The 52,088-nt window shown below is 51.4% G+C and overlaps 7 protein-coding genes across 17 annotated transcripts; 5 read left to right on the top strand and 2 right to left on the bottom strand.

Annotated features, from left to right (window-relative positions):
- Positions 1-735: 735 nt before the first annotated feature.
- On the top strand, positions 736-4,483 carry PYCR1 (pyrroline-5-carboxylate reductase 1). The gene is made up of 7 exons (XM_080923039.1): positions 736-834; positions 1,036-1,106; positions 1,705-1,884; positions 2,117-2,338; positions 2,463-2,555; positions 2,712-2,875; positions 3,664-4,483. Exons 1-7 carry the CDS (start codon positions 768-770, stop codon positions 3,788-3,790), a joined length of 924 nt encoding a protein of 307 aa, XP_080779165.1. The 5' UTR covers positions 736-767; the 3' UTR covers positions 3,791-4,483.
- A 6,075-nt stretch (positions 4,484-10,558) lies between these two features.
- Positions 10,559-18,906, top strand: MAFG (MAF bZIP transcription factor G). Of its 4 annotated transcripts, none has more exons than XM_080922871.1 (3): positions 10,559-10,758; positions 14,140-14,203; positions 14,284-18,906. In XM_080922871.1, the coding sequence occupies exons 2-3, from the start codon at positions 14,168-14,170 to the stop codon at positions 14,734-14,736; spliced, it is 489 nt and encodes a 162-aa protein (XP_080778997.1). In that variant the 5' UTR covers positions 10,559-10,758; positions 14,140-14,167; the 3' UTR covers positions 14,737-18,906. The 4 variants fall into 4 exon arrangements, with proteins under 4 accessions (XP_080778997.1, XP_080778996.1, XP_080778998.1 ...); XM_080922870.1 differs by lacking the exon at positions 10,559-10,758 and adding an exon at positions 13,845-14,036; XM_080922872.1 differs by lacking the exon at positions 10,559-10,758 and adding an exon at positions 13,845-14,041.
- Positions 18,907-19,064: 158 nt separating this feature from the next.
- On the top strand, positions 19,065-25,515 carry SIRT7 (sirtuin 7). Of its 5 annotated transcripts, none has more exons than XM_080924393.1 (10): positions 19,065-19,166; positions 19,233-19,370; positions 19,460-19,564; positions 21,927-21,997; positions 22,086-22,158; positions 22,810-22,908; positions 22,981-23,217; positions 23,357-23,437; positions 23,637-23,743; positions 24,845-25,515. In XM_080924393.1, exons 1-10 carry the CDS (start codon positions 19,071-19,073, stop codon positions 25,044-25,046), a joined length of 1,209 nt encoding a protein of 402 aa, XP_080780519.1. In that variant the 5' UTR covers positions 19,065-19,070; the 3' UTR covers positions 25,047-25,515. The 5 variants fall into 5 exon arrangements, 4 of the variants coding, with proteins under 4 accessions (XP_080780519.1, XP_080780520.1, XP_080780521.1 ...); XM_080924394.1 differs by lacking the exon at positions 24,845-25,515 and adding an exon at positions 24,132-24,417; XR_013975218.1 differs by lacking the exon at positions 24,845-25,515 and adding an exon at positions 24,132-24,417 and having other exon boundaries at positions 22,981-23,437.
- A 323-nt stretch (positions 25,516-25,838) lies between these two features.
- PCYT2 (phosphate cytidylyltransferase 2, ethanolamine) lies at positions 25,839-32,742 on the top strand. 2 transcript variants are annotated; one of them, XM_080923818.1, is made up of 14 exons: positions 25,839-25,982; positions 27,667-27,755; positions 28,187-28,348; positions 28,658-28,724; positions 29,323-29,407; positions 29,608-29,652; positions 29,967-30,020; positions 30,451-30,589; positions 30,954-31,036; positions 31,336-31,413; positions 31,571-31,636; positions 31,764-31,829; positions 31,945-32,033; positions 32,110-32,742. In XM_080923818.1, exons 1-14 carry the CDS (start codon positions 25,894-25,896, stop codon positions 32,210-32,212), a joined length of 1,215 nt encoding a protein of 404 aa, XP_080779944.1. In that variant the 5' UTR covers positions 25,839-25,893; the 3' UTR covers positions 32,213-32,742. The 2 variants fall into 2 exon arrangements, with proteins under 2 accessions (XP_080779944.1, XP_080779945.1); XM_080923819.1 differs by lacking the exon at positions 29,967-30,020.
- Positions 32,743-34,201: 1,459 nt separating this feature from the next.
- Positions 34,202-34,615, bottom strand: NPB (neuropeptide B; the record flags this gene model as incomplete). Its single annotated transcript, XM_080922486.1, has 2 exons — positions 34,202-34,330; positions 34,418-34,615. The coding sequence occupies 2 exons, from the start codon at positions 34,613-34,615 to the stop codon at positions 34,202-34,204; spliced, it is 327 nt and encodes a 108-aa protein (XP_080778612.1).
- A 3,465-nt stretch (positions 34,616-38,080) lies between these two features.
- Positions 38,081-43,343, bottom strand: ANAPC11 (anaphase promoting complex subunit 11). 3 transcript variants are annotated; one of them, XM_080924484.1, is made up of 3 exons: positions 43,215-43,343; positions 42,449-42,575; positions 38,081-38,563 (listed from the first exon to the last, which is right to left on the bottom strand). In XM_080924484.1, exons 2-3 carry the CDS (start codon positions 42,555-42,557, stop codon positions 38,418-38,420), a joined length of 255 nt encoding a protein of 84 aa, XP_080780610.1. In that variant the 5' UTR covers positions 42,558-42,575; positions 43,215-43,343; the 3' UTR covers positions 38,081-38,417. The 3 variants fall into 3 exon arrangements, with proteins under 3 accessions (XP_080780610.1, XP_080780609.1, XP_080780611.1); XM_080924483.1 differs by having other exon boundaries at positions 43,097-43,225; XM_080924485.1 differs by lacking the exon at positions 43,215-43,343 and adding an exon at positions 42,705-42,997.
- A 42-nt stretch (positions 43,344-43,385) lies between these two features.
- ALYREF (Aly/REF export factor) lies at positions 43,386-47,013 on the top strand. The gene is made up of 6 exons (XM_080924482.1): positions 43,386-43,717; positions 44,073-44,204; positions 45,499-45,646; positions 46,242-46,305; positions 46,409-46,583; positions 46,695-47,013. The coding sequence occupies exons 1-6, from the start codon at positions 43,481-43,483 to the stop codon at positions 46,707-46,709; spliced, it is 771 nt and encodes a 256-aa protein (XP_080780608.1). The 5' UTR covers positions 43,386-43,480; the 3' UTR covers positions 46,710-47,013.
- The last annotated feature ends 5,075 nt before the right edge of the window (positions 47,014-52,088 follow it).

The following is a 52,088-nucleotide window of genomic DNA, read 5'->3' as shown; positions in this document are numbered from 1 at the left end:
TGGCTGCAGAAGGTGCCTAGCTTTCAAATAAACACTTTGCAATAAGACAACAGATAGAGGATGAGACCCGTGGTTTTTGGGGATACACATCTGTATCTGCAACTTATTCTCACTTCAGGGAAGGAAGCAAGGAGGAGCGTCGGTCCTAGCCCTGAGTATGATGCAATGCACAAGGCTCCAGCTGCAGCTCTGGATTGGCTAGCTCTCAGAGGCCGCACAGCTCATTGGCTGGAGTGGAATGGGGGCGGGGATGCCGCGTGGCGGATGCAGAGGGCTGGGCTGTCGTAGGTGTTCGCGGGTGTAGCCACGCTGTGGGTAGCAGGGACTTGGGGTTTCGGGGATGGGACTCCTGGAATGAAAGCTTAGGGAATGGGGCTTGTGGGAAATAAGCTGGAGACGGACTGGAGACTTGGATGTTGAGGATTCTCTGGATTCCGGACCCTCCCCTACAATCAGTTACTTTCCTTACGGCTCCCTGAGCCCTTTTGCAGGGGGCTCCGAACCTCCAGCAGCAGAACAGACATCCTGGCTCTGGGTGGCGGGTGGTGGTGGCACGAAGGGTTAGGGGTACAACTTTCCAGCCAGCCGAGAAGCAACATAGAAATTAGGCAGGCTGGGATGGGGGTTGGGGAGCACCTGGCTGCCAGGAGCGGCCAGACCTGGTACTACCCACCCGACGTCTCACTTTCCATCATGTCGGTACAGTTCTCTGCTGCCCTACAGAGCCGGTGTCAGCTGTGAAGGTTGTGGGTCCTGGACCTCCAGACATGAGCGTAGGCTTCATCGGGGCAGGGCAGCTAGCCTTTGCCCTGGCCAAGGGCTTCACAGCTGCAGGTATAGATTCCTCTGGTGCCGGGGAGGGTGTTATCGTGGAGTGTCTGTGTTAGTGACCTCAGTCCTTTGGGAAATGGCAGCTGCCATATGTTTAGGGTTGCTTCCCTAAAGGAGGTGAAGGGTGTTTGTGTTTCTCCTTTGTAGCAAAGTGGGGCAGAGAGGCTAGAACTCGCTTTGAGGGAGGAATTTTGTCCCCTACAGGTGTTCTGGCTGCTCACAAGATAATGGCCAGCTCCCCAGACATGGACCAAGCCACAGTCTCTGCCCTGCGGGTAGGTGCCAGGTGAAAGCAGGAGAAAGCCTCAACCATTTTAGAGTTAAGGTCTAGGGTTAGGTGTGCAGCCCCTTACTCCAGTGGGAGAAGCAAACCTGTCATAAGGAACTTCCAGATGCTGCTCCCCTGCCCTGTCATGAGCACAGCCGGTAGGAGATGATGTTCATCTTGAACGGGGTTACCTAGATGGGAGTTATGGAGCCCTCCACAAGGCCAGGGAGCACGGAGATCCATTGGCCAGGGAGCAAGGAGATCCATTGGCCAGGGAGCACGGAGATCCATTGGCTAGGGTGATGATGAGTGCGGTTTCTGTTAGGTATGGCTCAGCCAGGATTTTCAGGCTGAGGATGGGGGGGGGGGGGAGAGGCTCCCAGCTTGAGACCACCACCCACATCTGGAAGGCAGGCAGCTGCAGAGACTGCAGCCATGGCAGACTGAGGTGAGATGAGCCGGTTCTACTTCAAAGGGGACACATTCCAGGGCATAGTGCCTCTCCCATTTCACCCAGCAGCCTCCGGGCCTCTCTACTCACAGGGCTCTCAGCTTTGTGGGCAGACGGTCCATGAGGCAAGCCAAGTCTCCTTGTACTCCCGCAGAGGATAGGGGTGAACCTGACACCCCACAACAAAGAGACCGTGTGCCATAGCGATGTACTCTTCCTGGCTGTGAAGCCACACATTATCCCCTTCATCCTGGATGAAATCGGTGCTCACATTGAGGAGAGGCACATTGTGGTATCCTGTGCGGCAGGTGTCACCATCAACTCCGTTGAAAAGGTGGGTGCGCTGGGCCGGATAAACAGCGTTGCAGAGGGCGTGCAGCAAGTGGTCAGGAACTCTGGACCTGTGCCCAGGGCGTAGCAGCCCAGCCCACAGCAAGAACTCAGGAAACGCTCAGTGGGGGAAGCAGGTCCGTATTCACTCCCATGCCTGGGATAAGGACAGACGGCCACCACCGGACAAACGGCCACTACCGGAGTGATAGAGCTGGTTCCTCTTCCTCTTCCAGAAGCTGACAGCGTTCCAACCTGCTCCCAAAGTCATCCGGTGTATGACCAACACCCCGGTCGTGGTACGGGAGGGGGTTACCGTGTATGCCACAGGCACTCACGCTCAGGTGGAGGATGGCAAGCTTGTGGAGCAGCTCATGGGCAGCGTGGGCTTCTGCACAGAGGTGGAGGAAGATCTGATCGATGCTGTCACAGGGCTCAGTGGCAGCGGCCCTGCCTATGTGAGCATTGGAGTGATGGGCGGTCGGGGCTGTGGGCAGTTCCCAGGGCCTCTGTGCACTTTTGTCTCCGCTGCACCCTGCTCTGGGTCCCAGAGAGGAGGCTGAGGGTGCAATCTCCCCACAGGCTTTCACAGCCCTGGATGCTCTGGCTGATGGTGGTGTGAAAATGGGGCTTCCAAGACGCCTGGCAGTCCGCCTTGGGGCCCAGGCCCTCCTGGTCAGTGCTTTGGGATATTGGTGGGAGCTGTTCCTTGCTAAACCCAAACTGGGGGTACCTGAGAGGGGAGTCAGCAGCTGTTTTGGTGGCTGAGGACTGTACTCTCTAGAGGCAGGTAGGTCCCCTACTGCCATTATCTCCTCTATCTTGTCATAGGGGGCAGCCAAGATGCTTCTAGACTCGGAACAGCATCCAGGCCAGCTCAAGGACAATGTCTGCTCTCCCGGTGGGGCCACCATCCACGCCTTGCATGTGCTGGAGAGTGGAGGCTTTCGCTCCCTGCTTATCAATGCTGTGGAGGCCTCCTGTATCCGCACCCGGTAAGTTCTGCTGTTCTTCACTCCTCGGCCACCTGTGCCTGTATGACAAGAGTCCGGGCTTCAAAGGCTTCACGGCAGTTAAACAGTTAGCAGATACCACTGAGCCCTGTCCTGGCCCTGGGCGGGACTTTGGAAGCTTCAAGGTTTCTGGGTCACAATATGCAACGTCTCTAGCTCTTTTTCATTGTCTCTTGAGAAGCGTATCTACATGTGTCCATAGACCCGCCCCCCCAGTCCTGTATGTATTACATACAGCCTTCATTTAGTTTCATCATAGCCAGGGAGCAAGGCTAGAAGGGTGGCTGGGTAGTTTAGGGGACTTGGCCCAGCACCTTCTCCATGATCTTTCCCAGGTTAAACAGATTAGCTAAGCTGACAGCGTGTTAGCAGCAACATAGCCCAGTGAGAGTGGACAAATCGTATCCAGGGCCCCTCCATTGTTGTAAAGCAGAGTCAAGGCTGGAAATCACTGCCCTAGGTTCATGTCTACAGGGTAAATGCCAGCCTTTCTTACCAGTGGCCACCTGCTAAGGATAAATACCTAGAGTCGTTCGGAGTGCAAGTCTGTGAGGCTTGGGCGTAGGACTTAGGCCCATAGAGAAAACAGAAGCAGAATCCTGCCACAAGTTATAGCCAGGGTGGCCCTGCAGCAGTACTGTTGGGGGGAGAGGGTGTGGCTGGCAGAATGGATTGTGGGTACCAGTATAGCAGTCCTTACCAAAGCTGCTGCTGGAACTGTGGGTCCTGGGAGGCGGAGGGGCTGAGTCAGTGTCTCATTGCTTTTCTAGGGAGCTGCAGACCATGGCTGATCAGGAAACTGTCTCCCCTGCTGCCATAAAGAAGACTGTACTGGACAAGGTGAAACTGGACTCTTCTGCTGGGGCCTCTCTGTCTTCTGGCCATGTTAAGCCCTGAAATCTGGTCTCAGCAGGCAAGGAATGACCCATCTGCCAGCCTTCCTCCTGTTCCCCACTTCCTCCCCTCTCCCTTTCCTCTCCTTTAAAGCAGGGTTTTGTAGCTTAGTCCAGATTAGCTCTGAATTATTCACACCCCACTCCAGTCTCTCAAGTGCTGGCATGGGTGAGGGTTAGCAGGCCAGGCCTTTTTTTCTTCTATAATAATGGCCTGATGTTGCCTAGATAAGCCTCGAACTCATGCTCAGGACATACTCTGATTTCAACTTCTGTAAGTACACAACACCTGAGTGACTCAGTTCTTCTCCTCTTGCTTGAAGCTTCTGTCCTGGTGCTCTCAAACAACACAGAATATCCTCACAGCAGGCCCTTGCCCACAGCCAGGTCAGCCAAGAAAGGGACATCACTTAACAACTGGGGACCTCCATTTATACTCAAGTGCCACCTCTTCAGTTTCCTCTGGAGCTCGGGCCTGTGGAGTCCTTATTCTCCCTAGTTTCAGGGTCAGCTAGCTGGCTTAGCCATGGCCCCTTCCTGTGATTCACTCGTAGGGTTCCTTTCTATGATGACCAGCTAGTCCCAGACATCCTGTGCCTCCCTCCTTCTAGGGACTTAACGCTTTACCAATGATCCCACTAGGCATTTGGGAAAAGAACTTCTCAGGTAGCTGACTAAATGTTCCTCGACTCACCAAATACTGTTACTTCTCTTTCTGTCCTTTCAGTTGAATAATTAATAATAATAATAATAAATCTCCCAAAGCTCCAATATAACTAATTGTCACCTGCCTCTCTCTGTATGCCTGCCTGTATAAGGGAATGTAATACCGAGGGAGGAACCAGTAACATGGGTCATATAAAGCTGGCTGCAGCCAGGCTGAAGGTCCCCCAGAGAAGAGAGGGCTACAGTGCCTATGCCGTAGCCGACCTGCCTGAAGACTGGCACCGTAAGCAAGCCTTGCTACACAGAGGTGCTGAGGGGCACCAACCTCCTTAGTACCTATCCCTGTAGCCTGCCAAGGGCAGATGTTATGATGGCTCATCTAGTCTGTGCAAGGCCAAGTTCCTGGTGAGGAGGAATTGTTTTTGAGGAGGGCCATGACACAGGAAAATCCTGTCTTGAAAAAAAACAAAGAAAGAAAAAAGCATGTGCCACCACTCTCCAGCCTGTTTAATTTTTGGTTGTTGGTTCTGTTGTTTTTGAGACAAGGTTTCTCTGTGCTCTGGCTGTTTTGGAACTTGCTCTGTAGACCTGGCTGGCCTTGAACTCACAGAGATCCACATGCCTCTGCCTCCTGATTGCTGGGATTAAAAGAGGTATGTGCCACCTGGCATTTTTTTAAAAATATTTTTGAACCAGGGGGTGGTGGTGCATGCCTGTAGTCCCAGCATTCAGGAGGCAGATGAAGGTGGATTGAGGGTTCAAGGCCAGCCTGGTCTACAGAGCAAGTTTCATGACAGCCAAGACTACACGAAAGAAACCTTGTCTTGAAAAACCAAAAATAAAATAAATAAGTTAAACAGTGTGTGTGTATGAATGTTTGTTCAAATGTGTGTGTGTGTGTGTGTCTGTGTGTGTACCATGTGCCCTCAGAAGCCAGAAAGGGCACTGGATTCTCTGGAACTGGAGTTAGAGATACCATGTGGGTGCTGGGAACTGAGCTTAGGTCCCCTGAAGCATGAAGGCTGCTGCCAGCTACCCTTGTCCTCTGGGACTTGTAGAGAGGAGGACACTCCATAAGATGGATGCCTCAGGGCTCCTCCTAACTGCTGAGCCGTCTCTCTAGTTCTATAATGTTCTTCTTGACATTAAAGTCTATTAATTCATTTTTTTTCTTCTGAGACAGAATTTCTCCATGTAGTCCTGGCTATCCCAAAACTCCCTCTGTCACCCAGGCTAGCCTCAAACTCAGAGATCAGCCTGCCTCTACATCCTGACTGCCAGAATTAAAGGATAAAAGGTGTGCACCACAATGCCCAGCCGAAAGTCTGCTTTTGCTTTGTTTGTTTGTCCACTAATTCAAATACTAGCCTTGTACAAAACTATCCAGAATGTCTAGGTTCCCCTCTCTGTAGTATAGTCAAGGCAACACATAGTCAGCCTTCATGTGCCAGCTTCTGGAGCTGTAGCAGCAGACCTTTCAGGGCACAATGATCATGTTTCTTCAGTTAGAAGTCCCTGAGCATGGAGACAGGAGATAAGGCCCCTACCTAAAACGGTGACATATACAAGCTGCCTTAATTTCTATTGCTAAAGCGCAATACCATGACCAAAAAGCAACTAGGGGAGGAGAGGGTTTATTTGGTTTACACTTAAACATTGCTGTTCATCACTGAAGGAAGTCAGGACAGGAACTCAGACAGGGCAAGATCCAGGAGGCAGGAGCTGACACAGGCCATAGAGAGGTGCTGCTTACTAAAGAACTCAGCACCTAACCCAGGATGGAAACCACTCACAATGGGGTGAGCCCTCTGTCAATAACTAATGTAAGAAAATGCCTTACAGCTGGATTTAAAAAATATTTATTTTATTTAATTTATACGAGTACACTATAGCTGTCTTTAGACACACCCAAAGAGAGCATTGGATCCCATTACAGATGGTTGTGAGCTACCATTTGGGAATTGAACTCAGGACCTCTGGATGAGCAGTCAGTGCTCTTAATCACTGAGCCATTTCTCCAGCCCAACAGCTTGATTTTTAAAAATAAGTTTGTTTTTCTTTCTTAGAATTTATTTACTTTTGTGTGCATTGATGTTTTACCTGCATGTATGTGTATGTGAGGGTATCAGATATTGGAGTTACAGACAGTTATGAGCCGCCATGTGGCTGCTGGGAACTGAATCTGGGTCCTCTGGAAGAGCAGTCAGTCAGTGGTCCTTAACACTGAGCCATCTCTCCAGTCCCTTACAGCTGCATCTTTTTAAAGGTTTTTTATTTATTTATTATATACACTGTAGCTGTCTTTAGACACACCAGAAGAGGGCATCAGATCCCATTACAGATGGTTGTGAGCCACCATGTGGTTGCTAGGATTTGAACTCAGGACCTCTGGAAGAACAGTCAGTGCTCTTAACCGCTGAGCACTTACAACGTACATCTCCTTACATCCCTTCCTTACAACTGCATCTTATGGAGGCATTTTGTCAATCAAGGTTTCTTCTGTTTGGATGCCTCTAGTTTGTGAGTCAAACTGACATTAAGTGACTGGCCAGCGTACATTGTCAGGGAGCCTGTGCTTTAGTTGAATGTTGCAGAAGTCTTCCTGTGCAGCAGAGAGCAGGTCAGAGGAGAGAGGTCTTTCCAGGAGCTTCCCAGCAGGACCTTACTCCTCACTTTCCAGCTTTCCCTGAACAGTTCAGACCCAAGGGTGGCTGAGAGAATTTACCAGGGTCTGAAGACAGAATCCATCTGTGCTAAGAAACAGTGCTAGCTAGAGTCATGGTGACCAGGAAGTTTGAGTCACTGCCCAAGAGCTGGTGATACTGATGCTGTGTGGCAGATGGGTTCCCTAGAAACTTCTTGAAGTGTCACTCAGCAAGAAGAGCCTTGTTTGTGAGACTCATGGAGTGCGTGTATGTTCTCTGAGACCCAGCTCCTTTCTTCTTCACTATTCCCGGGGACAAACATGGCAAGCCTGTCTGGAGAGTCAGTAGACAGTTCTTGAGTGAGATTTATACAGCGAGGCATGTCTGCCCTTCACCAATGATCCACACAGGCTCCGGTGGCTTGTTTCTGTGTTGACTCTACTTTCCTTTAGCACCCCCTCTGTGAATATAAGCACACTGTCTGCTCTATGGGTACTTATCTGTCATGAGGAAGCCTCTGGAGCCCGAGTCACCTCCTGGAATGACCCAGGAGGACACTTAGCACCAGTTTCAGTGTCACCCTAGATCCCAGGGCTCTCATCCTCAAAGAAGTAGCTCCCAGCCACAGCCCCATCATCTCCAGGACAGTCCATCTTCTGATTATTCCTTCTAGTCCCTTGTGGCCCTGGGTGTGTACACTCCCAAATGTTGCTCCAAGACTAGGTTCCTATAACTGCTGAACCAAGGAGTGGGGAGCGAGACTCCCACTGAGGTGGAAGGGTGTATTTTGAGGGCTTGTCAATCATTGATGCATGCCTGGAGTCCCAGTTAACTCCCCCCCCCCTTTATTTTCTTGAGGCAGGGTTTCTCTGTGTAGCCCTGGTTTTCCTGGAACTGGCTTTGTAGACCATGTAGGCCTTGAACTCAACTTGCCTTGGCCTCCTGAGGACTGGGATTAAAGGTGTGTGCTAACTTGCCCAGCAAGACCTGGTTACTCTTGACTGAAAGGCTTTGCAGGCAGTGTGGGCAATAAAAATGAATGAATGAATAAATAAACAAACAAAAAAATAAATAAAAACACGGAGAGTGTGGGAGCTCATGGCTGTAGTCCCAGCATTTGGGAGGCTGAAGCAGGAGGGCTGCTGCCGAGCTTCCGCCAGCCTACAGAGCCTACAGACCAAGACCCTATCTCACAACTAGAACAAGAACAAAGGGAGGATGAAGGTTAGTATCAGAAACCCAGAGGGCATTTCTTCGTTAGGGGTTTTTATTGCTATGAAGAGACACCATGACCTCAGCAACTCTTCTAAAGGCAAACATCACATTGGGTCTGGCTTACACTTTTTAGAGGCTTAGTCCATTATGGTCATGGAGCAGAGGCATGGCGGCCTGCGGGCAGACATGATGCAGGAGGAGCTGAGAGTTCTACATTCTGATCCGAAGAAGGCTGTAGGAAACTGTAAGCCACAAACTGGGCATAGCTTGAATCTATAAGACCTCAAAGCCTGCCCCCACAGTGACACACTTCTACAAAAAGGTGACACCTCCTATTAGTGCCATTTCCTATGGGCCAAGCATCTAAACACATGAGCTTATGTGAGCCATTTCTATTCAAACCACCACAGGGCATAAGGAACAATTCTCTGTATTTGGAGACTCTGGCTACAGCCAGCAAGAAAGACTCCCTACACACTTCCCAAAGAAATACAATGTCAAGAATTACTTTTTGGGGGCTGGAGAAATGGCTCAATGGCTAAGAATATTGACTGTTCTTCCAGAGGTCCTGAGTTCAATTCCTAGCAACCACATGGTGGCTCAGAACCATCCATCAGTAATGGGATCTGATGCATTCTTCAGGTGTGTCTGAAGACAGCTACAGTGTACTCATATAAATAAAGTAAAATTTAAAAAGAAACTTTAAAAATAAAATAAAAAGACTAATCATAGATTTAAAAATTAAAAAAAATACTTTTTGAGTCTAGATGGGGTGACACAGGTCTTTAATTCCAGCACTAGGCAGGCAGGGGCAGTCGGATCTGAGAGTTTGAGGCTAGCCTAGTCTAAACCTTGCCTCAAGAAACCAAATTTGTCCTAGTGAATCACAAAGGACACACATAGCCCCAACTCCAGTCTGTTTGCTCCTTTTCCCTTGTCACATCTTACAGGATGAATCACCTTTTTCCGGCTCTCTGAGAAGGGAAGGCCAAATAGAAAGTTTGGAACCTGTAAACAAAAATCTGGGGACGGAGAGATGGCTCAGTGATTAAGAGCACTGACTGCTCTTCCAGAGGTCCTGAGTTCAAATCCCAGCAATCACATGGTGGCTCACAACCATCTGTAATGAGATCTGATGCCCTCTTCTGGTGTGTCTGAGGACGGCTACAGTGTACTTACATAAATAAATCTTTAAAAAGAAAAGAACCTGATCCCTCCTATTTTTCTTTTTAATCTTTTCTTTTAATTAATTAATTTATTATATATAAGCACACAGTATTCAGACAGACCAGAAGAGGGCATCAGACCTCATTACAGATTACTGTGAACCACCATGAGGTTGCTGGGACTTAACCACTGAGCCATCTCTACAGCCCCCGGCTAACATTTTCAACAGCAGCGGGACGTCTCCTCACAGAAAAAGTAGCAGCAGAATGAACCTGAACCCAAAGTAGTTTTAAATGCAGCAGAAAAGGGTTGAAAAAGTAAGCAACTCTTACAGTGCATGCACACTACCCTCAGAAATGGTCCGCAGCTGCAGGTGAAGCCCCGGCACCCTCTGGAGGATATTTTCCCTTGTGAGCGTCTTCCTAGCCCTAGTGTCAGCTTGGAAATTTGGGGGATCTGGCTGTGCTTCTCAACAGCCGCGTCCTTTTCAGCTTGCTGACCCATTTAGAATGAGGACATCGCAGCAGAATGGGGTAAGGAATTTAAACGACTGTGTCACATCTTCAAAACAGCAAATAGGTTCCCGCGTGGTGACAATCGTCTGTGATTCCCGCTCTCGGGGGATAGGGGTGGAGCGCAGAGGCAGGAGCATCTCCGGGTACTGAAAGCCAGTCTGCTCGCTGTACAGCAAAACTCTGTAAACAAGAGAAAAAAAAATCAAACAAGCAAACAGACCCGAAAATGCCCACTCAGGTTCTGCCCCATAGATCTCGGCCTGAGTTGGCATGGAGATCTGGAGGAAGCTCGATGCAACAGAGTGGGGGCCACGAAAAAGAAAACAGCCCACAGAACCTGACTCGGCAGGAGCCTGGCCAGCCCGGCGAGCGTCGCGACTACTCCCGCGAGACATCGCCAGGGCGCGGCGGGCGTTGCCAGGGGCGACGGCGCGGGGCTGCGCAGGCGTGGTGGGGACGCGCTCGCCTTGCTGCCGCCTCGCCTTTCCCTTTAAGCCTAGGCCAGCCGCGTCGCCGCTTCATGAATGGAACCCACGTGACCAAACATCATGTGACGTCTGAGGAGCGGCGGCGGCGGCGGCGGATTCTGAGCCCGGTCCGGCCCGGCCTTCCTAGCGCGCTTGGCCCGGCCCGCGCAAGCGGCCAGTCCTCCTAAGCCCCCGGCCCGGACCCTTCGCGCCCGACCCAGCCCCGCGCAGCCCCGGAGCGCGCGCGCGCGCGGCCCCGCCCCAGCCCCGCCTTGGCCCGCCCGGGCCCGCAGTGTGGTGAGTGCGCGGGGCTGGGGCGGGCGACGGGGCCTGGCCTCGGGGTTGCGGTGCACCCGACGGCGGCGCGTGCCTCGGTTTCCCCGCCAGTCTAGAGGCTGCTGCTCTCCAGTAGCCACCCCGGTGCCGGTGGACCGGGCGGCGGCGAGGCTGGGGACGGACTGGTGTGCGCGCGGCGGCAGACCCCGGGTGCCCTGCGGGGGGCGCGATCTAAGGGCGAGGTGCGCGCGTCTGTCTGGGTCAGCGGGGTGGCCGCACCGAGCTGCTGACTCATCAGGTGTCCGTCGGCTTCCGCGCGGGCGGGGTCGCGCGCGGGCCCACAGGGGAGGCGGCGGGGAGACCCTGCTGCGCGGCTTGGGCTCGCCACGCGCGTGCGAGCCCAGCGGAGACGTGCTGAGTCATCAGCATGAGGTCACTCGATGCTCCTGCTGACGCTGGGCCAAGACTGGGGGCCGAGCCCGCTATCGGCCCGTCCAGACAGGAGGTAGGGCTAGATCCGGACGGTGAAGGTCGGGCCAGGATCCGGGGTCGTGTTTAAGTTTGACGGACCTGTGAGTTGGAGGCAAAGGCCCCGAAGGAGGCATTACAGGGGCGCGCCGCAGGTTTCTCCCAGGGTGGGAGGTCAATCCCCAGGCTTGCACATCCCGCCCGGACTCTTGGGCTCCTGGACCGGGTCCCACAACTGGGGCAGTTCCCCAAACTGGGAGACAGATCGGTGTACGCCGAGGGGAGGAGCTTAGGTGGGCTGAGCCTGCTCGTCTGGAAACAAGCTTTTCTTCCGAGTGATCCTGAATGGGCAGGCTGTGTCGGTCCTGGAGGTCCTAGATGAAATAGGCGGAAAGCAGGGGGAAAAGGTGTGTGGCTTGAAAGAAGCTGGGGCAGCTCTAACTAACTAAGGCTCGCAAAGGATGGGTCTAGGAAGCTGGTGGGGTTTTTAAGGTGCAACCATAGGAAGGAAGGTGTATTTCTGTTTATCCCAGCGTTATTCCTTTCAGAAGAGTTTGGGGTCCCACTGTTGCCTGAAGTTACCAAAAAGTGTGTGCCCTGAGACTCTTGGGAAGTGACAGCTTGTGTGGGGTGTGGCTGAATGGCTGTTTACTGACTTATCTGTTGGGAAGGTTCTTGGACTCTGTTCTGTATTGCTTTCCTTGCCCAGGGATTCGTGGCTAGACCATGCTGACCCTGGGGTTTGTGCTAAGGGGTGTCCCCTCAACACTTAGTACTCTGAGCCGTGAAGCTGCTTGTAGGTGCAGTGTTTTCATTTGGGGTGGAACTTGATGCCCCGTGATACTTCAAGGTCCCAGGAAACTGTTAAACCCTGGAGGCACTATGTTTCAGTGAACTTAACATTTTAAGTTCTTTTCAAATACTGTGAGTATCCAAAGGAGAGGAGACCTAAGTTGGGGTCTCCTGCATTGAGGTTTGCGGGCAAGGATGAGCAAGGAAGGGTCACTTTCTCACTTGAGACTAATGACCAGACTGTCCAGTGTGAAAGGACAGATGCACAGACTTTTCTGTCTGCCTGATTGGGTGCTCCAGAGTCCCTGGGTACCTTGAGACTGACCATAGCTGTGAGTACTTGGAGGAGAGCTGAGTTGGAAGGCAGCAGGTCCAGATTACCTTCTCTGAGCTTCTTCCTCAGGCTCTGAAAAGCCGTGGACTGTTATTCCCTCAGCACAGCTGTCCTCCAAAACTGTCTGCCTCATCACTGTGTCCCTCGGTTTGCAGAAGCCAGGCAGGTAGCTGGAATCACTGGCTCTCGTGAGACCTGTCCTTCCCCCTTAAGCATACATGAATATACACGCACGCACACACACACCTTTGATCGGGAGGCAGTTGGCTGCACTTGTGCTGAGTTCAGGCCTTTGCTAAAGGGTAAAATCTGTTGAGGAGGCACTTTTCCGCTCCCAGCGGTCACACTCTGCACTCTCCTGTGCAGATCTCAGGAAGTCACCATCATTTGGAGCTCAGCAGTATGTGTGAGGGAAAGCTCCTGCTAGGTCTGTCTTCCTTACCTGGACTTACGCTCCTAGTGTGGTATAGGGTTAACTTGTGAGAAAGACAGATACCCTTCAGACCTCTAGATCTGAGTTCTGCCTTTCTCTTTGATCTAGCAGTACTGTTGCCTCTGAAAATGCTTGTGCAGTTCGGTCCTGTAGAAGTGTCTGGTTTCTGTGCTTAATGTTTGCCTGTAGCTACGCCTCCTGTTCAAGGCTGAGTGGTAGGGTAATGAGAACATTACTGCTGCTGGCTCACACTTTAGTTCTTCTGATAAGACTAACTCCCCACCCAGCACACTTTTGAAGTGTTCACAGCCTTTAGCGTCCTGAAACAGACCTGCAACAACCTCACCTGCAGGTCCTTCCTCATTTCCCTGCATCTCACCTGGATAGGAGAGGCTGTATCTCTACCCATGGGACTGGTGGGTGTTGGGCTAAGTGGGGATTCCCAGCCTAGGTATACAAAAATGTCCTTGGCAAGCTGAAAATGAGATTGAGCCCAGAGGGGCAACTGATACCGTAGGGGGTAGCTGTTTTGCTTTTGTTCCCTGGCCCTGTGGTCATTGACCCTAGGCAGAAAGCCAAAGACCAGTCAGTGACCCAAAGGGGTTCTCGCCTGCTTCCAGCTAACAGTGCTCTTCCTCTGCTAATTGTGGGAACCCTTGTGAAACACCCTGTGTCGGGTGGGGCAAGAGTACAGGATGCTGCAACCAAGCCACAGGATGGTTACCCCATCTGTAAAGGAGATGGACGGGGAGGCCTGGAGGGGCCTGGGCTCAGCTCCTCCCAGCCGGATTGCCTGCTACCTGGAAGGTGAGAGGATTCCCAGTCAGCCAGTTAGAACAAACCTGGTCCTCTGCCAGAATGAGGCAGGAAGCAACCTCCCAAGCCCTAGAGGGAGAAAGGGCTTTCTTTTGTCTTAGGCCAGCTTAGGGGACCTTGGAATTCGCGGTCCCCGACTGACCCTTACTCGCTGCTGGTCCCAGTAGTGGGTCTCCTGGGGCACTGTTGGCTGGCCAAAGGGACTGGAGAACAGCTCAGGAAGGGAGGGAGGCGATACGCTGAGTCAGCATGACTCGCCAGGAACAGGGCGCTCTGGGGCAGCACTGGGGTTATTTTTAAAGCTCGGCTTCCTTCTAGGCTTGCCCCTCCTGCAGCCCAGACCTTCTAATCTCTCTCTGCTCCCTTTGTCTTCTGCCTTCACACCGCGGCTGCTTTTCCCCCCGACCTCCCACCTGGCTCTCTAGGGAAAGGGTCTTCTGAGGCAGCCAAGCTCAGGTCAGGTGAGGGGCAAGGTTCTGTGGGCTGAGCACTAGGCAGCAAGCTTCCTGTTGGGGTGTAAAAGAGTCTCAGGGTCCTGACCTCTCTCTGTGTCTTGCAGAGTGCCTGCTCACTGTGTCCCCCGGGTTATGACGACCCCCAATAAAGGAAGCAAGGCCTTAAAGGTGAGTGGAGAGGCTGGGCTCAGGGCGTGGTGGGCTGGGCATTCCTACTCTGCTGTGACCCGTGTGCTGTGCTACTCCAGGTGAAGCGGGAGCCAGGAGAGAATGGCACCAGCTTGACCGATGAGGAGCTGGTAACCATGTCGGTCCGGGAGTTGAACCAGCACCTGCGAGGCCTATCCAAGGAAGAGATTATCCAGCTGAAGCAGCGCCGACGCACACTCAAGAACCGGGGCTATGCAGCCAGCTGTCGAGTGAAGCGGGTGACCCAGAAGGAGGAGCTAGAAAAGCAGAAGGCGGAGCTACAGCAGGAAGTAGAGAAGTTAGCCTCTGAAAATGCCAGCATGAAGCTGGAGCTCGATGCGCTACGCTCCAAGTATGAGGCCCTGCAGAACTTTGCCAGGACCGTGGCCCGCAGCCCTGTGGCCCCGGCTCGGGGTCCCCTTGCTGCTGGCCTGGGGCCCCTGGTCCCTGGCAAGGTGGCTGCCACCAGCGTCATCACAATAGTAAAGTCCAAGACGGATGCTCGGTCATAGGGACACGTGTGGTTGCCAGGCAGGTCTTTGAGGGGCCACTAGGTGTGTGGCAAAGTTGGCAGCCCCGTCCCTCTTCTTTTCTTTTCCCTTCCTTTCTACTCTTCCCTTCTTTCCTTCCCTGCAAAGCACAACCTGCACCCAGGGGCCCCGGGCTGAGCCCCTTGATGTCATCTTTATCTTTGTTGTCATGCCTGTGTTTTGTACGTTGGGATCGGTCAGTTCAACAGTGATGTTGGGTTGCCCCTAACCCTTTGTACCAAGGCCATGCAGGCTAGGAGTCCGCAGTGGGCACTGTGGGAACAGATGAGAGGGCAAGTGGACAGGTGTCCTGGGCTTGGGTCTGCCCTTTTCTCCCTGATGGTCTGCAGGCCCCACAGTGGGACTTGAGAGCTTTCTTTCCAGATTTCCAGTGGGCTTCTCAGCTTGACCAGAAGGAAGAGATGGGCTCTGTACTGAAAAGTGCTTATGTCTTGAAGCCCCTGATGGATGGGCCACCAGCCTGGGCACGGGGCAGGGACCATGGTGCTGGAGCCTGGCACAGTGCACCGGATAAGACCAAATCGCCGGTTATGAGTGTGGGTGGAAGGTGTGTCAGTGTGTCCTGCGATGGGTCCGGTGTCACTGTTTACATGACCTATTTGTGTGGTTATATAGCCCTTTATTTAAAAGAGAAGTTCCTTTTACGGAGTTATTAAATTATATGTTTAAGAGCTAAAAAGAAAAAAAAAGCTGCAGAGTATTTATAAAATTGTCTTAAAAAAAACAAAAACAAAAAACAACATTTGACCGTATAAATGGAAAAGGGAAGAAAGTATAGTAGAAACTTTGCTAGTTTAAGAGAAAAAAAAAAAACCTTTCTTGTAAACCCGGGGACAGCTCTGTGGCTGTTGGAGTTTAGTTTTTATACACAGAGTTATCAGACATTACTTATAAAACTTAGTTTAAAAAAAGAAAAAGAAAAAAAGAAAAAAAAAAAGCCAAGCTGCGAGCCTACCAGAGGCTGTCCTCTTTGATATCTCTTTTGTACCGAAAGTGACTTACTCCTTTACTCCTGCTTCCGTCTGGCCGGTGCCGTGGTGTTGTCCGTGCCTGGTGAGGTTTTGTGCGGCCGTAAAGTGCTGGTGCTTCTGGTGACCTTTGACCTGTGGCTGTCTCTGTTTTGTGTGTGTGTGTGTATGTGTGTGCGTGTGTTTGTTTTTTGGATTTTTGTTGTGGTTTTGCTTCTGCTGGCTTGCTGGACCCAGGCAGATGTCCTCCACTGGAGTCCAGGAGACCGTCTGCTGGCTCACGTCCTTCTGCACTGTCTGTTCCTCTGCCACTTAGTCCCTCTGAGCCTTGGCTTGGCAGTGTGGGTCTAGGGTCAAGGCAGTGGCAGAGAGAGTGAAGTCGGGAGCTATTGGCCCCCATGCTGCTTCCACACCCACCACCTCTGGCCCTGGGTGGTGACATTGCAGGGACCAAGGTGTCACTGGGTGCCCACAGGGCTGTGGCCCACCTGTTCTTGGCCGTCTTCCTTCTGGCCTCAGCTTAGTTCCTATAGGCTTTATTGGGGCCTCAGCTAGGCCACCCCAAGGGCCTACCTTGTGGATTGGGAGTCCTGTCACTCATGTATTTCTGAAACCCCGTTCTGTGGGGTGTTGTTTCCCAGGCAGATTGGTCAGGGGCCCCACTTGAGGCGACCCATTCTTCCCTGTCTCACTGTGAGAGCCTGGAGGCCTCCACCATTGCCAGACAAGGGCTTTGGCCCTAGGGCTAGGCCTGTTCTTCCCCAGTGTCTGCAGCTCTTGGCTCTGGGCCCTTCAAGATCTGCGTCTTCCAGGGATCCGCTGTTCGACTCGGAGGTGCTTCTCTGCAGGTTCCAAGCCTGCCTCCTCACCCCAGCTTTCCAGTGGAGGCTGCCCACCTTCCAGGCTTGGCTCAGGAAGCTCCTCAAAGGCGGATGCCCACCTCCAAGAGGCTACATCCCTGTGTGGTCACATTGCCTGTGGCCTCTTGCTGACATTGCTGGTGTCTTCTCTGGGGGCCCTGGATCCCTGAAAAGCACAGAAATGTGATCTGGTAAAAGGAAAGACTGTGGCCTGACAGGCCTTTACCTCGTAGGCAGCAGGATTTTCACTCAGTTTGACACAGCATGCAGTGCTCTGGGAGCAGGACTTCTGCCACCTGGCATTTTGGTGGGCTGCTTTGGCTCAAGGTGCTCAGACACTCCCATTGATGCCTGAGTTGGCTGTGAGTGGAAATCTGGACTGTTGATTGTAAGTTACCAGGTGACCTCATCCCCTCCCTTTGGTTCTCTGACTGGTATCCAGATGAGTTGCTGATGCCAACTGTGGCAGCAGAGCTGGTATGGATTATGCCCATGCCTAGAGGAGAGGGACAGGCTTTCTGAGTTCTTTGGTAATGGCTGGGCTGTTGTGTACAGCTGAGAATGGCCCTCTGTGCATAGGTCCAGCCCTCAGGATGAGGAAGAGGAGGCTGAGGCTGGGTATGTGTTAAACAGGAGTAGTAGATCTTTGCTTCTGAACAGGATGGAGCCATGCTCAAGGCTTTCAGATTTGCAGCATCTGCTTATTGAGTCTGGGGGAACATTCCCTGTTGAGCCAGCCCTGCAGCTCCACTCCCTGTCCCTTCCCCTTGGTTTCTTGACAGTAAATCCTGTGTGACTGTTGGCTGTTTTTCTGATCACTGTTAATTCCGTTTTTCTACTGTGAGGTGTTGTGTTTGACTTTCTGACACAGCGAATGGAGAGCTTGGGCTGAGGCCAGGTCTCCCAAACTTCTCCGCTAAGTAAACCATGATGTGTGACTTCTCTCCTATCTCAACTTTGCCTGACTCCTTCCTTGGACATGGACACTCAGATTTCAAAGGAACCCCCCAGGAGACAGCTCCGTTTCCTCTAAACAGAGCATGGTCCCAGAGAGTCCTCCCCTCCATTTGGGTGTTGTACCATCAGTACAGGGAGTCCATGGTAACACTGAGTTAGTTGTACAGGGATCACACTACCGTCTCCAGGCTTCCCAGCAGGTTGTTCTCAGTACTCTCAGGTCTGTGTGTACTCTGTTAGCAGCAGCCTTGGTGTTCAGTGCCAGGGTTGGCAGTTTTGATAAGCTACAGCCCACTTGGAGATGGTGAGGCCACTTGGCCAAAGCTCCCATCCACAGCTGGGGTGTCTGAGCCACAGCCTGCGATGCCATTTCCGCTCTGGGATCTTCTGAGTTACTTTTTTAGGCTGTGGTTTGGTGAAAGGAACCAGCACATTAATGATCTTGCTCCCAGAAGCCACTGAATAATTCTTGGCATGTTTTCTCTGCCGTTGGCTGCCTGGTTTGGGAGCAGTTGTGGAAAAGAGGACAGAATCGGTACCACATGGAGGCATGGGTGTGCTGAGCTGCTCACAGCCTGCCTGTTTCTGGCTTGTGTCCTGGGTGTGTGTTATATCTCCTGGGCCAGCTGCACACATGTACCCAGTCCCTGGAACAACAGCATTAGTAGCACGGGTGTCTCTGGAAGTGTGAGATAGAGTGTTCAGGAAGTGTCCCTGATAGAATTCCCTGTTCTCTATGGCCCCAGTTGGGCTTTTGGCCCTTCCAGCAACTTTATGCCCCAACCCCACCTTCTTCTCCCATTTTCTCTGTTTGCTAGTCCCTGAAGCCTTTAACCAAATGGGAATGGGTACAGAAAGCCTTCTCCTGGCAAATTAGGGCAACAGGACAAGGGCTATTGTGTGTCCAGCTCTGTTGGTCTCCTGGTGCTGAGAGGTGTGTCCAAGCAGAGTTGATCAGCCCCTGCCTGCCCTGCAGGGCTGAAGCCAGGGGGAGGTTAGTAAAGAGTACCCTAAATGGGGTGAGGGTCCTTAAACATCCAAGTGAGGAGGGGCTGTGGTGTAGCTGCAAGGTGAGACCCTGTCTCCTGCACCTGGGTAGGGCCATCGGGGATCTGGCTGCAAGGTGAGGCCTGGACTTCGCATTCGTGGAGAGCGATCAGTCACTTGGCCTCAGCAAGCAGCAGCCTTGGTGCCCACCCATGCCCTGCGCAGTATTTATTGCTAAATTATTGTCCAGGAGGGGCGGCACTGGGCCTGGCCCCCCGGGTATTTATTGCTGTACATAATGTATGTTTGTGATATATAAGGTTTTCTTTATTTTGTATATGATCAATAAACGCCTTTTAAACAGATCTGGTGGTGGTTCTTTGAAACCCAAAGGAGCAAGGGACAGACAGACTAGGGTGGGAATGGCGAGCCGGAAGGGGTGGGAAGGGCAGGACGCGCGCATGCGTCTCTGTAGCTGCTGGATGAGGCGGAAGCGGAAGCCGGAAGCGCAGTCCAAGGAGCGATGGCAGCCGGTGGCGGTCTGAGCCGCTCTGAACGCAAAGCGGCTGAGCGGGTCCGGAGGCTGCGGGAGGAGCAGCAGCGTGAGCGCCTCCGCCAGGTAAGCCACTGCCGCGGCCGTGCTCGCGGGAGCGCGCTCGGTCGCTCACCTATCGCTCGTCCGTAGGTGTCACGCATCCTGAGAAAGGCGGCTGCGGAGCGCAGCGCGGAGGAGGGCCGGCTCCTGGCCGAGAGCGAGGATCTGGTGACCGAGCTGCAGGGTCGGAGCCGGCGGCGTGAGGGCCTCAAGCGCCGCCAGGAGGAGGCGAGTCGCGGGCAGCGGGTGCTGGGCTGTGGGCTGTGGGCTGTAGGCAGCGGGCTGCAGCTGGAATAACCAGCTCTGGCTCCTGTCAGGTGTGTGATGACCCGGAGGAGTTACGGAGGAAGGTCCGTGAGCTAGCTGGAGCTGTCCGAAGTGCCAGACATTTGGTTGTCTACACAGGCGCTGGGATCAGCACGGTAAGAGAGGGCCTGCGCATTGCTTCAGGCGTGGCGCGCCCCCTTCTGGGACACAAACTTGGGCTGTACAGTGCCGGAGTCCAAGTGCTAGCTCACCTTTGAAGGAACTTCCAAGGTGTCCTTTCTTGGAGACTCGAAACAATTACAGATTTAAGATTTAACTAAGGCGAAGTGACCATGGTGGCATATACCCTTAATCCCAGCATTTGGAAGGCAGGTGGATCTTTGTAAGTTCAAGACCAGCCTGTTCTGCACAGGGTGTTCCAGGACAGCTATGGCTAAAGAATAAGTCAATTAATAAATAGTAATTTAGGGGCTGGAGAGATAGATGGCTCAGGGGTTAAGAGTACCGATTGCTCTTCCAGAGGTCCTGAGTTCAAATCCCAGCAACCACATGGTGACTCACAACCATCTGTAATGAGATCTGATGCCCTTTTCTGGTGTGTCCGAAGACAACTACAGTGTACTTATATATAATGAATAAATATTTTTTAAAATAAAAATTTAGCAAAGCCAAAGAGTTTTAGAATGCTTAATTTATGACAGCCAGTCAAGCACAGATCAATAGCCAGGCATAGTAGCCAACTGCCTGCTAATGCCCTCTCCTTTAATATGGAGACAGATTGACTGATCCACACGATGTGGACAAGCTGGAGCCCTGGACTTTCTCCTGAGCCTGTACTCCTTGAAGAAAGATAGTTTCGAGTCCCAAATCTCTAATCTCAGGACTCAGGAGGTGGAGCTTGGTAGATCAAGATCAAAAGCTTGAGACCAGCCTGGCTCAAAGCTTAATTCAGAGACCCTGTCTTCTCCAAAAAAAAAAAAAGAAGAAGAAGAAGAAGAAGACAGAAACACAGGGTCACAGCACAATGGGTACAAACGAGAAATGCTGGACTCTTGACTCTGAGAGCTTTCCTGGGCTGAGGGACAGCTAGCTTTGAACATATGACGGGCATATCTGGACGGGCATGTGTGAGTGTGGAATATTTGGCCCAGGTGAACTCAGTTTCTTTTCTGAAGAAGCCCTGAGGTGGTATGGAGAGATGGCTCAGTGGGTAATGTGCTTGCTATGCAAGCTCGAAGGCCTGAGTTTGGATTCTCAGAATCCAATTGAAGAAGCTAAGCAGGGCCACACTCCTGTAACCCCAGAACTGGGAAGACAGGCTGAGACTTCCTGAAGCCTGCTGGCTAGGCAGCCTAGTCAGATTCGTGAGCTCCGGGTGCAATGAGAGGCTTATCAACAACAATCAAAAAGGTGGTGGCAGGGTATTGAGATGGCTCACTGAATAATTAGGCACTTGCTACTAAGCCTGGTGCCTGCGTTTGGTCCTCAGCTCACACCATAGGAGAACTGATGGCTATAAAGTGCCTTCTGACTTTTACTTGTGCAACATGACACTTGCTGACATTGAGATTCAGGCACCCGTGATACATGCACCTACACATATGTGTGCACAAATGCAAATGTGTAAACAAATATATATACAGACAAAAGAAGACCTTCATTAACAAAGGTAGCAGCCAGCAGACATAAGCACCCAGGTTTGGTGCAAAGCTAACTACAGGGCCAGACATAAAATCCTTAGGGCTGGGAAGCCCTTTGGTGGCCTTGCTGCTGGAGTGGCATTTTAGGGCTCTGCAGGAAAATGTGAGAGGAGAAAGCATGACAGACAGCCATGGCCCAGGTGTCTAGGACATAAGCATCTGGGGCCCAGCCCTTAATAACAGTGTGGTGATTCAAGTTACAATTTTACAGCAGTGATTCTACAAACCTGGTGGCAACTAAATACCACTTGCAACTGTTAATGTGGTCTAAGCACCATCTGAGGTTCTTTTCTGATGTATTGGAATTACCTGCCAGATGGGTGCTTCTCTGAGCTTAAGTAGCAATGTATACAGCGCTTTCCCCAACCAGAATCCAAAGACTCCTGGCTCCTAGATGTTTTATTTGTTTGTTTCTCATGGAAAATTACTTAACACTTATCTATCTGTAGAGGTTTTATGTTAAGTTAGAATAAAAACCTCAGAGCTGCAAGGATATAAGTATGTAGACAGAGAGCTTCCTCCTGGGAGTTACCATTTGTTAAACATGACCTGAACTCTAAAACCTGGACACTGATGGGCCCAACCAGTTTTCCCCTTCTGTATTCAAGATAGATGTGGGTGGACACAGCTGCTCCCTGCTAGAAAGGACCCTGAAGTAGGGTAGGGTTCTCTGGTATGTGGACAAAAAAGTCCTTTAAATGAAGGGAAAGAACCATAGTGGGGTACAACCCACTCGGGGATCAGACAGGTCAGTAGTGGCACACCTTCCATGGGGTATCCTGCAGTACCTGTGGTATCTCTTTGTCCAAATGTGCAGGCAGCTTCTATCCCAGATTACCGGGGTCCCAATGGAGTATGGACGCTGCTGCAGAAAGGAAGGCCTGTGAGGTGAGCATGTCACAGCATTCTCCCATGGTTAGGGAAGAGGTGCATCTGCCTAGCAACCCTTTCACCTCTGTTCTCTCAAATCCCCCAGTGCTGCTGACCTAAGCGAAGCAGAGCCTACCCTCACCCACATGAGCATCACTCGGCTGCATGAGCAGAAGCTGGTAAGAAAGCCGGTGGCAGGTGGTGGTGATGGTGGTGGTGCCAGTCCTGGCACACGCCTTCACTCCTAGTGCTTAGGAGGCAGAGGCAGGGGGAATCTCTGAGTTCAAGCCTGGTCAAGAGTGAGTTCCAGGAGAGCCAGGGCTACACAGAGAAATTTTGTCTTAGAAAAGAAACCAAACAAAAACAAAAAGCTGGAAAGAATCCCAGTGCTCAGGTGGGAAGCCATTCCACCTCCTAGTCATCCCTGAGGTAAACAGTCCTGTAGCTCAGACTCCTGTTTGCTCCCTGTTCTGTTTCCTCTCCAAGAAGAGTAGCTCCTGTCCTCAGTCATTAGTAGTCAGCTTCCCATTCAGGGTTTTTAGACAACAGCCTAGCTTCAGAGGAGGCTTGTCAGAAACCTTGATGTGCTGAGCAAGCAGGGAAGCAGATAGGCATGGGCTGGGGGGGGGCGGGGCATAAAAAGGTGTTTGTGACCTCAGCTTGCAGGAAGCAGTACAGGTGCTTGCCCTCCTGGCTGCTCCCAATATATCATAGTAGAGAAGAACATGGCGCCTTTCTACCTCAGGGTCCTCCTGGGTTGCAGCTGCCTTCTTGTTTTGGGAACCTCTTCCCCAGTCCCTTACTAACTGCCGCCATGTTCTTTTTTCCAGGTACAGCACGTGGTGTCTCAGAACTGCGATGGGCTCCACCTGCGCAGTGGGTTGCCACGGAATGCCATCTCTGAGCTCCATGGGAATATGTACATCGAAGTGAGCAGTACCCAGAGGACTCAGGGCCTGGGGGACAGGCAGATCTCACTCACTGTGCCCTCTCTTCCTCAGGTCTGCACCTCCTGCGTCCCTAACAGAGAGTATGTCCGAGTGTTTGACGTGACAGAGCGTACCGCCCTTCACCGACACCTGACAGGCCGGACCTGCCATAAGTGTGGGACTCAGCTCCGGGATACCATTGTGCACTTTGGGGAGAGGGGGACGTTAGGGCAGCCTCTGAACTGGGAGGCAGCGACTGAGGCTGCTGGCAAAGCAGACACAATCCTGTGTTTAGGGTCCAGCTTGAAGGTATGTGCTGCCGGTACCATGAACTCACTGTGGATGGAGCATGTTACTGGCCTGCCTCCCCAGAGCCATGAGCTAGTGGGCAGTAGATTTGCACCTTCATCATCATCCTCTACTGTGTTGTGTCTGTCCACTGGTACAGGTGCTAAAGAAGTATCCCCGCCTCTGGTGTATGACGAAGCCTCCCAGCCGTCGGCCCAAACTCTACATTGTGAACTTGCAGGTAACAGAGGGTGGGTGGTTCATAGAGCTTCTTCCTTAGACCTGGGCCTTAGTTGGGAAGAGCCAGGGAGATGTGCCATGTTTGTATGTCCCAAAAGTCTTGTACAGGTCCAGATGTGTTTCCGGGGAGGGGCGACCCAGTCTGCAGGGGACAAGCAAAGGGTAGGAAGCTGACCCTCATCTGTCTCTCTTATCTTCAGTGGACCCCCAAGGATGACTGGGCTGCCCTGAAGCTTCATGGGAAATGTGATGACGTAATGCAGCTCCTCATGGATGAACTGGGCCTGGAGATCCCTGTCTACAACCGGTGAGTGGGTGCAGCATGGCCCCATCTCCACGCCTCTGTGTGATGGGCTGTGTCTGTCTGCCGTGAGCCTCAGAGGAACTGGCTGAGGGGAGGCTCTGCCACAGCTGCACACTCTTCCACCCTGACTGGTATGGTGCCCAGAATCTCTGAGGAGAGGGGTGGGGGTCTGCCAGTGTGTTCCACAGGATGGTCCCCACAGATATTTCAGCCTGCGTGGACAGCTGTGAGGGGTGAGGACTGTGCCACTCTGGTCACACAGAACCTGCGCCCTTGGTTTTGGGATGTTTGGAGGAAACTTAAGCAAACTGCCTTGATACAGAATTGTGATAATTTAGAGTTGGTGTGTTTGAGTGAAAAGTTTACACTTTCTTTCTCTGTGAATTTTCAGGGTCTTATAGGGGAAATCAATAACTTCTTTTAATCAAAGGGTTCAAGAAATTAAGGATCCCTTCACCTCTGGGCCTGGCAATTCTTGTATGTTATGTTTGTGGTGTTCTGTGACGTGGCCTCTCCCGTGCCGCATTGTTTCTGTTGTTGTCGGTTGCTTTTTGTTTTTTAACATTAACTTAGCTCATTTTTTTTTTGATCAATGCTATTTGCATCTTACGTTTATACTGTGTGGTTCCACATTTCAATCCGACACATGATCTCTTCACGGTGTAGTCTATGGGCCACACCTCCCTAGTCAACTGGCCTCCCACCCCCATCCCTGTCATGCAGCCTGGGAAGGGGAAAGGGTCAGGTCCACCTGCCCCCAACTATACAAGTGAAAGGTGGGGCCCAGAGTTGCTAGTGAGTTATCCTTTGGAGATGGCGCCATCCTGTGGCTCGCACCCCTGCCTGTGTGTGCAGAGCCTACTGACAGTGGGTGAGAGACCAAGGAGGCTACTGCTGGCCTTAGAGTCGCTGCCCAGGAAGATTTCCCCTGCAGCTCTTCTGTAGTTTGGTGACATCAAAGCTGCTTCTAGCCAAAGCCCAGCCAGATTAGGACACAAGGGAAGGGGTGGGGTGACAGGCAGCCTTAGGCAGCTTTCCTGGGCCTGGGAGGGCTGTGATTGGAGAGGGTTTCAGACCTACCTGATGCTGCTTTTCTTCTGTTAGGTGGCAGGACCCAATCTTCTCCTTGGCGACTCCCCTCCGTGCTGGTGAAGAAGGCAGTCACAGTAGGAAGTCTCTGTGCAGAAGCAGAGAAGAGGCCCCACCTGGGGACCAGAGTGCCCCCCTTGCCTCAGCTCCCCCCATCCTGGGAGGCTGGTTTGGCAGGGGCTGTGCCAAGCGTGCTAAAAGGAAGAAAGCAGCATAGCCCGGTGTTGACAAAGAACAGTTGGCACTTTGCAGACGGCTTGACCCTTGTTCAGGGGCCCGTGTTACCGTGAAGGCTAGAGTGTCCCCCACCGGATCTAGTGAAAAGAACTCTGGGGGGCGAGGGGTGACACTTCCCGGTGACAGTTGTCTTTAGCCATTTGTCCTTGTGGAAAGCCTCACTTGCACTGCTGTGATTGCCCCACCATGGGCTTGATCTTCAAGGACACCCTCCCCCATTCTCCCCCATACAAAGGTGGCGGCAAGGCCTTTGTGAGAAGAGCTCCAGTCTTTCCCAGGCCTGGCCAGCAGAGGAGTCCACCACTGCCTTACCTCACTCTCCAGGCTAGTCTCAGGGCCTCCCTCTTTCTACTACATATTACTTTAAAGTGTTCACTTTATAGAAACCTTTTTCTGTATTGGGTATGTGGCACAGGGAGGATCTAAGCCTCCAGTCTGAGCAAGTTTTATTAAACGTCTCTCTATTGCTTCGGTGTCCCAATGACTGTCACGTGCACCACTGAGGTGCCTGCATCTGAGGACCATCATCGCGGTGCTTTTGAAGAACCCAGTCCCTGGGGCGAGCCACACAGGCACTTTGTACTAGCCGGCTCCATTCGCCTGTAGAGAAGTCAAATGGAAAGGCCGGGCCACCTGCAACGCAGACCATTGGCCGCTCAAGTTGGGCGGAGGGGTGTGGCCCGGTTGGGGGCGGGGCCCTGGGTAGCGCACGCAATTGGCTGCGCCAAGCGGGTGAGATCCGCGTGAGCACGCGCAAGCGTCGAGGGCGGGGCGGCCGGGCTGTGTGTCGCGGGAGCTGCCAAGACTTGCCGGGGGTCTCTGGTGCCATGATCCGGAACGGGCACGGGGCTGCCGGCGCCTCTGGGCTGAAGGGTCCAGGCGACCAGCGCACCGTGCGGGTGTGGTGCGATGGCTGGTGAGTGGGGCGGCGAGGGGCGGGCGGTCACCTCGGCGTCACGCACCAGCCGTTGGCGGATCCGGAGTCTTCTGAGGCCGCACGAGGCAACCTGGCCTCCGGTCACTTAGAAGGGTAGCGAGCAGGCGCGGGTGCATCAGGCGGAGCACTTTCCGAAAACCGGAAATGTGGCTGTCTGATAGCCTAAGGCATTTATCCAGTTTCCCAGGGCTGGAAGGCCGTGAGCTTCTCTGGCAAATCAGCCCGTGACGTTTCTTTAAGAAAGTCCTGGAGCTGTCAACAAGCCGAAGAGATGTTGTCCTTTCTATATAATTTACCATCTTCAGCCCTTGGTCTCGCCTAGGGCTGGTGGATGAGAAGGGATTTGGAATGATCACCAGGGCTCCTCCGGGGATTCAGAGTGGAATAGGCTAGACTTTGTGCGTTTGTTTTGGTTTGGTTCTGAGGATAGGATATGCTATGTCCAGGCAAGTGCTCCATCACTGGATTACAACTTCAGCCGTCTTCTGTTCTTTGGTGCCTGAGTCACCAGCAATGGCTTTGACTTCGTGTCAGTGGACTCTGACCTTGGCCCCACCACCATACTGGGCCCAGTGCCACAATCCCAGATGCAGACTCTGACCTCTGATCTTGCCCTGCCTGCCTAGTGGGCACAGGGCTGTCCTGGAATTTACTGATATCATTGTTCCACCTCCCACCCGGTGCTCATGTCACTTGATGATACCCCGCTAGAGCTCTAGAGGAAACAGAGCAGAACCCTTGGCCCAGCGCTGGCCCACGGGGAACAATACAGGTGGTCCCAGTACACACTGGGACCCCTCAGCCCAGCGTGTTGCTGACTTCTGCATAGCTTAACCTTGACGGCATACTTGTGGCCAGACCTAGATTTGAGGATAAAAGCTCAATGCCAGGTGACTTGTTCTCTCAGAGAGCTAAGCCAGGCCATGGGGGTGGGGAAACTGTCCACTTGTCTGGGGGTAGAACAGAGTCTGCTCCCAACTCATGACTGTTCTCTTGTTTGAAAGCTTGAGTGTGGCTTGTTGATCAAGGGGGTTACTATTCTTGTTTAGGGTGCAGGAGGTTCCACGTTCAAATCCTGCACACACCCACACCAGGGATGTAGCTCAGCTGACATTATTCTTACTACAAAGTCCTACATTTGTTTTCTAGCACCAAGCAGATGGCTTTTGGTGGGAGTCCCAGCAGATGGAGTCAGGAGGGTCACGAGTTGTAGGTCATTCTTGGCTTTATAGTTAGTTTGAGGCTAGCCTGGGCTACTCAAGACCTTATTGTCTAAAAAAGAAAAGAAAGAATAACGAAGATGCTTGTAATGCCTCTCCATACGTAGCAGGAGGCACCAACAGGGCGAAGATCGTGTAAGACAGGTGAATGGTTAAATGTGTCGGTGAATAGCTGTCCTGGGAGCTCACCAGCCAGGCCTTCCTTGTACCTGAATTTGCCTCTCGATAGACCTGGCACTGACTGAGTCCTGCCCTAGGTCTAGCACCAAGGGTGTGGAAAACTGGAAACCGACTTCCCTTCTGTAAGCCCAGCTCTCTGGGATCGGGGCTAGGAGCCCTTGTGAGGGCTTCTCGAGGAACAAAGCTGTACCCCACACAAGAACCCCCTCCCCGGTTTCCTGTGAAGATTGTTACAGGACCTGACTGCCTGTCTGTCCTCACAGCTATGACATGGTGCATTATGGTCACTCCAACCAGCTACGCCAGGCACGGGCCATGGGGGACTACCTCGTCGTGGGTGTACATACTGACGGTAAGGTGTGGGCCGCCATGCCTGCAGGGCACAGGGGGTGGGGTGGGGTGGGCAGAACGTTTCCTGCATCCTCCCCCAGAGCGGGGTGGGGACAGGGGGTGACCCAGAGTTAGTAAGTAACACAGCCTGGTCCCAGCTATAGGGAGCCATGGCAACGCTGGACAGTCTCAGCTGTATTGTCTGCCCTACCCTGGTTCTTGAAGCAGAAGAGACTGATCCCTCTTCTTAGCCATAGGCCATCCTCCATAACCAGCAGACGCCCCGAGCACACATGCTGGCCTGAGGACAATGCTGCTGACATGGGGTCCTGCCTTGTGGGCTGATGCTGCGTGTATGGCTGCCTACCACTGCCCACTGTGCAGCCAGGAGAGGGAAGCTCCTGGAGACACGGCCATCACTTAACCTCGTTTCATCCTTTGCTCTGTCCCCAGAGGAGATTGCCAAGCATAAAGGGCCCCCAGTGTTCACCCAGGAGGAGAGATACAAGATGGTACAGGCTATCAAGTGGGTGGACGAGGTGGTGCCCGCCGCTCCCTATGTCACCACACTGGAGACCCTGGACAAGTACAACTGTGACTTCTGTGTTCATGGCAGTGAGTGGGCAGGGCCTGGAGGTGGGGGCTGGGCAGCCAGACATGTTGACAGTGTTAGAGACAGTGGGTCTCTCATCCCACCCTATGTACATGCAAGACATCTCTGGGTCCATCCCCCGCATGCTGGGGATGAAGAGTTCTGGTCCCTCGAGTTTAGAGCCTAAAGTAAGTTCCAGGACAGCCAAGGTTATTTAGAGAACCCTTGCCCCAAAAAGAGTTCCAGGTCACCCTGGGCTACATAGCAAGCACACCAACCCCAAATAACAACAGAACAGAGACAAATCCTTTCTGTGTGCATGTTGCCTCTAGATGACATCACGCTGACAGTCGATGGCCGGGATACTTATGAAGAGGTGAAGCAGGCTGGGAGGTACAGGTAGGTCCAGGGGGCGGGGCTCGAGAGGAGACCCCCTCCTAGCTCTGGCTGCTGCGTTGATGTACCCCTCCCTGCAAGGCGCCTGGGCCCTCAGTCAGGTCGGGCAAGTGCAAGGCAGGATGCTTTATGTGACCCATGCCAGGCGGACATTCTTGATCAGCTGTTTGTAGGGCATCTGTAGACTCGGTAGTGTCTCTGGTGCCCCTGGAGAACTGGCTTTTCATTTTAATTAACTGTGATTTAAAGAGCCAGCTGTGGCCAGTGGTTCCTACAGGGACAGAGCAGCCAGGAATTCCCTTGCCGGAGAATGTGCAGCAGGGTTTGGGCCTGGGTGGAATAGAGGCCATCGGGAACAGTGTCAGGATGGGGACCAGAGCTGTTGTGTCCTGAGTGTGGCCTGCCTGCTCCCCGGAATCACATTGTACAGTTGAGTGAGCTCTCTGCATCCGTCACAGTGTGAGCCCATCAATCCCGCCCCAGTCGGGTTTTCTGTTGTGGGGGTCCCGGGTTAGGGTCCTGTCCCTCAGGTGGCTTCTGCCTATAGCAGAGCCTCAGGAGTGTATCCTGGATGAAAACCTCCACCTTACCTCTGTCCCAGAGAGTGCAAACGCACCCAGGGTGTGTCCACCACAGACCTCGTGGGTCGCATGCTGCTGGTGACCAAGGCCCACCATAGCAGCCAGGTAAGTCCAAAGGAGTGGGGTCTGGGATGTGGTCCCTGGGTTAAGGACACGGCTGGGAGGGAGGGGCACCTTCCAACCACCCTTTATCCTGTTTCTCTCCCTGACCATCCCCCTTATGGGCTCCGGGGACCCTGGTGTGCTGGTCCCAGGGTAGGTAGTCAGGAGGGCAAGGTCCCTTAGTCTCTTGCCCTTGTGTGCAGGAGATGTCCTCTGAGTACCGGGAGTATGCTGACAGTTTTGGCAAGGTGAGTACAGCCTGGCTTGCTGAGGCCACTCTGGAAATACAGCTGACATTTGATAGCCTCCAGGCAGCACTCCCACCCACCCACCTCCCTTAGGCTTCCCATGGGGAAAGGTTGACCCAGAGCTTCAGTGTCTGCCCTCCTCCCTCTCTTTCCCAGTGCTGACCAGGTACTGACCATCAGGCTCGGCCAGCTAGTGGATGCTGGGAGGGAGGACAGGCAAGAGGTCCCAGCAGCTACTTCTTGGAGGAGGAGCAAGGACTACCCACCTACAGGTGGCATCTAACCAAATGGCCTGGCCCTCTCTCCCTTTGTAGCCCCCTCACCCGACACCTGCCGGGGACACACTTTCCTCAGAAGTCTCCTCCCAGGTGACCAGATGGTGGCCTCAGGGTGCCGGGTCCCCCAGAGGGCTGTGTCTGCTGGCCACTGGGCTCTGCGCCTGCTCCTGGTGGTGTGTTGCTAGGCAGAGCTGGTGTTGACTGCAGTATCTTCTGTGGCCACCGGGTGGCGCCACAGTCCTGCTAGCTACAGTGGTCCTGCTTGGTCTTAACCATGGTGTGTCCCTGCCCCTGCCCCTAGTGCCTGCCTGGACATAGCCCCCAGCTGTGCTGCTGGGTTATTTGCAGGCTGGGGTTGGGGGGAGTCCAGCCTGTTTTGCTCTTTGAACATCTCCCATCACCCACACCTATGATAGGGGCACAGGGAGTCCTGGGCTCAGAATGACCAAGGGGAGGGTGCTGGGTGTGGGGTACACATGGAGGCCTCCATCACTGACTGGTTTCTTCTCTTGACTAACAGTGCCCTGGGGGGCAGAGCCCCTGGACAGGGGTGTCCCAGTTTCTACAGACATCCCAGAAAATCATCCAGTTTGCTTCTGGGAAGGAGCCCCAGCCCGGGGAGACGGTCATCTATGTGGCTGGTGCTTTTGACCTGTTCCGTATCCTACTAAAGCCTCTGCTATGCCAAGTCATGCCCCTCGAGTGGGACCCACAGACTCCAAGGTCCAGGGTTGAGCTGGGTTGTAGTGGTTACAGCCTTCATCAGGGAGAATGGCAAGGAGTCCCTCCCTTACTATTACTGCTACCTTGGTGGCTGTTCTCCCTTCTTTCATGGGCTCTGCATATTTGCAGCATGTGATCTCCTGCTGAACCTACAACCCCAAGTCTTATTCTCTTGAGACAGAGTTTTCCTGTGTAGTCCAGGCTGACCTAGAGCTTGTAATACTCGTGGCACCATTGAGTTCTGGGTTTACCAGAGAACACTCTCACACAGCTAGTTACTGCTTCTTAATCTGGATCTAGACATCGGACACGTGGACTTCCTACAGGAGGTGCACAAGCTAGCCAAGAGGCCCTACGTCATCGCCGGCCTTCACTTTGACCAGGTCTCTGCCCTCCTCCTTGCTTGCTTCTCAGCACCCCATCAGCTGATGGGCCATGGGGTCCTTCAAGGGGCCTTGCTGGGGTCAGTGTTGGGCACAGGTGGCCTCTAAAGGAGTGAGGAGGCTCCAGGTGCCTAGCAAAGGCAAGCTTGGTTGTCTTCTGGAGTCCAGGACAGCCCTGCCTAGGGTCTTCCTATGAGAGGGGGCACTTTTCCCAGCTTCTGCCCACGACAGCCAGCTGGGAGGGAAGGCACCATTCATTTGAGGTCCTCCAGCTGATGAGCCAAACTCACTGGCCCTAGGAAGTAAACCGGTACAAGGGCAAGAACTACCCCATCATGAACCTGCATGAGCGGACCCTCAGTGTGCTGGCCTGCCGGGTAAGTGGACTGGGAGCCCGGGCAGGGTGGCTGGACCCGGGGTGCAGCTTCTTTCCCAAGGCCCCTGCCGTGCTGCCCCCCCCTTCTACCACCCTCTAGCCCTGGCTCAACAGGAAAGAGGACTGAGAGAGTTGCTTCACTTGCTGTGTCTCTGCAGTATGTTTCAGAAGTGGTGATTGGCGCCCCGTACTCTGTGACAGCAGAGCTCCTGAACCACTTCAAGGTGAGGCTGCTCTCTTGAGCAGGACATGATGCCAACGCTCCTAGAGGCTCTTGGTGTCCAGGCTAGCCCTAAGTGGTTGTCAATGGTGGCAAAACTGAGGAAGTCTTCTGACCCTGCTCCCTTCCAGGTGGACCTGGTGTGTCATGGGAAGACAGAAATTGTACCCGACAGGGATGGGTCTGACCCCTACCAGGTGGGTTGCCCTGGCCTGGGCTGCCTCTGGGAAGTAGGTGCAATTGTCCTTGCTGGTTTTGGTTTCCATGGGTGGAGCTCTCACCTCCCACCTCTCTTCCCACCGAGGCCTCCAGGAGCCCAAGAGAAGAGGCATCTTCTGTCAGATTGACAGTGGCAGTAACCTCACTACAGACCTGATTGTGCAAAGGATCATTAAGAACAGGTGTGTCCCCTCCCCTCTCCAGAAGTGGGCAACTCCTAGTACTGGAAAGAACCAACTTAGACCTGTCTGGCCTCAGGTTGGAGTACGAAGCACGGAATCAGAAGAAGGAAGCCAAGGAATTAGCCTTTCTGGAGGCCATGAGGCAACAGGAGGCACGGCTCGGAGAGGAGGCTGATTAGCTTCTGACTCGGAGATGTCGTTCACGCCCTTGCCCTGTGCTCACCTCATCTCTCCCTGCCCTGCTCTGCTTCTGTTCCTGCCTGCCTGTGAGGCGCCTGTCTCTCAGCAGGCTCTCGCCCTTTCCACTGAGCTGCTCAGAGCGGGCAGCTACCGCAGTGGGGCAGGCCCGTGGACAGGATGGGCAGACGGCGCCTGTGGCTGGAGGAGTGATGCCGTGCATCCTCGGCATCCACGGGTTCCAACTGCCACTGCCCCAGTCTTGGCTGGGGTACCCCTCCTGCCTGACTGGAAGCTGCATATCTGCCCACTGGGTTTGGTGAAAGGGACAGAGGCTTTGGGGATCTCTGTTCCTGGGTCACCCTGCACATGGGCACCCTCTACCTTGGGGCACGTTCTAGCACCCCATTCCTGACTCCTAGAAGATGCACTTGCCCGGATGGCTGGGCCAGCATGGCTGTCCTCTGCACAGACTTCCTGGTCCTCATTTTGTACCTCAGTGGCTGATGTAAACCTCTTTGGCTCAACTGAATAAAGCCTAGTGGGAAGTGCTCTGTGTGCTCCTAATCCGGGGAAGGAGCGGGGAACCCATCCACATTCACCCACAGGAAGAGCTCTTTTAGAGAAGGGAGGCAGAGCCAGGCCCAGAAGTCTCGCAGCTTGTGCACATGCCCCCAGCTCTCCCATAGATGCAGGGTCTACATCTGGGTTCCCTGGCAGGTGAATTCGGAGTCTAGCAGTTGCTGAGGCCCCTATAGCTACTTGGTGGTTGATTGTGGAGAGACTAGCTCAGTGATGAAGCAACTGTCAGGCTCCTCCCAAACACAGATTCTGGTGGAAATCTCCTATCCCATGCCCGGTGTCCTCCCTGTGAGGCAGGAGACCTTTGTGAATGTTTCAGACCTAGAGTCAGGATCTGGAGAAGGGGTACACATACCTCTTAGCCTGGACAGTCCTCAGCATTTTTTCCTCACCTCGACCCTGCTGCCTGCTAACAGGTAGTACCCACACTCAGATTCCAGGGCTGTGAAATACCCTGAGCAGTCTCAGGTCAAGGAAGCCTGGACCAAGGGGCCGGTCTCCAGGGTGACACTGTATAGGCAGGCATGGCCTCTGAGTGAGGCGTGGCTGATGAGGGCACCACAGAGAGGAGGATGCCCTCAACAGCAGACAGTGCTCAAACCAGAGCTCAGGAACTGGAGGTGGCGCCTGCCTCACTCCTGCCTTGGGCTACAGGGAAACAGCTGGAGGCAGAACTCAAGTCAGCTGCCCTCTTGGCTCTGTGACCCAGAATATGTGAGGGGTGGACCAGGCAGGCCACTGAGCCCTGTTCTCTGAAAGGCAGCCAGGCCTAGCTCCTGCTGGCACTGCCGTGGAATCTGGACACTTCAGTTGTCCTCTGGTTTGCTGCACACACAGTAGCCATGTGCTTAGTCCTTCAAGGCCGTTGGGAGGGGCTTCACCTGGGGTAAGGCAGGGCTTTCTAAAAGAACCTATGCACTTGGGATGACATGGATGGCCTGAAAGCCTGAGGGGCAGGGTGGTAGGGTCTGAGGACCCTCTGGGAGTTGTTTTAAACGGCCTGCTACGAACTATCCATGCCCAGTGCCCACTGCTTAAGTAGTGGGTCACCTGTTCAGACTCTGGAGTGGGGTGGGGGCTCTATTCCCTTTCTGGCTCTGTAGAAGAGGGAAGGAAAGACCCAGCCAGGCCACACAAGGGAAATCAAGCAATCATCACCCCAGACCCAGCCAGGCACCCACTCTCAGGAGCACTTTTCGGTGTCTCTGCTCCATCTCCTCCAGCAACCCTTGGCAGAGACAGTTTTGCTTCTTCATCCATTTAGCCATTTACTACGGATCGTGGTGGGAATTAGGGGCCACAGAAGCTGAGCCACACATGGCCTGTGTAACTTCAAGCAAGACCAGGCATATGGGGGTAGGGAGGGAGTCACCGGCTGCAGCTTCGGGGCTGGGGTTGGGATTCAGGGCTCAGGCGCTTTGGCATTCAGCCTTGTGTAGCGACAAGAAGACGTCCGCCTTACACAGGAAAGTCGCTCGGCTGTTGAGTTGCAGCTGGCAGCTCTGCAGGTTCAGGGTCACATCTTTGACACACAGGACCTGGGTAGGCAGTGGAGGCTGAGGGCCCGCCCCTGTCCCACCAGCTCCCGCCACCCACCGCCTGCCTGCACTCACAAGGCTCCTTACGCCGGGGTGCATCTCCAAGCTGCGCAGTGCTGGAGAATCGGAGCGTCGCGTGGACGGGAACCTGTGGAAGCTCGACAGTAGCCCCGCCGCGCGGCCCACCGAGTAGTGGTGGGGTCCCGCTGCGGGTTTGTACCACGCGAGGGCTGGCGGCAGGAGCAGCACCAGGGTGGCGACCACCAGCGTCCTACACCGCGCCATGGAGCTGTGTGGCAGGGGCAGGCAGAATGTGGCTCAAGTCTGCAAACCAGACAGGGCTTTATATTTACAATGGGGGCGGGGACAAAAGCAGGGAGGGGGCCCAGGAGCGGGCGACAGGAAGGAGTGGAGCACAGGCTGCGCGTGGAAAATCAGTGCGCTCTCACACCCTGAAAAGCTTGGGCGCTCATGTCACAGATGGGGCTGAGGTTTCTCCCTTCCTCAAGAGGAGCTGACCTTTTATTGACCAGATGTATCAATGTCCAAGGATGGCACGTGGAACTGTCTTGGTTAGGGTGCTATTGCTGTGATGAAACACCAAAATCAAAAGCAACTTGAGGAGGAAAGAATTTATTCGGTTTACATATCCTGAGTCACAGTCCGCTCCAGAAAGCCAAGGCAGGGGCTGGCCAGATGGCCCAGCAGTTAAGAGTTCTGATTGCTCTTCCAGAGGTCCTGAGTTCAATTCCCAGCAACCACATGGTGGCTCACAACCATCTGTAATGGGATCTGATGCCCTCTACTGGTGTGTCTGAAGACAGCTATAGTGTACTCATATAAATAAAATAAAGAAAAAAAAGAGAGAAAGGAACTCAAATGGAACATGGAGGCAGAAGCTGATGCAGGGGTCATGGAGCAGTGTGTAGATTGTCCTGAAGCTGTTAGTATTTTAATGTTAATTCCACTTCCCCAAGAAGGGCAGAGATGGCTATCTGAACCTTCCCATTTTAATTAGTAAAATAAAGGAAAGCCAGTGGCTGGGTGGGGCAGGAGGTGGAGAGAGGGAAGATCTAAGAGATCAGAGGTTGAAGGAGGGGAGGTCATGGCAAGATGGAGGTTCCCAAGGACCAGCTAGACCCAGGTGATATTAATTGGTGTTAAATAACTATGAACGTTAAGGATTTTATAGGTCTAATATCTCATATAGAAGGACAGTTTGTATCTTTGTCTATTAGATGCAATCTTGTTGTGTAGAGTGTTTGTGGATTGAGAGTTGAATATATAAACTGGTGTGAAAAGCTACTGTTGGGCTGTAGAGTTATATTTATGTGGGATTTTGGGGTAGAAAAACATCCCAGGAGAGAGAACAGGCAGTAGAAAACCGCCAAGGAAAGGAGTTGCATGGACAAGTTGGGCTGTAGGGCGGTTCAGATAGGGTGCCAGAGTTGTTTGAGGCTCCAAACTAAAACTGGGCCCGAGGAGTTAGACCTCAGGGCTGATAGAGAGATAAACCTTTTTAAAAAAAAAATATTTACTACAACAGGAGTGCTGGTTACTCCTACTGGCTTGCTCAGCCTGATTTCTTACAGAACTCAGGACCACCAGCCCAGGGATGGCACCACTCCCTCCTCAGTCACTAACTGCTCTTCCAGAGGACCCAAGTTGGATCTACAGCAGGCAGCTCACAGCTGCTAACTTTAATTCCAGGGGGTCAGATACCTTCTTCTGGTCTCTCTAGGCTCTGGGGGAATGCATGTAGTGCAGACATCCTTGTAGGCAAGACACCCACACATATAAAATGTAAATAAATACCAAAGAGGAAAAGAAACGTGCTATAGGTCTGCCTACTGCCTGACCTTATGGCGGCATTTTTTTTCAACTGAGTATCCCTCCTTTCAGATGACTCTAGTTTATGTCAGGTTAACATAAAACTAGCTGCCATAGGGAACACCTTGCTACTTTAGTCTTGTCCCAGGCTCATCAATAGGGTCTCACTCTATAACCCAAACTGGCCTTGAACTTGGAGAAATTCACTCCTATCTCCTCTTCCCAAGGGCTAGGTTGGGGTTATTTTGTTTCCTGTTCGTGCTATTTGGCTTGTCCTTTTTGAGGAGATGTATCAAGCTCAGGCTCCAGCCTTCAGAAAAACCTGGGCAAGCAACTCCAGACCCCAGGAGCAAGCAGCTGCCCTGCCCACTCTATGCCAGGGGGTTGTGGCCTAGGAACCTTCTCTGCCTGTACTTAGCAAACAGTGGTTCAAATACTGGACAGAAGAGGGTAACATGTAAGAGACGTGGGGGGGGGGGAGCGAAGGACATGAATGTGACACAGTCTCTGGCCATACATGGATTAGAAAGAGGGCACGGAGAAAGAGAAAGCTTCCTTCCTACAAGGTGTTCAGTTCCTGCCTGGGAAAGGGACTCAGGGTGAGTGAGCACAAGCTAGCGCTGGTACCATCAGGTGTCCTGATTTTCGGAGGAAGCAGGTGGAGTTGACCCTGAAAACAGGAGCTGCTGATACCACAGGACAACACATAACAAAGAACCTAGAAGCTAAGGAACCCAGAATGAGCGAAGCGTGTGGCCATGAAAGACTCCGAGGTGAGCCTGGGAACACAAGGACCTCAGGAGCGCTTCCTGCTGTGCAGGAAGTTGCTTCAGAGAAAATGGCCCTGAATGGTGAAGTCCCCATAGAGGATTCCTAGAAGGGCTGGAGAGATGGCTCAGTGGTTAAGAGTGGTTAAGGTCCTGAATTCAAATTCCAGCAACCACATGGTGTCTCACAACCATCTGTAATAAGATCTGATGCCCTCTTCCGGCGTGTTTGACAGTGACGGTGTATTTATATATAATAAACAAATCTTTAAAGCATGGGGGACACTCCAAGAGAATGAGCAGAGTAGAGATGGAATGAACGAGGTAAACAAGTTAGGATAGACCACACCTGTCAGCCAAGTAGCTCCAAATCCACAAATCTCCGCTCTCTTCTGCTGAGTTACAAATCTCTACCCCTTCACTCCTGATAGCTGGTGCCAGGGCCAGGACTAGCAAGCTATCGAAGGCCAAGTGACATGAAGTTATCTCTCCCAGAAGCACAGCTCTGCTTCAAGTCAGAGTACCTCAAGGTACCATACGGAGCTGGTAGCAAGTCTCCTAGCATGTAGACATGGATTGCCTGGAACCGGCCCCTGGTGGTCTAACTCCCCCATTTGTACGGCACACAGAGAGCATGAAGGTATTACTGCAAATAGTCCATGAGTAAAGACCAGGTGGGGACTCCTGGATACCAGCTGAAACTGGTTTCCACCCAGGAGCTTAGCACACTAGGAATGGACTGTTTTCTGGATGGCTGATAATCTCTGCCTTCTGCCCCAGCCCCCAAAGGAAAAAAAGGAATTTCCAAATGGCTGTCCTTCCCTAAGACACCAGAGGGACCCACATCCTTCTACACTAGATCTGCCTTCAGTCTGAGGAAGCAAGACACTGGACAGCTGCAGCAGTCTCCGAAGATCATCTGGGCATGACTTGTGACTGCTTAGCTATCTTTTCCTCCAACCAAAATGGCTCTGGAAGAGTAGCTGCCAGCATCGCTCGGCTGGGGCTGGGGAGAGATCCCGGGACTCCCAGCAGACTAGGGCTATGTGCACCCCGCCAGTCCCCTGGACACACACACACCCCAAGGTCTTTGCCCAGCTTGGCCCGGCCCCTGTCTGAGCTGTGACTCAAGATTATGATGAGGGTCTTGGCCAATATTTCATCAAGCTGTTTATTTATGAGTGTTTTCATAGCAAAACATGCCGCAGCTGAATCAATATATCAAGAAAATAGGCGAGCAGAGGCCTCCAGCACCGCTCAGAACTTTAATGAGTTTTACTTATTGGATAAAAGTGTCAATGTGATGGGAAAAACAAAGCAATCAGCAAAGCTCCAGTCCTCGGTTCAACCTTGTCTCAGGCAAACAGAAAGCATCCTTGCCCCCAGCACAGAACGAGGTCCCTGGGCACCACTGTGCTGTGTGGAGGGGACTCAAGATGCCCTATCTGGAGAAGGGGAGGGGAGGGGCCGAGCCTGGCACAGTGCAGACCTCACTCCTTGAACTTCCACTCCTGGCGACACATGGGGCAGTGCTGCTGCACCTGCTGCGCGTTCAGCCACTTGAGGATGCAGTGCATATGGAAGCAGTGTGAGCACTGCCCCCACACGAGGGGACAGTCGTCACCAGGCACCTTACCTGCAGGAAGGGGAGACAGGCCTTAGGTAGAAGAACCAGACAAGACATGCAGAGGATGTGACAAGCCAGGCAGGCACCTCTGGGACGTTACTGAACGGTTCTAGTCCACGGGCAGAGAGCCCCTCATGCCTTACATGAGGAGTGTTACCCAAATCATTCCCAGACATGGCCCACGGCATAAAAGATCTGCAGTGACTCCTATGGCAAGCGAAGTGTCCTCAGAGGGGAGGCCCAACCCAGCACACTGGTTTCCAGTCCCTCTCACACCTTTCTGTAGAAAACTGACTTGTAATCCCAGAAGGTAACATTAATGATCAAAGTGCCAAAGATTCACAACCGGAGTAGAGAGCCCTGTCTTCATCAGAGGCGTCCTGGAACTCAGAAAGTTCCCTGGACATCAGAGATCTGCTGCATGATACGCCTTGGGGACACAGGTGTTTCCAGGGTAATTACTAATGGGACTTATCAGCATCTGTTACCTTCTCTTCTTCACCTGAACCCTCAACTCCTACTTCCATCTGAATGAAGCTGGGGGACGCAGGCTTCAGGCACTCTGCAGGCCTGGAAATGCTTCCTCCGTGAAGAAGGCCCACGCAGAGATGAGTTATCAAAATCACAACCGGCAGGGGCTGTAGAGCCCAGGACCCAGGTTCAGTTCCCAGCGTCCACAAGACAGCTCACAGCCATCTGTACCCCAACTCCAGCAGACCTGACACCCTCTTCCAGTTCCCCAGACACTGCACTCGTGTGGTAAAGACATGCACTCAGACAAAACATAAAAACAACAGTGGGGGGAGGGACACAGGGTCTGCAGCTCTACTGACAGAATGGTTGTTCAGAACGTCCAAAGCCCTGCAGTCTACCCCAGCCTTGAGTAAGAGGATAATCCCTGCACACGGGAAGGGAGGTGGAGGCAAGAGGATCAGGAACCCAAAGCCATACTCAGCTATGTGAAGACTCTGAACCTGACCTAGAGAAATGACAGCCTACTTAAAAACAAACATTCCTGACTTCCATGGCCTAGAAAACCCTACCGAAGAAAGCAGAGCACAGAGCTTCTGCCCCACACCAGTGTGAGCCTCACTGCACCCAGTCTACCTGGGGGTACCAGCCCTGTGTGTGTCCTATCTGTGTCTACCAAACCTCTTCCTTCCTTCCTACCCTTTTGTTTTGTTTTAAAGACAGGCTTGTTTGTTAAGACAGGATTTCTCTGTGTACCCAAGTGTCCTGGAACTCCCTCTGTAGACCAGGCTGGCTTTGAACTCAGAGACCAACCTGCCCCTGCCTCCTGAGTGCAGAGAATAAAGCCATGCGTGGTGGCCCCTAACTTCAGCAGAACTCTGCTTGACATCACCCTCTTCCAATTATACTTGGACCCCACTGGCTCACCATCAGGGGTTACTGAGCTGGTCCCTGTGTGGGTAGTCATGCGGAGGAAGATACTGTCTTGTTCTCAAAATGTCCCTGCAGGCAGCAAGCTGAGTCCTTCATGAGTGCGCTGGTGAACTGAGGGTGATTCATGCAAGAACTTGCTAGTGCCTTGATGGAATTATCTTTTAATTAAAAACCTCTTGACAAGACTGTTGTACCCTAAAGCTCCCTGGGTCCTGGAACTGATTTATTATGGTCTTCATAACTTAATTTTCACAGGATTTACTCTGTGAGAAATATGGTGCTATAGAATGTACCCAGAAAACATACTGTCAAATGTCAAACACAGTTGCATTAAAATCGACTCCTCATTTAAACAGCCATGAGCTGGATGGACTAAGTTTCCCACTCTGCACAGCTAACAAGCCGGTGTTAAGGAAGCCAGAGTCTTCAACACAGGAGACACTAAGTGCGTAGCCACCTGATGCTTTCTGGACTTCCCTTTTGTTACAGCCCTAGCTGGGTTCTGTAGCCCGTGTATGAAATCTTTTACGCTCAGGTAGGAATGGCTCCCTCTGGAATCAGCAAAGCCACCTTCAATCTACAGACTCAATGTCCACCATTTTTCTGAAGGTGACAGTTGTTACAAATCTTCCTGAGAATTGTTGACAAAGCTAATGTTGAGTGTCACTGAAGTGACAGGCACTTCTCCTCTGACTCCTGCACTCTTTGTGGCTCTTTTTTGAGACAGGCAGATCTCTGTAAGTTTTAGGACAGTCTTGGTCAACAGAGCCAGGGCTACAGAGAGACCCTGTCTCAGGAAACAAAAACAAAGACAACATCTAGATTTGTTTTTCTCTAAATAATAAAAACTCTACCTGTGTGTTCTGTTACTAATCACAAGTTAAAACTTAAACCAGAAAAATCAAGGACTTAAGAAATTCACATCTTTTTGATCACATCAAGATGGTTTACTCTTGGGGTTATTCCATATGATTTAACTCTTGGTTGATCCATGATTTAACTCTTGGCTGATCAAATTTAGTTTCAAGCTAGGCATGGTAGTACCGTATAGCCAGACATTTTGCAATTTTGTAGGTTTTTCTTTCCTCTACCCTTTCAATCCCTAACTCTAGGTAGGAAGAAGAAAGGATGGAGAGGGAAGGGGATGTTGTGACTCCATCGTTCCTGCTGATAGGGGCAAGTTTGGTCTTCACAGTCCAGATATCTATTCTTCTAATCCTTGTTTGTTCTTTGTGCTAGACTACTTGGCAAATCTCAACAAGCCCAACCAGCCAGTATCCACTCTCTAGCATTTATGTATCCTTTGAAAAGTCCCTCAGAGACTGTCAACTGCTGTGAAGCATCTGAGGCAGCCCCATACCCCACACTTGGGATTAAAACAAAAACACATTCTTGTAATATTTCTGTGGTTTTAAAGAAAGCAAAACTTTCACCCTTAGCCCCAAAGTTTAGGAGTTAAAGGCAGGAAGATCTCTGTGACTTTGAGATCAACCTGGTTTACATAGGGAGTTTCAGACTAGCCAGGGCTATGAGATCCTGTCTCAAAAGATAAATGTGTTTTCAACTTGATGTGGTCATTTCTACTTCATATAACATACCAGGAACATAGGAACCATACAAACAAACAAACAAAAAAAAAAAAGTTAAAGATCTTTTGTATTCTGCAAAACGTGTACTATGTGACCCAAACCCCAATAATAAGATATTAAGAAACAGATTGGATCTGTACATTTATCTTTGTTTTGTAAAATAAAGTTGTTAAAAAAAAAAAGAAAGAAAGAAACAGATTGGAACCAGGATGCTATAGCATTAAGACATGGCTGAAGTGTGTTTATAGTTTAAAAGTATCTATTGAAAGTTTACAATTCTTAAGCACAAAAGCCCAGCAAACATGGCAATATGGTAATCATTGTCTGAGCTTCAATTTCCTGGGTAGGGGTATCCTAATTTGATCTGCTTTATTCTGAGAAAATACAAACTGAAAGTACTATTTTGAGGGGTTAAGGGAATGACAGATCATCACTATGTAGCCCAGGCAGACTTCAACCTTAAGATCCTCTTGCATCCTTCTCCTAAGTGCTGGCTGTTCTGGTCTGTGCCACCATGCCCTGGCTAAAACAAAAATGTGTTTGTTTGATTGAAGCTCTGTTTTTGCAACAGAGTCTCACTGTGTAGCCCTGTCTGGCCTCCAACTCAGAGATCCACCATCTCCGCCTCTCAAATGCTGATATTACAGTGTTTGTCACCATGCTGGATAGGGTCTTTAGACAAACGTGGGCTTGAAGTATTCTGCTTCTTTTCTGACAACTTCCCTTCAAAACACACAGTTTTTTGTTTTTTTCTGGTCTTTTGTCAAGACAGGGTTTTTCTGTATAGCCCTAGCTATTCTGAAACTCGAAGTCTGTTGACCAGGTTGAACTCAAAACTTAGAGGGTTTTTAGGGATAGTGGAGCAGGCCAACGATCTGAGAACACAGAGGAAAACACTTACAGTCTGGACAGCAACCATTAAACGCCATCCTGCAGATGCCGCAGTTCTCATCATTGGCTACCCAGAGCCAAGTGGCCACACCATTCCAACACTTAATTTTCACCTTCATGACAGCACAGCCTGTGACCTGAGGGAAGAGGATTACCTGGCTAAAGTTAGTATGTAATACTACAGCACCTGAGCACTCAAGTCATGTACTCGCCAAGAACAGCAACTTCCAAAATTTCTTGAGTCTGGACAAAAAAGAGGTACATACCTATCTGTCTTTAAAGAAGATAAGGAGAGCTTTTTGGAAGCAACGGTACGCTTCCGAGTTTGTTTTGCCACGTTTAAGGATGTCTTTAAAGATCTGCACTCTTGGAGCCAGGCATGCTAGCACAGGTCTTTAATCCGGGGGCAGAAGCAGATCTCACCGAGTTGGAGATCGCCCAAACAGGAAACAAAAACAAACAAACAAACAAAGCCTCTGCACCCAGGAAAGACGTAACTGGTTTTCACTAACCAGGGCCTCGCTTTTAAAGGTATGGCATGAGTGACAGTCACTAATCCGCGAAGTTACAGCTGGAGTGGCTCGTTAGGAGACAGAGCCTTCGAGCAAACAAAACCAAAATCCGACCCCCAGCCCCGCCCGGAACCCCAGAACCACACCTGAAGGACGGGAGACGCGGGGCGTGCACACTGCGTGGCACCCAGGCGACGCCGAGGGTCTTCCGGCCTCCGGGGGAGGCGCTAGCTAGCAGGCCCCGCCCCCTCCTCGCCCTCGCACCTTCTCCACCTAATCACGAGGCGCCCCGCCCTTCCGTTGCTTCCGCGCGGGAAGGTATAAAAACGATCGTGCCGCGTCTGGCTCCTCAGAAGGAGCGCCAGCCACCACAGAGAGCTGTACGCAAGCGCTCTCCTGGTCCGCGCGCGTCGAGACCAATCAGTAGGCGCTTCAGGACCGCGACGCCGGAACGCAGAGGGAGGCGCAGGAAGTGACGCTGCGGCGTGCTGACGCGCGGGCTCGATCCGAGGCCCGAATCCGCGCCCGCCATGGCCGACAAAATGGACATGTCTTTGGACGACATCATTAAGCTGAACCGGAGCCAGCGGGGAGGCCGCGGCGGGGGCCGGGGTCGCGGCAGGGCCGGCTCCCAGGGCGGCCGCGGCGGCGCAGTGCAGGCCGCCGCGCGGGTGAATCGAGGCGGCGGGCCTATGAGGAACCGGCCCGCCATCGCCCGCGGCGCCGCAGGCGGCGGCGGCAGGAACCGGCCGGCACCTTACAGCAGAGTGAGTACGGGGGCGTGCGGCACGGACCGGGGGCGGGGGGCGCCCGACAGGACGGAACTCGGCGAGCGTCCTGCGAGGCTCGCGGGAACCGCGGCGAAGGGGTGGGCGGGGGCGAGGCCGCGCGGCGAGGCCGGGCCTGAGGCCGGGATCTTCCGGGACGCTTTGTCCGGTCCTGGTCCAGCCTCATGGCGGCGGGGGCTGCTGTGAGGAAAGTTTGGCGACCGCAGTGGAGCGGCGGGCCTGGGGTAGTCTCCTGGCTCCTCGACCTTGGGCCGCCGTGAGAGTGTCGCTGAGGTGCTGAGGGCTCCCGGGGCGAGGCTCACGAGTCTCTCTTAACCTTACGGTTTTTCTTCAGCCGAAACAACTTCCCGACAAGTGGCAGCATGACCTCTTCGACAGCGGCTTCGGGGGTGGAGCCGGTGTGGAGACCGGTGGGAAGCTGCTTGTGTCAAACCTGGACTTCGGGGTGTCAGACGCTGATATTCAGGTAGGAGACTGGAGCTGTCTGCTATGTTAATTTCACACAGAAGTGTGGTCCAGAATCCCTTACCGATTGGAACCTGCCCTCCCCAAGGCTGCTCAAGGGCCAGCCACTGTCGCCCTGAGAGGCTTGTCCTCAGAAAAAGTAGTATCTCCTGGGTTTGAATACGACCAATACACCAGGCTGCAGAAAGGTAAAACAGTGTGCCTCTAAAGATGAGTCTTCTCTGCTGTTCAAACTATGAGCACCTGCCTTCTGCCAGAACTTCCAGTTTCTAACTGGCACAAACTGGCCACAGCATTGCTTGTTTCTTCTCAGAGATTTTGTGCCCATTATAGTGAACTAGTTGTTAAGGAAGGTCTTACCCCAGATACCACACAGCACACCGTGAATGGTGGCTGTGTGTGTGTTCCAGCCTGAGTCCCTGTATCTTAGCTGGTGATCTCATTAGGAGGGGTCATGGTTTTCCATACCTTTGAAGTATGTTGTTTTCCCTGCCCCCTTGGATTTTGTTTTTTTACTGGACCTCAAAGGCATTTAGTTTTCTGGTTACAAGGCAACTTTTTGGGAGTTAGTTTTTCAATTAGCTAGAGCTGGGTTGGGTGTACTGGGTCTTTCTGGGTACCATTTCCCAGAGCCCAGCCATTTGGCCTTGCCATGGAGGAAATAAACAAGGCCAGTGAGCTCTCAGTGTCTCAATACTTACTCCACTTCCCATTGTGTGCTTGCAGCTGAAGTGCCCCACACTATGGGTTCCCTCACTAACTCCTAGCCTACCTGAGGTCAGGGCAGGTTCCATGATGTAGTTGACTTCAGACTTTGCAGCAGGCTTGAGTAGGAAGAGAAGGAAAGGTGAGCTAGAATCTGCCATTGTGGTAGGGGCTGGGTCACAGCTCCCCAAATTAGTGGGCCCTTTGAGTTGTCTGCTCTGTGGGAAGTTTCACTTCTGGCCTCTGCTGTTTTGTGGAACAGATATTAGGCAAATTGTAAATGCCCGTGCTGAGAGATCGTCTTAATCTTTTGTCCTGTGACTGGGCTTTGTGGCTCCCTCACCTACACCATGGTGTAGTTACATGGTCCCAAAGTTGGACAGGAACCCAGGTGTTCATGAAAGTTGCTATTCCTTTGATAGAACGAACATCTTAAGCCTCAGCTCTTAATTGGTACTACCTTGCCCCTTTCCTGGGTGGCTGTCAGTAAAGTACCTCTAAAGCAGGGGTGCTCATAGCAAGTGTTGCTGAGCTACTAGGAGGAAAATGGCTTAATTGTTCTGCTAATTCTTACTATGTCAACCACGCAGGAACTCTTTGCTGAATTTGGAACATTGAAAAAAGCCGCTGTGCACTATGATCGCTCTGGACGAAGTTTAGGGACAGCAGATGTGCACTTTGAACGGAAAGCCGATGCCCTGAAGGCTATGAAACAGTACAATGGTGTCCCTTTGGATGGTGAGTCTGGGGCTGAGCCCTGGATGCCTGTGGGGCTTGTGGAGTTTGGGGCTGGCACCTCTCCCTGTAGGAATATGGGCTGCCCCTGTGGCTGAGGACACTTTGCATTTGCCCCTTTGTCTCTCTCTTCCATTCTGCCACTTCTCATGCTGCCCCACACATCTGGACCAACCTCTTGTGAACCCCCATCCAGCAAGCTACATCCCTCCCCTCCTTGAGCTCCTTCCGGAAGATTCACTTCTGTGAAGCCTTCTCAGAACCGCCATAGTACAACCTGAGTGCGGGGCTATAGTCGTAAAGACAAAGGTACCTGTTCTTCTATCCATCAGGTCACCCACACCTGTCTGCCCATGAGCACCCTGAACACCTGACCAAACAGCCCTCCTAGCCTGAACTGAGAAGGAGTGAGGAGGTGTTGGTGGGGTTATTATTGCACTTTATTTTCCCACCAGGCTCTCCAGGCCATTTACCTTGTTGGGGGCATTGGAGACACGTAGAGGCTGTTTCCAGAGCTTGCATGGAGACCAGGGTATGGTGCCCTCTGGGTCAGCTTCAGAGCCTCTGGTGTGAGATTTCTTGTGTTTTTTTACCATAGGCCGCCCTATGAACATCCAGCTTGTCACATCACAGATTGATACACAGCGAAGACCTGCACAAAGGTAAGTTCTGTGATTCTTGGAGATGGGGAAAGGCTTGTGGTTTGTGAGTGTGCCATTCACAAGGCCTTGCCAGATGGCTTACAGTTCTATTTCTTTTTGTTAGCATAAACAGAGGTGGCATGACAAGAAACCGTGGCTCCGGGAGTTTTGGTGGTGGTGGCACCAGGAGAGGGACACGTGGAGGCACCAGGGGAAGAGGTAGAGGCACCGGCAGAAACTCAAAGCAGCAGCTTTCTGCAGAGGAGTTGGACGCACAGCTTGATGCTTATAATGCAAGGGTAAGTTGAGGGTTCAGAGAGGACTGGGTGGCTGAATGACCAACTGTGGTGACCTCTTTAAAGCCAGTAGAGTTAGGGACCTCCTTAGTGAACCTTCCCCCTCTCTTGCAGATGGATACCAGCTAAACAACCAAGCAAATCCGCACAAGTAACAGGACCCAGAAGCCTCGTCTGTGATGCCTAGAGGAGGGAGGGTTGGCAACTGGACTGTGCAGACAATGGTGGATTTGTTTTTCTTTTTCTTTTCCCCCCCATTTTAAAATAGGATCTAAAAACTCATGTAAAGTTTTTTTTTCCTTTTTTTTTTTTTTTTTGTTTTTTGTTTTTTTGGTTTTTTTTTTTTAATTCTGAAACAGACCTGTTTTGTACTGAGTTATTTTTGGGATAAATTTTACTGGTTGCTGTTGTGGAGAAGGTGGCATTTTCACCTTTGCCATAATAAAATAGAAATGTGTGTAGAACTGTAGCTGTCTGGTCCATCCTGCTGAGTCTCTGGCTGGAGCTAGTACCTGCTATGTTTAGTGCCTGGGAGTCTGTGGGTTCTAACGCCTTACTGACAGGATAGTGGGAAGCGGACAGAGTAGCAGTGGCCTTCGGGCTGGCACTGCCTGTTCATTCTGCTGTGAGGTGATAAGGGGGATGTGTGGGGTGGTCTGCTGAGTGGTGGCCCATAAATTCCTGGGCTGCTCCTTTGCCTTAGACTTCATCAGAGTATCAGAAACCCGGCTTCAGCTTTGAACCTGTGATGTTTTTCTGTCTTGTTATATTGACAAGGGGAAAAAAGGTGCTTCCTTATTTGTGTACAGTCGATCCTTAGGTGATGCTAGTTGGTAGTACCAAAATCTGAGGATCCCAGATTTTCATGGAAAGTGGCATAGTGTTTACTTAGAATCTCAGAGTATGCTGTATTGTTTAGGGAGGGGACGTATCTAGCACGTGTACAATCTTCATTTGACATACTTTTGTTACTGAGGCAGTAACAATTTCCAAGAAGGTTGGGGTTAAAGTATTTTGGCTGCTTTAGTGGGTTGAAGACAGGATTTTGAGTGCGGGTGAGAAATAGAAGCTTGAAACTTGTCTGTAGTGTCGCAGTGCTGTGATACCTGGAGAATGGTGGACATGGTGAGGACAGGCCCCAGAAGCTAAGCACTCTGAAGGACTGGACTGCTGGCGCCTTTGCTTCCATGTTTGCACAAGACCTGAGTCATGTAGAATGGAACACACAACATGACTAATGTATTTTGGTTTCCTCATGTGAACAGAGAACCACCATAAGTGGTCCTCAGGAGCCATCCACCTTGTTCTTTTTTTTATTTTTAGATGGACCCTCACTAGGACCTGGACTCCCCAGTTAGGCTAGGTATCCTGCTGGGATTGCAAATGCATGCCACACCATACCTGGCTTTCTATGTCTTTGTTGAGAATTTGGGGGAATCTGAACTTATGTCGGATTTTTGACATTGCCATCTCTGGCGGTGACTCCCAGGTTTCAAATCAGGTAGATGAGTCTTCAATTTTGGCTTTTGTGAGCAAGGGGCTTCCAAACTGCCTTGGAGTAGTCCTGCCTTTAGACATCAAGTTAAATCTTATATTTGCAGTATTAGAGTCAGTGGTTCATGGTATATTCAGAAACTTATTACCAGGTTACATTGCTCAGTCTGTATTTTGCCGACAGGCAAAGCAAATTAGTTGGAATATAGTGTATCATCAGGAGACTCAGAACGTAGTCTTGGCGTACTTCTGTGCTATTGGGCACAGTGTTTTGAAGGACTCCATCTGATGTCTTTTCAAAATTCAGTTGTAGAATCTTGTAAAATTCTTTTATAGTGTATAGGTATTTTTCTTGCAAGCATGTCTTGTATCATGTATGAACATTGCCCGTAAAGACCAGAAGAGGGTATTGGTTGGGAACAACCTGGCGGGGGCTGGGGAGGGGCTGAGAAAACCAGGGTCCTCTAGAACTCTTAACTGATGAATCATCTCTCGGGTCCCTAGTGATATTTTTCATTAAAAGAATGTAATTTATTTACTCAGTGCTAAGTTGTACATAGCCTGGGTTTGCCATGATCCTCAAGCTGCAGCAGTCCAGTGCTAGGATTATATATAGGTGTGCCCTACCACATTCAATTTAAGGTAACTTTTCCTTTGGTTAAGAACAGGAAGAGCAGTCATTAGGCTGCTCTGGGAGTGTCTGTCCTTTTGCCACAGCCTCCCAAATGCCGGGATTGCCAGCAAGTACAACCATAATCAACTTTTGAGAAACTGAAAACCCTTCCAAAGAGTTGTAACATGTTAGATTTGAGCTTCTTGATTCTAGGGCTTGCTATGTATGTAGCTCTGGCTGACCAGAGCTTGCTGTGTGGAGTCCGGGCTGGCCTTGACCTCAATGGCTTACAGTTCTCAGAAGCATTGACTTGATGTCTAGTAGATGTATAAGTTGATTTTGTTGCTGGGCCCAGTGGTGCATGGGTACTAACTGTGATCCCAGCTACTGGAGCCTGGTGTGGGAGGATCACAACTAGTCTGGGCAGTACTCCAAGTCCTTGTTTCTTTAAATTTGGATATGGTAAATGAATGTTTGTGTTTAAGTTGTACAAAACCAGTTCATTATACCTCTTTTTATATTGCTTAATGTTATGACTATAGAATTTAGATCTGCAGTATCTGCCAAAAATCTGTGTGCTGAAAGTTTGGCCACTAGCCATGGTGCTATTAAGAGTAGGTAGAGGGGCTGGAAAAATGGTTCAGTGGTTAGAGCACTGACTGCTCTATGAAAGGTCCTGAGTTCAAATCCTAGCAACCACATGGTGGCTCACAACCATCTCTAACAGGATCTGATACCCTGTTCTTGTGTGTCTGAAGACAGCAACAATGTACTCACAGAAAGAGTAGGTAGAGCCTGAGTCTTTAATCCCAGTACTCAGGAGAGGGAGGGGGATCTCTGTTTGAGGCCAGTCTGGTCTACAGAACAAGACAAGTTCCAGGACAGTGAGGGCTACACAGAAACTGTCTCAAAACACCACTCCCCCCCCCCATCTCCATACACACACTCCCTCGTGGACTTTATGGAGAATATTTAGGTCATTGGAATGTTACCCCTGAAGGAGACTTTACATTTATTTATTGGGTATGTGTCTGTGTATTTGTAAATGTTCTATGGCATATGTGTGGAGGTCAGAAGTCTTCCATATGTGGGTTTTAGCAATCAAACGTCTTGCTTGTAGCAACTGTCTACCCAATGAGCCATCTTGCTAATAATCCATCTTTCATTCCTGGCAATGTGACATTAACTTCTGCCATGAGCTTTCACCTTACTAAACCCTGCTGTTGCCAGGACCAAAGAAAGATCCAGAACAGCCAAAAATTATCTGTTCTTAGAGGAAGGATCTTTTTTATGAGATAGTAACTCATGCTATAATTTAGACTGGCTCTGAACTTGACAACCATCCCCCTGCCTCAGCCTCTTAAGTGTTGAACTTAAGGCATGAGATACCATATGATGCTTATCCTGTAAAGTTGATTATCTCAGATATATTTGTCATAGTAATGAGAAAGTGATTAGCACAATTAAATCATTTACATGTATGTGTGCTTACACGTATGTGTGATGCAGGAGTATGTGTCTGTGTGAATATGAATGCCTAGGCATCTTGTACATGCATATGGGAGCCACAGAGAGTGACTTCAGTTGTTTTCCTTGATATCACTCCACCTTTCTTACATATGTGTGTCTGTGCCCCAGTGAGTTTCTGTGTATCACACGTGAGGGAGGTCAGAAAGGGTATCAAGTCTCTCAGAATTGGAGTTAAGAGGTTGTGAGCAGCTGTGTGTGCTAAAGTGCAAATCTAGGATTCAGACCCAGCATCAGGAGCAAGAGGCAGGTGCAGCTGCATGATTTTGAAACCAACCTGGTTTGCGTAGGGAGCTCCTGGCCAGCCAAGCTATATAAGACCCTGTCTCCAAAAATAAAAAAAGTGACCATGCCTATCTTTTTGTTTGTTTAAGATTTTATTTTTAATTACGGAAAGATGGGGGCAGGATGCATATACATACATGTACCCATGGGAGCCAGAAATAAAACTTCCTGCAACTAGAATTACATATGGTTGTGAGCTGCTGTGTGTGGGTACTGTGACCTCAACAAGGATCTTTTTCAAGATAATCAGGTGATCCAAGTGATCATAATCACTGAGCCATTTCTATAGCCCCCTATCTTTTTTTAAATTTTGAATGACTCTTAGTATGTATTCCTGGCAGCCTGGAAATCACAGATCTGTCTCCTGAATTCCTGGCTTTTATTTAAAATTACTTGGAGGAGGCACGACACATGTGCCACAGAGTACATGTGGACCCCAGAGAAAATGAGAAGGCCCTCCTCTCTTCCCACTGTGTAGGACCCAGGTTTGAATTATTGCTCTACGTTTGGTGGCAAGTATAGTTAGTTGCCTACTAGGCCATCTTGTGTGTCTGTCTTTTTATGGGTGCTGAGAATCCTGTATTCAGATCCGTATACTTGCATGGTAGGCGCTTCACTGACAGCTGACAGCCATTTCCCCAGGTTTCAGGGGTTTTGGATGTTGGATTTTTTTTTTTTTTTTTTTTTTTTTTTTTGAGAGAGAGACTCTCATGTAGCCCAGGCTGGCTTTGAACTGCCATGTATAACCAAGGTGAGGATAACTTAAATTCTTCTGTGTAGCAATAGCATAGGGGCTAAAACTTGGGCCTCAGTATATAATGCAAGCACTCTACCAAGGAGTTACATCCTTAGCCTTTACTTTGAATTTCTGATCCTCCTGCCTCCACCTCTTGGGTGAGGGAATTGCAAGTGTCATGTCCATAGTAAATTATGTAGTGCTGGGAAATCAAACCAGATTTTCATGGCTGTAAAGGCAAACACTACCACAAAGCTACATCCATGGCCCTGTGCTTATGTTTAAAATTTTGTTGTGTGTGGGTACGCAGGTGCTGCTGTATGTACATGGAGGTCAGAGGGCAACGTCTACCTTTATGCTGCTCCTAGGATTCAAACTCAGGTCATCAAGCTTGTGTACAGGTGCTTTGTTTAATTGTGAACAATCTGGTGTTGACTGTGTATTCGATGTTCATGCTTACATAAAAGTAAGTACTGCAAAGGGTTCCTGTGTAACTCTAATTAGATGCTCTCTTATAGACTGTTTGCCATGTGCTCCTTCCTTCTGTTTTTGTGTTTCCCAGATGGTCACATGCAAATTACTCTGGCCTTGAACTCCAGATCTTCCCAATTGAAGGAATTAGGTTTTACACTAATGCACACTTAGTTATCCTGGACTTTTTCTAGTCTGGATGAGTAGGTTAAATATTTAAGTTTACCTCTGAATCTTTTTAGCATTGGAATCACTGTATCCTAGGCTACCTTTGAATTAATAATCCTGCATCAGCCCTGTGCTACTACTATCCCTGGGACTATCTGTTCCTTTTTTCTTTGTATTCTTAAAACAAGTTCTTAGAAGCCATAGCCAAGCTGTC

Source organism: Micromys minutus (genome assembly GCF_963924665.1).
Source record: "Micromys minutus genome assembly, chromosome: 10".
In the NCBI taxonomy this organism is placed as follows: Eukaryota; Metazoa; Chordata; class Mammalia; order Rodentia; family Muridae; genus Micromys; species Micromys minutus.
The sequence above is the reverse complement of the archived record's forward strand: the minus strand, read 5'-3'. Positions and strand labels throughout refer to the sequence as shown.

Coding starts and splice junctions, on each gene's coding strand:
- PYCR1 (XM_080923039.1), top strand. CDS start 768: ATGAGCGTAGGCTTCATCGGGGCAGGGCAGCTAGCCTTTGCCCTGGCC. Junction 2,556..2,711: donor TTGGGGCCCAGGCCCTCCTG/GTCAGTGCTTTG, acceptor ATCTTGTCATAG/GGGGCAGCCAAGATGCTTCT. Junction 2,876..3,663: donor GCCTCCTGTATCCGCACCCG/GTAAGTTCTGCT, acceptor TTGCTTTTCTAG/GGAGCTGCAGACCATGGCTG.
- MAFG (XM_080922871.1), top strand. CDS start 14,168: ATGACGACCCCCAATAAAGGAAGCAAGGCCTTAAAG. Junction 14,204..14,283: donor AAGGAAGCAAGGCCTTAAAG/GTGAGTGGAGAG, acceptor GTGCTACTCCAG/GTGAAGCGGGAGCCAGGAGA.
- SIRT7 (XM_080924392.1), top strand. CDS start 19,071: ATGGCAGCCGGTGGCGGTCTGAGCCGCTCTGAACGCAAAGCGGCTGAG. Junction 19,371..19,459: donor TCAAGCGCCGCCAGGAGGAG/GCGAGTCGCGGG, acceptor GGCTCCTGTCAG/GTGTGTGATGACCCGGAGGA. Junction 21,998..22,085: donor CAGAAAGGAAGGCCTGTGAG/GTGAGCATGTCA, acceptor CAAATCCCCCAG/TGCTGCTGACCTAAGCGAAG.
- PCYT2 (XM_080923818.1), top strand. CDS start 25,894: ATGATCCGGAACGGGCACGGGGCTGCCGGCGCCTCTGGGCTGAAGGGT. Junction 30,590..30,953: donor TGGTGCTTTTGACCTGTTCC/GTATCCTACTAA, acceptor ATCTGGATCTAG/ACATCGGACACGTGGACTTC. Junction 32,034..32,109: donor CAAAGGATCATTAAGAACAG/GTGTGTCCCCTC, acceptor GTCTGGCCTCAG/GTTGGAGTACGAAGCACGGA.
- ANAPC11 (XM_080924484.1), bottom strand. CDS start 42,557: ATGAAGGTGAAAATTAAGTGTTGGAATGGTGTGGCCACTTGGCTCTGG. Junction 38,564..42,448: donor TAATGGTTGCTGTCCAGACT/GTAAGTGTTTTC, acceptor CCCTTCCTGCAG/GTAAGGTGCCTGGTGACGAC.
- ALYREF (XM_080924482.1), top strand. CDS start 43,481: ATGGCCGACAAAATGGACATGTCTTTGGACGACATCATTAAGCTGAAC. Junction 43,718..44,072: donor GGCCGGCACCTTACAGCAGA/GTGAGTACGGGG, acceptor GTTTTTCTTCAG/CCGAAACAACTTCCCGACAA. Junction 45,647..46,241: donor CAATGGTGTCCCTTTGGATG/GTGAGTCTGGGG, acceptor TTTTTACCATAG/GCCGCCCTATGAACATCCAG.